The 60,022-nt window shown below is 36.9% G+C and overlaps 4 protein-coding genes across 10 annotated transcripts; 3 read left to right on the top strand and 1 right to left on the bottom strand.

Annotated features, from left to right (window-relative positions):
* Positions 1–233: 233 nt before the first annotated feature.
* alpk3a (alpha-kinase 3a) lies at positions 234–20,772 on the top strand. Of its 5 annotated transcripts, none has more exons than XM_067390493.1 (15): positions 234–612; positions 931–1,214; positions 1,890–1,928; positions 2,444–2,565; positions 3,680–3,797; positions 3,942–5,289; positions 10,131–12,600; positions 14,370–14,517; positions 16,962–17,089; positions 17,191–17,226; positions 17,553–17,827; positions 18,462–18,550; positions 19,726–19,943; positions 20,040–20,088; positions 20,195–20,772. In XM_067390493.1, exons 2-15 carry the CDS (start codon positions 1,078–1,080, stop codon positions 20,535–20,537), a joined length of 5,520 nt encoding a protein of 1,839 aa, XP_067246594.1. In that variant the 5' UTR covers positions 234–612; positions 931–1,077; the 3' UTR covers positions 20,538–20,772. The 5 variants fall into 5 exon arrangements, with proteins under 5 accessions (XP_067246594.1, XP_067246595.1, XP_067246596.1 ...); XM_067390494.1 differs by having other exon boundaries at positions 1,905–1,928; XM_067390495.1 differs by lacking the exon at positions 1,890–1,928.
* A 149-nt stretch (positions 20,773–20,921) lies between these two features.
* Positions 20,922–35,883, bottom strand: slc28a1 (solute carrier family 28 member 1). 3 transcript variants are annotated; one of them, XM_067390499.1, is made up of 18 exons: positions 35,741–35,883; positions 35,423–35,499; positions 35,274–35,347; positions 34,963–35,054; positions 32,357–32,546; positions 29,903–30,044; positions 29,565–29,678; positions 29,256–29,330; positions 29,097–29,177; positions 28,927–29,007; positions 27,441–27,566; positions 27,159–27,289; positions 26,894–27,062; positions 26,185–26,379; positions 25,977–26,058; positions 24,526–24,624; positions 22,616–22,721; positions 20,922–22,487 (listed from the first exon to the last, which is right to left on the bottom strand). In XM_067390499.1, the coding sequence occupies exons 1-18, from the start codon at positions 35,742–35,744 to the stop codon at positions 22,370–22,372; spliced, it is 1,956 nt and encodes a 651-aa protein (XP_067246600.1). In that variant the 5' UTR covers positions 35,745–35,883; the 3' UTR covers positions 20,922–22,369. The 3 variants fall into 3 exon arrangements, with proteins under 3 accessions (XP_067246600.1, XP_067246599.1, XP_067246601.1); XM_067390498.1 differs by having other exon boundaries at positions 20,922–22,490; XM_067390500.1 differs by lacking the exons at positions 20,922–22,487; positions 22,616–22,721 and adding an exon at positions 23,559–24,086.
* Positions 35,884–39,557: 3,674 nt separating this feature from the next.
* On the top strand, positions 39,558–49,814 carry znf592 (zinc finger protein 592). Its single transcript, XM_067390502.1, has 9 exons — positions 39,558–40,353; positions 40,490–42,671; positions 43,842–44,020; positions 44,111–44,284; positions 44,386–44,530; positions 46,392–46,667; positions 47,663–47,775; positions 47,859–48,000; positions 48,083–49,814. Exons 2-9 carry the CDS (start codon positions 40,509–40,511, stop codon positions 48,521–48,523), a joined length of 3,633 nt encoding a protein of 1,210 aa, XP_067246603.1. The 5' UTR covers positions 39,558–40,353; positions 40,490–40,508; the 3' UTR covers positions 48,524–49,814.
* A 1,183-nt stretch (positions 49,815–50,997) lies between these two features.
* sec11a (SEC11 homolog A, signal peptidase complex subunit) lies at positions 50,998–57,285 on the top strand. The gene is made up of 6 exons (XM_067389364.1): positions 50,998–51,172; positions 51,572–51,681; positions 52,172–52,321; positions 53,972–54,091; positions 54,251–54,308; positions 56,932–57,285. Exons 1-6 carry the CDS (start codon positions 51,122–51,124, stop codon positions 56,980–56,982), a joined length of 540 nt encoding a protein of 179 aa, XP_067245465.1. The 5' UTR covers positions 50,998–51,121; the 3' UTR covers positions 56,983–57,285.
* The last annotated feature ends 2,737 nt before the right edge of the window (positions 57,286–60,022 follow it).

A 60,022-nucleotide genomic window follows, 5' to 3' on the forward strand; every position in this document is an offset into this window, starting at 1 on the left:
CTCATGTTTGAATGATGCACGGTATGTTTGTGAGAGTGGTTGCTTGACAGCATGTAATCGGAGCCCGTTTATGATTGGAAAATGATGCAATGACACATGACCGGTGGGAGAGATTGTTGACTGTTATGGGGAGGGTGTACAGACAGAGTGACATACAGGGGGCTGTCCTAATTAAACCTGGGCCATGCTTTGAGCTTGTCTGAAGAGCTGTCATCAACATCACTTGCATCAGAACACTGCACTTTCACCATACATGCCATACTGGATTAATTTGGCTACATTTACACACACATTAGCCCATTATGTTCACTCATCTCTATATGGTATGATCAGTCAGTCAGAAGGGGATATCATCATGAAGCTGACAGATAAGGAATGATTAGGCAGGAGATATTTTTGATTTTGCATGTTTTTGGTATCATTTTCTTGGACACTGCTTTCAAGTGGCTTCAGAGCAATGGCTAGTTGTGGAAAATGTGATGTGCTCTTGCGCCTATTTGTAGGCCTGCTAAAAATAGGGTCCGGCTGGCAACACATGCTCTGCTGTGATTGACAATTCTAGTGCTACTGGGAAAGCAGGCTCCAAAGAACAAGCAAAGAAACACACTAATGGTGAGTTCTTTAAGTGTTATCCTGTAATTAATATTTTTGTCAAGCAATTCAAAGTTAATCAATATATGTGTTGGCTCGAAATCAAATACAAATGAATGTGTTTGACCAAATTATAAGTAATAAACAGCAGTTCCTATTTATAACTTCTCTGTTCAAATGGTTTACTTGTTGAGACTAGCTGTCCTTAAAAATAAGAGCAGTTCTGTCTAAACTACATATTTAAAAATTTCAATTTTTTATTATTAATATTGTTAGTACTTTTCAAGTGTTTGTATTTCTCTATTTGAATTGATTTGTATTTTTTTCCACCCTTTTCAGTGGCTCTCCAGTTAGCTACAAAGTGGAACTCTTTTTTTTTCCAAAAGCCTGGAGACAAACCTCAATTTGATTCTACAGAAATATTGAAACCCCCATTTAAAGGGACTGGTGGGATTTTTGGACTGTTGAAGTTATTTGTATTGGACAATGACATCCAGGAGGCCCATGACCCGCTCTTTCTCTGGAAATGGGAGATCGGGAAGCCAAAATGGGGAGGATGTTTCGTCGGCAAACGGAAGGTCAGAGAGCCGCAACTATCTCTCCAACGTTAGGCCTGAAAACAGGTAAAAAATATATATACTGTTCAGTTTGATTGAGTGTGTTTGTTCTGCTTTATTTGATTGTGAAAAATCTGTCTACTTGGTGTCATAATTATCCATACCTCCAGTTTGGATGTTAATTTTAGGGTTTATGATGGTTTTTAAGTTTAGAGAAATAAATATACATTTGATGATATTTATTTCTCTAGACTTAAAAACCATCATAATCTCTAAAATTAACATCCAAACTGGAGATATGGACTATTATGACACCAAGTAATCAAATTACTGTATCATATTAATAATAAATACAGTCATTTGATTAAAAATGGCTTTAATTAGAACATAATTATTGCTACATCTGCCTTTTCTGATACTTATTTTATTAAACAAGATGTCATTTTAGCTTGCAGTCATTTAAATGCATTCACCAAATCTGTTTGTCATCAGTTTAATGGTTTTGTTGTTGCTGAAACACTGACGTAACTGTGGTTACCACATAGGTTGTATTGTGTTTGCTCAACTACGGGTATGCCAAAAGAGACCACAATGTTCTCACCATTAGCAACAGCATTTACTGTATGACTGCATTACAGTTGCTCCTGGCTGTAATTAAAATCAGGGTCACACAATGAAAGTCCGTAGTTTAGATATTCTTGTCTGATGAGTGTCCATTTGATTTGCCTCTTTTCTAAATAGCCTTTCAACCCACAGTTATTCAAACTACAGACCGTCGAGGTAATAAAAGCTTCTCAAAAGGTCAATCCTAAACTAACTACACTTAAGATAACAATTTCTGTTCCCCAATATGCCTTTTCCCCCTTTGGTTTGTTTTACAATCTCAGAAATACCCAATTTGCATTTGATTGCGTGATTATGACAATATTGTGCTCAATGTTCAAATCTTTCAATCCTCCAAACCCACCCAAATAACCACCATATATTGTACACAGAAAAAAGTGCACTATAAATGTTTCCAAAACTTTTACATGTTAATATTATCAGGCTAAATAATATCCTCTCACCCTGTTAATACCCTGCAGCCTTTCCTCTCAGTGACAGCAATAATTCTTATTCTATATTATACTACTGATATTAATAATGCACTTTTATGTCCATGCAATCTCCCTGCTATAGGTATTGCTAATTAATTTATTGATTCATATAATAATGATTGGAATCTTTTTATATAATACATACTAGCTTTTCTTATGATGATTGTTGAGTTGACAAACTGTGTTTGCCATCTCCAGGAGTACATTATGTACCGTCATGGCTCATTTAACCGAAGAGACCCAGCCATGTTTTGAGACCACCATAAAATCAAAGGCAGTGTCAGAATCATGCAATGTCAAATTCTCTTGTGTGGTCACAGGTAAGTTAAAGTTATTTTACTTATGATTATGAAAATAAATGTTATGTTTAAAACATGAAAACCAAATATATGGTACACTAAAAAAATGCTGAGTTAAAAACAACCCAAGTTGGGTTAAAAATGGACATACCCAGCGGTTTGCCCAACATGCTGGGCAGTTTTATTTAACCCAGCTATTGTTTAAAAATGACTATATGGCTTAAAATGAACCCTAAATAGGTTGGAAATTAAAAATCAGACACATAATTACTAGAGGCAACAATAATAATCAAAAGGTGAACATTTATTAATATGCAATTTAAGAAATGTTTATTGTTTAATTATTATTCAGTAAACTATTATAAATAAATTTTCATTTGTTAAGCATGTTAAAAGCCAATGTACTTTGGGTTCATTTTAAGCTAAGGCTAATATTTAACCCATTTGTTGGGTTTGTCCATTTTTACATTTTCAACCCAACTTGGGCTGGTTTTAACCCAGCATTTTTAGAGTGTATGTTAAAGACATTTCAGTATAATCTTATTTGGTGTGTAAAGTCTGAGTGTCTCTATACAATTATAAAAGATTTTCTGGGTCAAATACAAAGTTCTGTCATGAAATTCTAGATGGCGCAGGCTAATAGGTCCTTAACTCAATCTGCTTGCAACCACATCATTCTCTATAGGGCACAGCTGATTGGTTTTCCTGTTGTATCAGTAGCCAATGAGCTTGCATGCTTCAAAAACTTGGCTAGCATTTGCTTTGACACTGCTGCACGCTTTCAGAAACCCTCCGCCTTCCCCAGCTCCACCTGTATAGAACTGCTACAAGTAATTCATGTATGCTATATATTGTACAGCAGCAGCATATCTTACTTGCTCACAGCAGCGTATAGTATTGTCAGTAGCAAGTCCTATACTTACTCTGCATCAGCAGCAATAACAGCAGCAGCAGCGTAGCAGATCTATTCCGCCAAGACCGCCAAATATATCAACATTGTCATATCCATTACCATGCCAAACACTCCAAGAGTTGTTAAAACAGAAATGAATGTGCTTTAAAATTTTTGCTTTAAATGTTACTGTTTCCAATTAATAAGAGCAAACCTCCTTAATTTTATACACATTTCCACCAGGTTACCCGACTCCTGAGTTGACCTGGTACAAAGATGACATGGAGTTAGATCGATATTGTGGCCTTCCCAAATATGAAATTTTCCGCAATGGAAAAATTCACACACTGCACATCTACAAGTATGTTACTTGATTCAGACTAGACAGATAATTCATTGGATTCTTGGTTTCAATACACTGAATGACATTACACCCAAATCAATGCTTTTATGGTTTTAGTAGTGAATACATGATGACTATAACTACATTTGCTTCGTTTGGCAGCTGTACAGAAGAAGATGCTGCCATTTATCAGGCCTCAGCGAGGAACAGTAAGGGCATTGTCTCCTGTTCCGGGGTACTGGAGGTGGGGACCATGAGCGAGTACTTGATCCACCAAAGGTTCTTTGCCAAACTGAAACAGAAGGCTGAGATCAAGCGGCGAGAGCTGGAAGAGAGTCGACGTCGGGGTAAGGAGAACATCCAGAAGGAACAATTACATGTGATTAACCAGGAACGCTTACTAAGGAAGCGTAGGACTCCTGCTGGGAACGACCCCCTGAGCTCCTCTCCCACAATCCAGGATGGAGAGGAGAACGTGACCTCCCAAGGCACAGATGAAGAGCAGCCTGCACTCATGGATGATAAGTCTGATAACATCATGGCACAGGCTTCTGTAGGAACCAAAGAGATGAAAACGGAGAATGGTATTGAGAAAATCAACAGTATCTGCGATCCAATGGAGGTGGTCACCACGAAGCAGTCCACCAAAGAGAAACCGGATGAAAAGAAGCAGCGTATTACCAATGGATTTGATGAGGTGGGTCTCATTAAGCCCACCGAGAGTTACAGAACACAAGAGAACGCTTATGAAGAAATGACCCTGGCACAATACCTAGCTGAGTCTGTTAAGTCACAGGCTGCTGAACAACATCCAAATTCTGAGATCATGGATGTCGATGTTAGTCCTGTCCAAGGAGAAAAAGAGCTGGAGAAGGAACAAGAAAGACTAAAAGAAGAGGAGAGGGACCGATCAAGAGAAATAGAGCGGGAGAAAGAGCTAGAGAGAGCCAAAGAAAGAGAACGAGAGAAAATTAGGCAAACAGAACAAGAGCAAAGAGCTGCATCTGGGCCTTCAACCAAAGCCGCATCACACAAAGAGCCAGAACCTCAACACAAGTCAGCTCTAACTTCGGTTTTTCACTCCTTAAAGGGCATATTCTTCGGCAAAAGCAAGAAGTCTACAGAGACAGCAGAAACCACAAGGAGAGCTAGTGAAGTGATCATAGAAAAAGAAATTCAACTCCCTCCCAATTCACAAACACCTCCTCAAGAGGTGGCCTCCGAACAGGATGCACCAAAGCTGGTCCAGGAATCACCTCAAACGACGGACTTGGAAGTAAAAAGAAAGTCTTTACAACAAACACAAGATTCAATCACTCCCAATGATATCATAAACTCTAATTCAACGGAACTTCATGCAAACAAACCTGAGGTTGTGTCTCCCACCCCTGAAAGCCATCTTGAGAGCATTGGAGAAACCATTAGACTTTCTGTAGAGCAGAAGGAGATGCCAAAAGAGGAGAACAGTCCAGAGGAAGTCCTGCAGATTTCTCATTCACTGCTTTTCAAGGTGAGTTCATTGCACTTCTCACTTTACAACCTGCCGGTTTTGTCCATCTAGTGCAGGGCTTCCTGCACCACAGCACATGGGAGCTATTTATAGATAGTACATTTGTGCAGCAAGACTTGAGCTTAATTACATCAGTCCCTGGCCAAGATGATGACACAAACTATACCCTAGAGAACACAGTAGGCAGCTTTGATGTTGTTTGATCTTTGACTTTAACATGTAAGGATTCAGGGTGTCAGCAATGTTCTTATAGACTATTTTCTGAGCAAAACTGCAACCGCAGTGTTTGGGATATAGGAGTGAAAATGGGGTCTAAAGTCTGAGAGCACTAGTGGTAATTCTTTTCTTATTAAATATGATATTTATTACAATGTTGTATTGTACAATATTATATTATCAATAGTTTAAGTGAAATGTTATCTTTAAGAGAAAAGTTTCCACTGCATGTACATTACCATTCAAAAGTTTGGGGTGGGTATGATTGTTTTTTAAAGTCCCCCTGACTGTGGTGAAAATCAAGTTTTTAATGTTGTTTATATGTCTATGTGGTGTTTTTAATATTCTTTAAGACAAACCATATGCAAATTCATAAGTCAACACCATTGCTGAGTATTTTCTCTTTAAAACTGCAACGATCTAAAGAAAGTTTAAAATGCTGTTTGAAATCGTTGGTGTTTCTTACGTCACAAACTACCTTGTAACCAATCACGTCAACGTGCCAGCGGGCTTTAGCATATCATTAACTATGACCGCTCTGAAGCAAGGGAGTCGTGTAACATTAGCAACACATTATTAGCTGTTTGATATTGTAGTCAGGCAAAAGGCTAAACATATTAATTACTGTTATGTCTCCGACGTTGTAAAAAGGGATTCTGATTGTGCAGTGTTTATCCAGTAAGTTGACTGAGTGGATCTCTGAGCTTGTGTGAGCGAGTGGAGGCGGGGCTAATTAGCATATTCATAGATCCGCGTATACTAAATGAAGCAAGGGTGTAGAGTAACATTCAAGCTTTTTTAAGGCATGACGTTTTTTTTCACTGAAAAAACATTTAAATATGCCATTTTGATTATCAAAGATGAGTTTTAATGGATAAAATTGACTACACAGGGATTTTAAATGTTTTTGAAAGAAGTTTTTCAGGCTCACCCAGACTGCATGTATTTGATTTAAAATAAATAAATAAATAATAATAATAATGTAAAAACAGTAATATTGTGAAATATTATTGCAATTTTATTTATTTATTTATTTTTAGCTATTTTAATATATTTTAAAGTGAAATTTATTCCTGTGATGGCAAATCATTCTAATATGCTGATTTGGTGCTCAAGTAACATTTCTTATTATTATTATCAATGTTGAAAACAGTTGTGCTGTGATACTTTTTTCAGGATTCTTTGATATTTAGCATTTATTTGAAATATAAATCTTTTGTAACAATTTCACTGTCATTTTTGATTAATATTCTGACCTCTAACCTCTGAACGTAGTGTATAAACCCAAACACAACTCAGTCACATGGAAATATTTATCTGTGCTCTGCTTTTGACTCATTTACGGTTCTCCAAAGACTTTAAATAAGGCCTGCTGCCCCTTTAAATGGACAATCAATAACACTCAGAGTGAGTCAAACTGGCTGGATTTCAGCTTATCTAGAATAGTTAGAAAGTGGGTTTTCATGCATCAGCAATGCTTAAGAACAACAGTAAAATCACATTTACTCATTGGGACCAACTAGTATTCTTAAAGTCAGAATGGCAGTAACATTTTAGTTTAGGGTCCAGTTCTAACAAGTTGCTTATTATCATGCATTTTCTAGGATATTGGCTGTTTATCAGTACTTATAAAGCACATATTAATGCATTATTCTGCATAATCATATTTTAAATCCCTTAATCCTATCCAATACCTAAATTTAACAACTACTTTACTAACTATTAATAAGCAGTAATTAGGAGTTCACTATGGCAAAAGTCGTACTTAACAGTGAGAATTGAATCCTAAACTAAAGTGTGATCAAAATGGCATTTACAACACTTTACAACTTATTTAATGTGATGTACTTTAAAAAAAAAAAAATTCTCCTTATAATTGAAAAGAAATTCATTACATTTCAGACATTAAATCATGCATGCATTTAGAAAGTAAACATGGTCCATATTCATGTTGACTTTAAATAGAAGTGTTTTAATGCTAGTACAGGTCAGGACATGATGAACGACAGTTGCTGGACTGGAAACTAAGACAAAACCTCTTCACATTTTCCAGATTCTTTGGTTCACTGTGTCTTAAAATAAACCTGTTTCTAATCTGTGCTCAGAGAAGCCATACCATACAAAGAGTAATTGACTGTTAAACTCATGTACATTTTGTCAGAGAAACTGTTCTTTGAAATAATGATTATTGACTGTTACTCAAAATTTTCCACTTGCATGTAAAACCTTCATCTCTGTGTGTATAATGGGTGCCCAAGATGGCTATTTTTAATTTTTGGTTTTAATTTTAGTTAATGTTTAATTATAAACACGTTTAATTACTGTTCAAGTATAGAAAGCAGCTCCTTTCTTGGCAAGAACATGCACATGGCAGAGGTTCTGTTAGCCCTCACATGATTTATAAAGTGCCATGGCTGAAGATTACAGAGAAATGAGGCTATTAGAAAGGCATGTGTAACCACAGTGATTGCATCATCGCTTAAAACCAGACACGGCTAAATGCTAATAACGATTCACAATTGTTAGTCAACAAGGTGAATGTCACCTTTAATTCATTCACATGTGCTCTACAATCTCAGACAGGACAAGCATGTGATAGCTTTGCACCTGGCATGCGACATATTCAGCTGTTTTATTTCCTATGTAAAGTGGAAGTGCAACCACCCTAGCGTCTCGTGGGAAGTTAATGTTAGTTGTTGTGGTATGTCAGTTAGAGGAACCCTGCACATTAATCTGAACTCTGTGTGTTGAATCACAACAGAGGAACTTCTGTTAAAAGAAAGCTGTTGTACGAATGGTCTAAAATTTTGATAAGCTACTTCTGTCACTACTGGAAATGTCACTTAATTTTCTGGTTCTTACGGTTAAATGTTCCAGTAGTCCTAACATTCTAACATTGTAAACTGATTATGTTATACAATGATTGTATAATAAGGTTATATAGTTTAAAGTCAGCATGGAAAAATTAAAATTCACCCTATATTTTTTAAATGCATGTTATCGATCTTATTGTGAACAATTCATCCATTTTTTGTTTTTGTTGTTGTTGTTGTTGTTGTTGTTTATGTCATAATTGGATTACATCTCAAAATCCAATCAACAACCATGTCCCCACCTTATATTTCTACTTTTCCGATATTCCACTTTAATATACGTTACAATGCGAAAGATCTGTTGCTGTTTCTGTTTCATTATGACTTTAGGGCTCTACCAATGGCGTACAAAAACAACTTTTCATAATAAATTAGCAGATGAGCACAGAAAAACATTCAAGCAGTTGTTACTAGTGGCACTAAATGGAATTGCAATCTGTTTGATTGGACATGACAACATTGGCTCAACCAATGGTGTGAGTTTGGAGGCGGGGCTACCTGTCTGTTTGATCAGCTTGTCTGAAAACAAATTTTGGCATTTCCGTTAGGTGCTAGTAGTGGCACAAATTACACACTTCACCTTTTAAGATCTGTTGTAGGCCCATATATTATGTAAAATACATAATTTATTATGTATATACGTAAACCTCAGTAATATTAAAGGATTAGTTCACTTTCAAATAAAATGTTCCTAATAATTTACTCACCCCCATGTCATCCAAGATGTCCTTTTTTCTTCAGTCGAAAAGAAATAAAGTTTTTTGAGGAAAACATTCCAGGATTATTCTCCATATAGTGGACTTTAATGGACTCAACTGTTGAAGGTCAAAATTACAATTTCAGTTCAGCTTCAAAGGGCTTTAAACGATACCAGATGAGGAATAAGGGTCTTATCTAGTGAAACAATCTGTAATTTTCAAAATAAATTGTATAAACAAAAGGTCGCCTTCCAAATGGTTCCGCCAAAACTACACTTTCGTATTCTTCAAAAAGCTTACGCTGTATGTCCTACGCCTTCCCTGTTCTACTTACAGAAAAAATGGAACTGGCGCTGCATTTGTTCCGTAAATTGAATTGCGAAAATGACCGATCGCTTCGCTAGATAAGACCCTTATTCCTCGTCTGGTATTGTTTAAAGCCCTTTGAAGCTTCAATGAAACTGTAATTTTGACCTTCAACAGTGGAGGCCATTGAAATCCACTATAAGGAGAATAATCCTGGAATGTTTTCATCAAAAACCTTAATTTCTTTTCGACTGAAGAAAGAAGGACATGGACATCTTGGATGACATGGGGGTGAGTAAATTATCAGGAAAATTTTATTTGAAAGTGAACTAATCTTTTAAGTGTTTTTAAAACATTTCTGATGTGGTTTTATGGTGTAAGTAATATCCAATGTCACTAGATAGGGGCGTTGCAAGTTGACCTGACAGGTCATAAATATTATGTTGTTTTTCCTCCTAGTACATGGAAAGTTGCACAAGATTGGTGGTACAAATTTGTATATTGTTTCAAATATAACTGCTTAAAAATCAAGTGAATAGACTGACAATTAAAGTGTGTCCTTATTAAATAAATACATAGAAGCATATTATTTTTTTATTACTATCTCACACTTAATATCATATGCCGTAAACACGAAGGACTAATGCATGCCAAGAGGACCAATTAAAACTGTACAATCTATGCAGTGCATTCAGTGTTACGAGGCCAGCATGTTAAATATTTAACAAGCAACTGTTTATGTCTTAAGGCTACAGATGACCGTGCTAAACTTGGCACCATTGATGTTCCTGCCTCTGTGGACTTGCCCAATCCTCCATGTGAGACTGAAAGGCTGGAATTTACCTATCCTGTGGATGAGGTCATGCGAGGTGCTGAGGAAATGCATATTTTAGAGGAACAGGGGGGCTCAGCTGTCCCCCTGACAGACCTCATCATGGAAGACCTGGAAAGCACACAGTGTTGTGAGAGCCAGCCAGAGTCTCAGCTTTCACAGCTTGCCGACGTTGTCCCTACCCAAGTGCACACTGAGTCCCAGTCAGCGGAGCTGAGGGTAGAAGAGAGCAAAGAGCTATGCGAGTCAAATGAGAAAGTAATTCCTCTTAAGGAGGAGGAAAGTGTTATGAAAACGCTAGAGGGAGGTTCCCTGACAGAGAAAAATAAAGAGGAGATGGATCGTGCAATAGAAAGGAAATCTTTCTCCGCAGAGGAAAATGAGTCTGAGAGTGACTTTGTCATAAAAGAGTCCGTTTCTGTAGTTGTAGTGAGTGAAAGAGAATATGAACTTAATAATCAAAATTCATTGTCCCCAGCATCGGGCCTAAGTCAAGAAGGGGATTCTGTCACTCTCGTATCTAAGAGTGCAATGGGAATTGATTTTATACCAGATGAAAAATCTATACCAGCACTAAATGTTGGTTTCACAGAGAATGAAGAAGTTCCAGCTGTCTCTGCTACAGCGAATGACTTTGATATGGGGGAAGACAAGAATGATAAAAGCATTCCAAGTCAGAGCAGGAGTGCTGAAGAAAAGGGAAAAGATAGTGGTGAAGATAAGATAGAGAAAAGCAATGAGAAAGAGAGGGAGGAAAAGGGCAATGTCAATGCTGAAAAACTGAAGGATGATTCCAGTCAACCAAAGAAAGATGATGTTAAGCGAAACAAGAATGTCGTTCCAGAGACAGAAGCATCTATTGTGATTCCAGAGATGGAAATCCCCAAAAGTCCAAGACGAGGTGAGACTGAGGTTATGGAAACTCAATCGAGGCCATACAAAGTAGATAAACCAAAACTCCTAACGAAAACACAAGGCGAAAGACGTTTAACAGAGAAGGACCAATCAGCAGTCCAACCAATTATAATACTACCCGATACAAGAGAAACGGTCATCAAAAATGTGGCAAAGAAGAGATCCATGCCACTTATCCCAGAAATCAAGGTCACATTGCCAGAAAGAGTCAAACGTGAAGAACCTGTTATTGCGCCTAGAAGTGAAATGCTGAAATTGGAGCCTGAGCGAGTTATGCAACCTTTAACACAAGAAGTTGCACAGATATTTCGAGAAAAGGAAAGACAGATGGATGATGCAACAAGAGCATCAAGTGAATCAGCTTCCAACAGTGCCTTAGGTATTCCGGATCTTTTGGGTGTGACAAGGAGCACTCCATCATCACCTTCCTTGGAGAGAACACAGGAAGTTAAACCACAAAATCTTGAAGCAAAAGTGAGAGGTGGAGAAGAACAAGGTAGTCTCAACACTGGGTGGGGCAGGGAAGATGACAATAATATCCCTATAATCAACATAGCATGTGCTGATGAAAACGCAACCACTCTTAAACAAGAGCAAACTCACTCACTTCCTGGCATTGTAATCTCACAAGATAACACTCAAGATAATCCTCCCATTTCTGTCACAAATGCAGTACGTATCGATAGCAAAAAAGATGACTTTGATGCTTTAGTTGCTATTATGAAGAGTGAAAGTGACCAATATGGTCCAGCTGCTACTTCTGAGAAGCCAAAAGAGTCCCAACTGAGTCCTGATATGTCTACAAAAACCCCTCCTAGTATTACTAACCAAGACCCAGACAGAGTTCCTCAATCGAGAGACACAAGAATAGAACCTGAAGCTGACAGGCTTCAAAAAGACAAACCTTCCATAGAGAAAATTAGCCTAACAGCCCCTGTGGGACCTACGCTCCCTCCACTAAGTCCTGCCAGTTTGCGAAGGCTTATGGCAAAGAATAATCCAAACTTAGAGAATCAGGGGTCCATCTCAGGTGCATCAGCAGATGGAAGTGAGAAGAAAGGAGAAGAGAGTGGAGGAAGCACACCCACATCCACTCTATCTTGTGAGAGTAGCCCCAAGATGAAGCGACGAGACAGTCTCACCCTAATACCCTCTGCCACCCCTGAGGAGCTGGCTTCTGGTGCTCGACGCAAAATCTACCTTGCCAAAACCAAGTCTGAGGATGAGGCATCTGACACACAGGGTAAGAGGGATAGTCCATATATGTCGCCCAGTCAGGCTCGCAGGGCAGCTTTCCTGCAACTTCAAAGTGGGCAGCAAACACCTCCCACAGAAAAACGTTCACCATTGCTGGCTCGCCGCAAGGCCACACTGGAGGTGCCAAAACCCAAGGAGGAGGTAGCGGAGGTGGCAGACAGCACAAAGACAGAAAGCAAACCAGCAGAAAAGGAGAAGTTGGATCCCTTCAAAGGTAACACAAATGTATTCTCACAGTGGTTGACTGTTCACAAATATTGAAGTTTAGTTCAATTTTTCCAGCAGGAACCTACTGAAATTGTTCATATCATCTATTGAAAGGGTTATCAAATCTGCGCAAGGAACTTCTGTTAGTTGGCCAGTACTGATAATCTACACCGCCCGGCCAAGCAAACAAGTCGCTGTTTGGATTTAAAAATGCTAAAGAGTCTATGATTGGATCATTATTGCAGTGATTATTGTGCAATAATGATGTGCTGGAGTAGACTTAACAGAGTGCTCGACTATTGCATTGTCAGTTTGAGGTGAGCACTCTGTAAAGTCTTCTCCAGCACATCCCAAAGACTTTCATTGAATTTAAAGGATTAGTTCACTTCAGAATTAAAGTTTCCTGATAATTTACTCACCCCCATGTCTTCCCAGATGTTTATGTCTTTCTTTCTTCAGTTGAAAAGAAATTAAGGTTTTTGAGGAAAACATTCCAGGATTTTTCTCCATATAGTGGACTTCACTGGGGTTCAACGGGTTGAAGGTCCAAATTGCAGTTTCAAAGGGCTCTACACGATCCCAGACAAGGAATAAGGGTCTTATCTAGCGAAACGATCGGTCATTTTCTAAAAAATAAAAATATATACTTTTTAACCACAAATGCTCATCTTGCACTAGCTCTGCGATGCGCCATGCATTACGTAATCATGTTGGAAAGGTCACGCATGACGTAGGAGGAAGTACCGTGGAAGGGTGAAAAACTCCATCTCATTTTCTCCTCCAACTTCAAATTCATCTGACATTGTTGTTTTACCTTTTTTGTAAAGGACATTTGGCTTAGTCTTTGCATGTTCACTTTGTAGACTCTAGATCGGTACTTCTGCCTACGTCACGTGTGATCTTTCCAATGTGATTACATAATGCGTGATGCATCTCAGAGCAGTGCAAGATGAGGATTTGTGGTTAAAAAGTATATACATTTTTCATTTCACTAGATAAGACACTTATTCCTCGTCTGGGATTGTGTAGAGCCCTTTGAAGCTGCATTGAAACTGACATTTTGATCTTCAACCTGTATCTCAGTGAAGTCCACTATATGGAGAAAAATCCTGGAATGTTTTCCTCAAAAACCTTAATTTCTTTTGACTGAAGAAAGAAAGACAAACATCTTGGATGACATGGGGGTGAGTAAATTATCAGGAAATTTGAATTCTGAAGTGAACTAATGCTTTAAGGTCTGGACTGCCAATTCATGTGTGAAAATGATTCTTTGTGCTCCTTCCCAACAATTTCACAATTTGAGCCTGATGAATATTGGCTTTGCCATCCTGGAATATGGCCATGACATGTATTCCTACATGGTTGTTTAAGAAATGAAAAGCTACACACTCCATCTTTTAGGGTAAGAAGAACTGTTGCCAAACACGCTAAAAACATAATAATGCAATAAAGTTCCTATCATAGACCCTTAAGCATTTGCCCATTTAAATCCAAACAGCGACTTTTTTTTTTTTGTCCGGGCAGTGTATATGCCAGAGATGCCAGGTTCAAATCAAATATTTGTATATACCTGAATGCATGACAGTTTATTTTTGGATGTATTCTGGTTATTCTCCTCTTTCTAAGCCAGTGTTCTAATTTTGCACTGTTCAGGTGTTATCTTGTTGACACCAAGACATGGGTGATGTTTGATATGGGGGATGAGTTAAAACTAGAGACTACATATCTTTACCTTGTTGTCTCTGTCAAGTTACCCCTGATCCTCTTTCCATTCAGCTCCTCAGGTTATCCGCAAGATTAGGGGAGAGCCCTTCTCAGATGCCTCAAGCCACTTGAAGCTGTGGTGCCAGTTTTTTAACATTCTTAGTGACTCCACCATCAAGTGGTATAGAGACGAAGAGGAGATTTTGGAGATGGAAAGACGGTAAATTCCTCTGTAGTTTTTCAACACATTCTAAAATTTTAACAGTCAAGTCACATAATCCTTAAACAATGGAAAAAAGACAAGGACAAGTAAAAAGTTACTGTGTTAATCAACAGATTAGATTTAGATGGAAAAGTGCTACTGCAGAAAAAGAAAAAAATCCCACACACTGTCATAGCTTGAAAAAGTTTATTAAATAGCAATTTTTTTTATTAAAGACCTTTCAGGCATTTTTCTACATATTTGAGAAAAGTCCTGAAATGTTGCAATGAAGATCTATTAAAGTTATGACATTGTACATTATCTACCTGTTTTGTGTCCTACCATAAGAGGTTTTTAATGCGGTAAATCTGAAAGTTATTAACAATATTGTCATCTGCTTTGTAGAGACTTTCCATTCACTTATTTGTATTCGTCCATGAACCCTACAGCTGTGACTGCTGAGGCTCTAGTCAGACAGAGAGTGTGTAACCCAACACTGCTCAGTTGCACCATCAGGGGATATTAAAATCTAAATTTGTTTCTCACAGTGCTGTATCAGCACAATGATGCTGTACTCACACGCATACGCCCTCAAATGCGTCAACCGTGCTAGTGTTTGTATCACACTGCCCTCATGTGGCTGTAATTTTGTGGCACTTTTTATTAATAGAGTGAAGCCTAATATATATACCTATTTTGGCTTCATTTTAAGCCAGCCATAAAGTATTTTTTAAACAATAGATAAGTTAAATTAAAACTGTTGGTCAAACATTTAACCAAACCAGTTGGGTCCAAACAACCCAAACGCTGGGTTTGTCTATATTTAATTTGGGTTGTGTTGTTTTTAACCCAGCATTTTTTAGAGTGTATTTATTATGGGAAATGATTTTAATTGTTGAATACAGCCTAAAATTGCAGGGAGCAACATTTGGGACTAGATTTACTAGTTTGCGTCTCTTTTGGCATTAATAAACTACACTCTAAAAAATGCTGGGTTCAAAACAACCCAAGTTGGGTTGAAAATGGACAAACCCAGCAATTGGGTTGTTTTAACCCAGTAGTTGGGTTAAATGTTTGCCCAACGTGCTGGGTAGTTTTATTTAACTCAACTGTTGTATAAAAATTACTGTATTGCTTGCTTAAAATGAACCCAAAATATGCTGGAAATTAACATTTATTAATATGTTTAATAAATGAGCATTTATTAATAAGATAATGAATAATAAACAATAAACATTTATTAAATTGCTTATTAATAAATGTACACCTTTTGATTATTATTGTTGCCTCTACTAATTATGTGTCTGATTTTTAATTTCTCACCTATTTTGGATTCATTTTAATCCAGCCATATAGTCATTTTTAATCAGTAGTTGGGTTAAATAAAACTACCCAGCAGGTTGGGCAAACATTTAACCCAACCACTGGGTTAAAACAACCCAATTGCTGGGTTTGTCCATTTTCAACCCAACTTGGGTTGTTTTTAACCAAACACTGTCAGAATTTACTAAAGACACGCAGTGAAAAATTATCGCTGAAAAGGTTATAAAAAGGATAGTTATTTTTGTGGCCGACCTAATTGCGTATGCATTTATAGGAGTTTCCATTTCGATGCAAAATTTATGGGAGGAGAGTATTTAAATCAATCATGCAAGGTGATTTACTAAGGTTTGCGCTAGTCAATTTACTGGTATTTCCACCATTATTTACCACCCAAAAAACGCATGTCTTAAACTAGACGCTAATTTGTGCTGCTCTTGGTGGATTGCGTTGGTCATAGTGATTAGGAGTCGACTCCAAAAGAGTTGATTTCTCGACTCTGAAAAGCCCCAGGAATCGACTCTCAGTGTCGACTCTGTTGCTGTGTCCAAAATCGCTCACTTGTTTACTGATTCTCGAATCCATAGCCTATATAGTGCATAGCAGTTGAGTGCACTAGAAGCAAGGAGTGAACAAAATGAAGAGAGGAATTTAGACACTGACGAAACGTATCAGAGAGCTGTCGCAGAAACTTTGTCACACATTTATCCTACACGTAGCTTGAGAAATAGATAACAGTCATAGCGACTTTAGTTTATAATTATACATACCTCCGTGCCAGCTTTAGTATTAATGATTGATTTTCCATGGTTAACCATGTTCATAATCATTAAACTAACCATTAATAATACAAAAAAACTCATATCAACTATAAACAGTACATTATTGTATGCATTTTTGCATGTATTTTAGTATCTTTAACGCTCCTATCCAAGCAGTGATCATATATGTTTAGCGCCATCACCTGACCATTATGAGATGAATTCATTAATTCCATGAGCAGAACCTTCCACTCCCATCTGCGTTTCATTTGGAATTGCACGATAATTTCCCGTTTAGTAAATCTGGTCCTTGATGTGTACTTTTAGCTTACACATCCCAGTGTTTTGTATATTTAAGTTCTGTCTCTTTTTCTCTCTCAGTGCTGGCGATGAGGGTCCAGTGGCACTGGCCATAGCCCAGGCTTCCAGCAGAGACTGTGGAGTGTATGGCTGCTCAATCAAGAATGAATATGGGACTGACTCCACTGATTACTTACTCAGCGCAGACAGTAAATTAAAACTCTTTTGGTCCATTAATAAACATAAATATGCTAAATTATTTTATGTGTTGTTTATTATGTTTACTTTCACTCTGTTTCCCTTTGGGCAGTACTGGCAGAATTTTTCTTAAGGGAGGATTTGGAAGGTATGACTTCTGAAGGATATCAAGCGTGTTTATTGCTATAAATTAAGCTTTGTGTTGTTTACCCACACTAACCTCTGGTTTCACAGACCAGGCGTAAGCCTAGTCCCAGACTAAAATGCATGTTCGATCTGTTTTAACTGAAAGCAACTAGTGCCATTGTTTTGTCTTCAGATGAACATCAGTAATGTTTTTTTTTTTCTAAGGCACGTTTATATAAGCTACTTAAATCTCCTAATTGAACTAAAACCTGGCTTAATCTAAGCCCTATCTGTGAAACCAGGCCTAAGTGTCCTATGCTCTATTTCTTTATTTTCCTGTAATCTCAGTTGGAGAAGAGATTGAGATGACACCAATGATGTTCACCAAAGGCCTGGCAGACTCGGGTTACTGGGGCGAGAAATTCTTTGGTCGCATCATGACTGAAGAGGTGCAGATTGGAGAGGGATGTGTACACAAGACCTGCAGGGCAAAGGTCATCTATGGTTTGGACCCTGTCTTTGAGTCAGGCAGCACGTGCATCACTAAAGTAAGAAATCCCATCGCATATGGGTCAAAGGAGGAGAGCAACCTGGTCGAGAGAAATCTAGAGATCACCAAACAGGTTAGAATCTTAATGGATCACAATTTACATTTTTAGTTTAGCAAAAACTAAAAGACGATTTATTCATTGACATTTCTACTGCCAAGCTCCAAAAATGACTATAAAAGTGTCATAAACGTAGTCATGATGTGCTCTATATTATACTTCATACTATAGTTTTGTGTGACGATCAAGCCAAAACTGATAATCTTACCCTCTGCTGTAGCTCTCAAACCTTATTTGCATTTTACAACACATTGCACGTTACATGACTGATCATGATGTGGTGACTGGCGAGAACCAATAAGGTTTTCAAATGTGAATAGAATAATTTGAGAGCTGCATTAGAGGGAATTGTTATCAGTAAAAAATTATTAAAAGTTATTAGCACACTACATAGCATTTAATATAGCACACTAGCACACTACATAGCATCTAATATAGCACACAAGTCATATCCTTTTTTATGGTCTTTTTGGAGCTTGTATTATCATTGTATAGAAAAAAAGCCACTCAGATATTCTGCCTGAACATGTGAATAAATAATTACTCTAATTAAAAAAAAAAAAGATTTTTACCACAATGACTTTCAGTCTAGATATTTTCCAAGTAAAAGTTGTTGTTGTTTTGTTTTTTATCCCTTTCTTATTCCCAGGATTGTAAAATCCAGAATACCGTTCGGGAGTACTGCAAAATATTTGCTACTGAGGCCAGATTGATCGAGAACTTTGGATTCTCTTTAGAGTAGGTCATGAAATACAACACCATTTCAAACTATGAATATTGTCTCTATGAATATATATAATATACAGTATAGGTCCAATTATAGATATCAGAACCTATAAGAACTTTAAGCATACTTAATAACTACTGTTTTGTCTCTAAAGTGCTACAAATCTGTAAAAACATTTTGAGATAATTTGTGAATGAACATTTGAAGGGTAAGTTCACCCAAAACTGAAAATTCTGTCATTAATTAATCACCCTCATGGCATTCCACACCCGTAAGACCTTCGTTAATCTTCAGAACACAAATTAAGATATTTTTGATAAAATCCGATGGCTCAGTGAGGCCTGCATTGCCGGCAAGACAATTAACACTTTAAATGCCCAGAAAAGTACTAAAGACATATTTAAAAAGTTCATGTGACTACAGTGGTTTAACCTTAATGTTATGAAGTGACAAGAATTCTTTTTGTGTGCCAAAAAAAACAAAATAACGACTTTATTCAAAAATATCTAGTGATGGGCGACTTCAAAACACTGCTTCATGAAGCTTCGAAGCTTTACGAATCTTTTGTTTTGAATCAGTGGTTCGGAGCGCATATTAAAACTGCCCAAGTCACATGATTTCAGTAAACAAGGCTTTGTTAAGTCATAAGTGTTTCGAAATTTCAGTCGTTCACCACTGGGGGGTGTGACTTTGGCAGTTTGATACATGCTCCAAACCACTGATTCGAAACAAAAGATTCGTAAAGCTTCATGAAGCAGTGTTTTGAAATCGCCCATCACTGGATATTGTTGAATAAAGTCGTTATTTCGATTTTTTTTGGTGCACAAAAGTATTCTCGTCGCTTCATAACATTAAGGTTGAACCACTGTAGTCACATGAACTGTTTTAAAAATAACTTTAGTTGCTTTCTGAGCATTGAAGTGAAATTGTCGTGCTGGCAATGGAGGCCTCACTGAGCAATCAGATTTTATCAAAAATATCTTAATTTGTGTTACGAAGATGAACAAAGATCTTACAGGTGTGGAACGACATGAGGGAGAATAATTAATGACAGAATTTTCATTTTTAGGTGAACTAACCCTTTAACTGTGTTCTATGAAGTAATACTGACTGAAAGATGTTTCTGTGGAATGCATATGGCTACAAATAAGAGACAACATCAAAATGATCTAATTTTATTCTTCAGAGTGATCCCCCTTCATCTGATGTATCGGCCCGCCAATACGATTCCATACGCTACAGTAGAGACTGATCTGAAGGGGGTGTTTTTGAAATACTGCCTGATGGACAGCACAGGGAGACTGATCGCCAGAACCACCTCTGAAGTGGAGCAGAAGTGTTGCGCTTTCCAGCATTGGATCCATCAGTGGACTAATGGAAACCTCTTGGTTACCCGGTTAGAAGGTAAAGAGAAATGTACCTACTGCAAGACTTTACATGTGTTTTTGAGTAAGTTGCTAAGTGCTATTTAACTATAAAATAATCTCTTGTGTGTTTCAGGTGTCGATACGAAGATCACGAGCATTGAAATTGCTACTAAGTCTAGAGGGTTGGTATATTTTACTGTACAAGATTACCCATTTTTCTGATATTTCCAATTCTTCTTCTTCAGTTTATTTTTCTTGGAAAGACTAACATTGGCCTTAATGCTGCAGGTATCAGGGCCTCACAGATAAAGGATCTCCAAAGATAATCGAGCAGTTCATTACCCAACATCAGTGCAACTATTATTGTGGATTGTTGAGCCTAAGACCCTTAAAGCAATTGGATTCTCTACTGCAGCCTAAGATAAAGGCCTCCAGGAGCCCTCTACTGGCCCGGAGAGGCGTAACAGGCTCATCCAGCCCTCAGCTTCAGAAGAAAGGAACTAGCCCACAGTCCACCAGGAAAGGCACTTCAAGCCCCAAAGTGGTTAAAAAGACAAGTGAATCCGGGGAGAACAATTCCACTACCAAACACAAAGCTGTGGAAGTCCCAAAACCTGTCAGGATGAGGTAGAGAGAAGGACTTGAGCTCTTGGAAACATAATGCAAAGTAACTAGGTCATATTTTTGGATTTTCTTACCAAACTTTAGTTTGGAACCTGTATAATTATCTATAGCTAATGTTGTACAGGAAAATGGCTTTCTGTAAATGGATTCTGTCCATCGTTTTTGCACATAGTGTCTAAACTGCAACAACTAAGGAAGGAATGACTATATAGAAACAAGAAAATTAAAGGGGTGTGAATGACTAGAGGTGTTGTGGCCATTTTTAAAATTACTGTGAACTGCTTTGCAGCTATAAGTCACCATTTATACCTCCTGAGAGCACCTTCACTTTATTTTTAAGAACTGAATTGAGGCTATCCCCTTTTCAAGACCATCACTGGAGAAAAATATAAAACCAGGACCGCCTGTAGACGGATGAACAATGCTTTCAGATAGACTCTGGAACTTTATGATTTATTCAAATGTTCCTACGTCAAGTTTATATGACTGAGGAACCGTGTGAGAGGGAGTTTCTTAAGGATTCCTCAAACATCTGTGATGTATGTGTCTCAGCTGTGTAGAAATGCAGCTCTTTTTGTTAGTCACTGAGAGGCTTTTTATAGTGGATTGTCCTGCTTTTACGAGTATGGCCGTAAATCTGCAACACAAGTGCACCAATCTTAGTTGTATATCGGCAAACTATTAGCATCATAATCAGTGCATTTGTTTTCATCTTCAATGTGTCTCCTAAAAGAAGAAAAATCATGAGCTTTATTGTCACAGTAAAGCCATTTACTACTGACCTTTCAGACCGTTTATGTGTCATATTTCTCTAGAACCCTGCCACTTCACACAACTGGGCTAATATATATTTTAAATAATGAAAAAATAAATAAATAATCCTTTTTAAAATATTTTTTGTGAGCATAAGAGACTTCATTTCAAGATATTACAAAATCTAACCAACCCTGTGTGTATTATATATATATATATATATATACACACACACATACATATTTTGTTGTTTTGGTTTTGATATTTCAAAAAGCATATGTTTATTCAAAGTAACCAAAATCAATAAATGTTGCTTTATAACCCTTTACCCAATTCACAAGAATTAGTAATCATTATTTTATGGAAATTGCTCATGCTAACAGCAAGACTGACTCATAAAATGTGGTCAGAAATGATAAGATGATAAGAGGGGTTTATATTATAGAAACTATGTGGATTGTAGTGTATTAGAGAATTAGAGAGAGAAAGAGAGCTCAGCAGAATATGTTTATAGGGATAAGTATTTTAGGTGTTTTTGTTGTGTTTTGTTATTTGTTTTTGTAAAATAAACATGTAAATAGCAGTAGAAAGTTCTTTGACTTATTTTACTGTCCAAAGGCAGAGTCCAGTGCTTCATATTTTAAAAACCACTTTCCTGACCAAAGGGCCCTATGGCTCTTATTGCTTTACTCAGTAATCACTGCAATTCCAGCATGATTATCACAATAAAACACCGCATAGCACATGTCTTATTATCTATCATGGATCTATCTATCACGTCATTGGATGTAAATTCCAAAAATGATTATAACATTTACGTATGAAAGAACAACACAAATTGAATTCAATTTACAGCATTTACATAAAAATAAAATACTTTGACATACATTGTTTTCTAACACATTGCGTTATATCTATAGAGTAATTGTGTTTGAATAGGTAAATGACCAAATAAATTCAAATGTACTATGTCTATACATATATCAGCTGAACATACATTTTAAAATGTGAGATCTAATAAATAAAGTCATTATAGTTAGTTGAGATGTGTTTTCTGCATTGTTGTATTGTTACCTCTTGGCCAAACTACATGCTACACACAGATGCGTTATAGAGACCACAGCAGTTTGCAAAATAAATTGTAGCATTTTTCACTCCACTCCAGGAACCCTCGAAAGAAATTGTTTCATTGTTGATAGTGCTGCTGCTGCAAAAAAGAAAAGAAAAGAAAGAAAGATTGTAGATTTAAACCACCTGAGTAAATATTTAAACATTTATTATCGCAGAGTGCTTTTGAATTACAACAATGCAACAATATTCTCTTGTCCTTACCTTTTAAAAAGTTCATAACAGCATTTTTCAATGTTTGGCATAGTGTTATTGAAGACTGTGTTTTGAAACAGATCCACACAGTCCAGCGGAGGGACAAAAAGGATACCTACAGGTAACAATGATAATGATAAACTTAAGTCAATACCAGATTGTACTTGATTAAAACCACCAGCTAGGGTTACTTTGGCTTAGTAGTTAAGATCTGTGCTGTACTTCACCAATGGCAAATGGACTTTCAATAAAACTTGGCTGCCTATACAGTAGAAAAGCGAAAAAATTTAAATATGTGCTGCCTGGTTACAGAAAACAGTGAGAAAGGCTGATGTCTTCTCTTTTGCCAAATAGGTAGGGAAACTTCAGCACCCATAATGCTCTGGGCATGTTTCCATTCAAGGCCACTTCTCAAATACCGCCTTGCTTTAGCAGGAAATACTGCTTAGCAAACTTTTAGTCACAGAGGTATAAAGAGCACCTGAAAACCATACTTGAGTAAAAGTACTGATACCTTACATCAAAAATGACTCCACTACAAGTAACCGATACGACTTGAGTAAAAGTCTTAAAGTATCTGATTTTATCAGTACTTAAAGGGATAGTTCACCCAAAAATGAAAATTTGATGTTTATCTGCTTACCCCCAGTGCATCCAAGATGTAGATGACTTTTTTTCTCGCACAAACCGATCGTTTCGTGTCTTAGGACATTAATGTGTCGTCACGAGCTGCAGGGTTTAATTTTGATTTGTCTAAGCAAGTTTTATTTACTGTTATAGTTGAAGTTCCCAATCACTGCTATTATTTGACTGACAGACGGCAGCGGTTGCCGTTGAAAATCATAATTTGCATTCGACTGAAGAAAAAAAGTCATCTACATCTTGGATGCCCTGGGGGTAAGCAGATAAACATTAAATTTTCATTTTTGGGTGAACTATCCCTTTAAGTATTTTACTCATGCTGAATGTAGGCTCAGAGATGCATTAGTGAATATGCCAGTGAAAATAAGAAACAATTGATTTTTAAGATGAAAAATCAAGTTTATTTTCTAAAATCAAAATAAAATTGAACACCTCAATGTTGCATTAAATCAAGGTCGACACAACAACCTTTTAAACGTCTCCAAACTCTCAAGTCTCAGTTGAGCTCAACTGCACAGAAAGGCTATAAGTAAACCAATATCTTTTAAAACGGTCGTGTCAATATAGCGGAATAAATAAAACAATGTTAAGTAAAATTAAATAGTCACTACTGTCTACTGTATGTGCTGGTTTGAGCCTCATCACTAGCTGCAGTCATTTCCTCATCTAATAAATAAAACATCTGCGATCAGCAACTACCTGCTAATGCACTCACATTCACATAAAGTAGCCTTGTTGAATAGTTTTGGGTGAGTAAAGGCAAAATGCACAAGATATAGTAGGCTACCTTCAGTGCCCTCAGATGATGATATCTCTTCTTTATATCAGAAACAAACTGCTGCAGAAAAAGTTAGCTGCCATGAAAAATGTAATTTGTAATTGCTTTACTCATCACAAATGTAGTGGAGTAAAAAGTACATTTACTTGTTCAAAAATGAAGTCAAGTAGAGAGTAAAAGTTGCCAACATCTTTGATACTCAGTACAACTACAAAGTAGCCAAAAAGATAGTTAAGTACAGTAACTAATTACATTTACTCAAATACTTTACACCTCTGCTAATTAAGATCGGACCTAACACCCCTAGCAATTCATAATACATCACTGTTGTTTTCTAGAGCAAGGCTTCATGGGCTAACTTCGCCTCTAATGTGTAATGTAAGTTGCTTTAAATAATGTCTGCTACATGACAACTCAATGGCATGTGGTGATGCATAAAGCTGTGATGTTGGTTTGACTAAAGTCAAAACAGCGATTTTGATGATTAGAGATTGCTTACCAGCAATACAGGCATTGATCAGGGAAACACATGTGCCTGTGAACAAGGCTCTGAGCACTATAGCAGATATGTCACCCTTCTTTTGTGGACAAATAGAGGCTGTGAAACAATAACATATAAAAATGATCAGTAAATGATGTTATTTTAAAAACAAAAATGTTACTGAACAATGGCAAAAAGAAGCCACAAGGTACAGTGACATGCAGAAGTTTGTGAACCCCTTGCAGAAAATGTGAATAATTTTAACAAAATAAGAGAGATCATACAAAATGCATGTTATTTTTTATTTAGTACTGTCCTGAGTAAGATATTTTACATAAAAGATGTTTACATTTAGTCCACAAGACAACAACAAAAAAGTTGAATTTATTAAAATAACCCCGTTCGAAAGTTTGGGAACCATTCGTTCGTAATACTGTGTGTGGTTACCTGATGATCCACGACTGTTTTTGTGTTTTGTGATGGTTGTTCATGAGTCCCTTGATTGTCCTGAGCAGTTAAACTGAGCTCTATTCTTCAGAAAAATCCTCCGGGCCCTCCAGATTCGTCAGATTTCCAGCATCTTTTGCATATTTGAACCCTTTCCAGCAGTGACTGTAGGATTTTGAGATCCATCTTTTCACACTGAGGACAATTGAGGGACTCAAACTCAACTATTAAAAAAGGTTCAAACGTTCACTGATGCTCCAGAAAGAAACACGATGCATTAAGAGCCGAGGGGTGAAAACTTTTGAACAGGATACAATTTTTTTTTTTTTTTTTCATTTAGTACTGCCCTTCAGAAGCAACATAAGACACTTAAATGTTTGCTAGAAGAAAAATTAAGTATAATTTACCTTGATCTTCAAATTCAAAAAAGTTTTTACCCCCCGGTTCTTGCATCGTGTTTCCTTCTGGAGCATCAGTGAATGTTTGAACCTTTTTAATAGTTGAGTTTGAGTCCCTCAGTTGTCTTAAGTTTGAAAAGACGGATCTCAAAATCCTACAGTCACTGCTGGAAAGGGTTCAAATACACAAAAGATGCTGGAAAACTGCAGAATCTGCAGGAGCTGGAGGATTTTTCTGAAGAACAGAGCTCAGTTTAACTGCTCAGGACAATCAAGGGACTCATGAACAACCATCACAAAACACAAAAACAGTCGTGGATCATCAGGTAACCACACACAGTATTACGAACGAATGGTTTGCAAACTTTTGAACGGGGTTATTTTAATAAATTCAGCTATTTTTTGTCTTGTGGACTATATATATAAACATCTTTTTTGTAAAATATCTTACTCAGGACAGTACTAAATAAAAAATAACATGCATTTTGTATGATCTCTTATTTTGATAAAATTATTCACATTTTCACAGATTCTGCAAGGGGTTCCCAAACTTTTGCATGTCACTGTACATCATTAGCACTAAAATCATTTAAGCCTATTTTAATGCTTTGAATAGATACTCACACAGGCCTCCAATCACAATACCAAGAGAGCTGAAATTAGCAAAGCCACACAGGGCATAGGTGCAGATGATTTCTGATCGAACCTGCAAGTGGTTTGAACAACAATTTTAATAATTCTGACAAACTTCAGATCACGTGTTTGACTGATTATTATGTTTTTTAATAGCATATTTATGCACAATTTGAAGAGACATTACATAAATACTTACTGAAATCCAATTATTGGTTCCATCATCTTCTAAAATGCCATTAAGTCTGTTGTTTTTGAGCTCTGAGAGCTTCTCATAGGCTACAAACTCATTGAGGAAGAGTTTAGTGCCAATAAGTTCAGCCACTGTAAAAGACTCGTCGTATGGAATTCCCATCATAAAGGCCACCGGCATAAACACGTAGGAGCAGATCAACTGCGGGGTTAAAAGAAATGGCTCTGTTAAAACACTTTACTGTTGAATATAAAGATTTGTAGGATTATGCCCCTTTAATTTTGATATAACATGTACATACACTGTATAAACATAAAAAAAAAACTTTTATTCAGCAAGGATGAATTAATCTGATCAAAAGTGACAGTAAAAGATTTATATTTTCAACTAAATGCTGTTCTTTTGAACTTTCAATTCATTTAAGAGAAAAAAGTATTACAAATTCCATAAAAATATTAAGCACCACAACTGTTTTCAACATTGATAATAATATGAAATGTTTCTTAAGCAGCAAATCAGCATATTAGAATGATTTCTGAAGGATCATGTGACACTGAAGACTGGAGTAATGATGCTTTGACATCACAGAAATTAAGTGCATTTTAAATATATATTAAAATAGAAAGTATTTATTTTAAATTCTAATAATATTTCACAATAGTACTGTTCTTACTGTAATTCTGATCAAATAAATGCAATATGTGGTAATACACACCTCAAAACTGACATCTGAGTATCCCACCATGCCTCCCAACCATCTGAGAGTAGCGTTAATGAAGTCCAAAATGGCAAGAAAAGCAATGAGGTTAGCAGCGATGTTGGCCACAAGCCCAATAGATGCAGATGCACCACTGCTGACAGCTTCCAAGACATTCTGCTCACCACTGAGCACAAACAACATGACATTTGATAAAAAACATTTGAACACAAAACATACGATATTTAGAAACATAAACTGCATATTTGAGAGGTGAACCCACCCACTGTCAACTTTAATTTGACTTGTAGATGTGAACTTGCTCTTTTCAGTTTCAGGGTAGGAAAGTTTGGAGATGGCTAAAGCACATGGGGCAGCCATCACCGATGCAGAAATCAAAGAGGAGGCATCAATCTGTGTAGAGGAGACTTTAATTATCCCATGGAGAACGTACATTCTGCGGTAAGAACTAAACTCACTTATTTATAACTGAATAGTTTTTCTTCCCCATTCCAGCTTTTCACAGGAGAATTTTACCAATGAAATGAAGTACATGTTGCCGTACCCCAAATGAGATGAATGCCCCCATAACACTCCCAGCAATGGTGGCAAATCCTCCAGTCATGACAGCATGAATCTCAGATTTGGTCATGTCCTTCAAATAAGGACGAATCAGGAGGGGCGCCTCTGTCTGAAACACATCAGAACATTACAAATTTATCATTGTCCCAAAATTGTTTAAGTGCCCTGAAGGATCTCCTCCCTTAAGAAACTGATCTGAATTTGTCAAGAAATGCTTTAGGAAAACTGAGTGCATTTATAAAGTTGCATCTTTATGTATTTAATTTAATTTTTTAATTACGTACATAATAAAAAAGGTAGAAAAGCTGTCACAAGGGCAGTACCCTTTCAAAAGGTACACCTTTGTACCTTATTTACCCCTTAAAGGGTTTGTTCACCCAAAAATGAAATTTCTGTCATTAATTACTCACCTTCATGTCGTTCCACACCCGTAAGACCTTCGTTCATCTTCAGAAAACAAATTAAGATATTTTTGATAAAATTTAAATATAAAATTAATAATGAAGCTTTACGAATCTTTTGTTTCAAATCAGTAATTCGGAGCGTGAAAGTCACATGATTTCAGTAAACAAGGCTTTGTTACATCATAAGTGTTTCGAAATTTCAATGGTTCACCACTGGGGGGCGTGACTTTGGCAGTTTGATACATGCTCGAACCACTGATTCGAAACAAAAGATTCGTAAAGCTTCATGAAGCAGTGTTTTGAAATCGCCCATCACTAGATATTGTTGAATAAAGTTGTTATTTTGTTTTTTTGGTGCACAAAAAGTATTCTCATTGCTTCATAACATAAGGTTGAACCACTGTAGTCACATGAACTGTTTTAAATATGTCTTTAGTAGCTTTCTGGGCATCTGAAAGTGTTAATGATCTTGCTGGCAGTGGAGGCCTCACTGAGCAATCAGATTTTATCAAAAATATCTTAAAAAGATGAACGAAGGTCTTGCAGGATTTTTAACAACATGAGGGTGAGTAATTAATGACAGAATTTTCATTTTTGGGTGAACTAACACTTTAAGGGCACATATTAGTACCTTAAAGGTACATGTTAGTAACTAAAGTGTACATATTAGCAGTGTTGGGGTAAAGCATTATTTAGTAACATGAATTATGTAATCAGATTACTTTTTCAAGTAACTAGTAAAGTTAAGCCGAAAGTATACTTTCAGTTTTTACACAAATGTGTGGGTCAGCGTACAGTGCTCGTGACGCAAATTTTGTTATCAGAAGACTATGTATGCACATACTGTACGCACCAGTGGATTTTTTTAATGCATTACTTTCCATGAAAAGTAACTAATGCAATTAGTTACTTTTTAGGGAGTGAGATAATATTGTAACACATTACTTTTAAAAGTAACTTTCCCCAACACTGCATATAAGTATCTAACGTGTACATATTAGTACCTTTTGAAAGGGTACTGCCTTTTTTTCTGAGAGTAAATGAAAACATGAAATGAATTATTACCTGACCAACAAAAATGTTCCCTGCCACACTGAGAGTCTCTGTAGAGGAGGTTCCCATCGTTACCTGCATTACCCAGGAAATCTTGACACAGAATAAAACATTATTAAAACAACATTCTAAAGGTCTCATATAGGTTGAATCAATACAAGAATGGACTGAGTCACTTTTACCTTTGTGATGACCCACTGCATCACCCCAAGGTAGTACAGCACTGACATCACACTGCTGAAGAACACCACTATAGGCAGAGCCTGTGCGTAATGAGCCACATTCAGTAGTAAAAATAAACCCATCCAAGCATTTCATGGAAAGTATTTATAATTACTAACCTGGAAAGCAAATATGTTTTCGATGAGGTCTCCAAACACAAATCTTGAACCGGCTTTTGTGTAGTCCAGAAATATCTGGGGGAAAAAAGAAAGAAAATGATTTAGAACAGGGCATTTAAAATCATGTATTATTGTTTTGTTTCAATAAGTTACCACAGATTGTAAAATATTACCTTAATTTAAAGAGCTATATTTTTATAAGTAGAATATAGATTATTTTAGAGGTGTCCAAATGTCTGAGGGCACTAGTGAAAATGCTCAAATGTTTCAAATTTAATAAAATAATAATAATTATGTTTTATATTATACCTGAACTTGCTTTCCAAGCCATTCAAAGGCTGAGAGACCAGGCTCTGTCCTAATGACAAACAGGCCAATGGCAAACTGTAAACCAAGACCCCAGAAGACAGTCCTCCAGTTCACCTGCTCAGAATTCAATGCAAACAATCTTTTTGTTAACAACCATTCAAATGTACCTTACACAGTTGTGGATGATTAAAATCATTGTCTATACAACTGAGACAGCAAATAAAAGTCTTAACAATCTGATAAGGTTTGCAGGAATTCCAAAGTCTAAAACAAATGAATTCAGAGATAAGCACGTGCAATAAAGCATGTAATGCAGGTATGTGTTTTTTATCACTCACCGCAGTTCTGTGTGCAGAGAAGAGAAATATGGCAATAATGAATAGACAGACACCGGCAAAAGAGATGAGCTGCTCTGGGCGCTTTCGTGTGTCGACTGCCAGCCATGCCACCAGCAGTCCCAGCACAATTACTATGAACACCCTGAAACATAACAACCATGAGATATGTATATAGTTATGATTCATGTATTTGTGATTAAATGCACATATTGTATATTTTATTACATTTAGAGCAGTGGTTCTCAACCTTTTCGATAGTCACTCATTGTCCAACACAATATTCAAAGACTACCTGATATATTTCCAGCAATTATTATAAATCTGTTTTTTAAACTAATTATCCACAATTTATTTTGTGACTTCAGAATGTTGCATGTTCTTCAATTAAAAACAACAGTTAATGTTTTTTTTTTTTTTTTATTGTATTGTAGAAATAACTGGTAACACTTTACAATAAAATCTCATATGTTAACATTTGTTAATGCATTAGCTAACATGATCTAACAATGAGCAATATATTTTTAAAGCATTTATTAATCTGACTTAGTAAAAATTTTGTTGGGCTTTGTTTGCTAAACTGATGTTAACAAACACAACTTTTGATTTTAAAGGAGACCTATTATGCCCTTTTCAGTTCAGTTCCAGCTCAAAACACCCCACAGATTATTTATTATAGCTTGTTAAATTTACCCCTATTTAGGTGTGAGTAAAAACACACTTTTTGTGTGTGTCCCTTTAAATGCAAATGAGCTGCTGCTCCCTGCACGCTTTCCAAAAGAGAGTGGAGCTTTAACAGCTCGCACTTTGGTTGATCAACAACAACAAAGCTGGAGAATCTCACGCAGCCAAAATGAGGATTGTCAGTAACGGTGTTCAGCCTTACATTGTTCAAACCGGAGTCGACACTGATGGAGAGACTCAGGAAGAAGTTACAACTTTTAGAATGAAACTGGACGTTTCTGAATGGTTAGTGGATAAATTTATGTAGTTTCTGTGGAGTTGATTCAACTCATCCACTAGCATGTGCCGTCATGTTAATCTTTTGTGCAAATCCAGCGTTGAATTGACCCTCGTTTGTGAAGCAGTCCGACATAAAATGACGGCATGACAACAACACTCTACTACAACAACTCTTCCTCTTCTCTAAAGCAGCCCAACATGGCCTCACCCCCTTTGTTGTGTGTTCCGGGGGGCAGAGTTTATGTAAATTTTAGGGTTAGTGATGTCACCAACCCCGGAAGAAGGTTGTTGTAGTCCCTACCAGCCGTTTGTTGTAGTCCTTAAAAAGCAATTTCTGTAAAAGTAAATAACTCCCTTTGCATTGAACTTTGAGCATCGTATCAGATGTTGTTTATGCTCAAACAGCAACATTACACACTAACTAAAGTTAAAAAAGTGAAATCATAATGAAGGACCCCTTTAAAGGTACACTACATAACTGTTGGCCCTCTAGCAGTTAAAAAACAAAACTGCATGTATTTTGCGAAAGAACATTGTTTTGGTTGTGCTTCGGCTCTGCGTGACTGCGTGCATGAATATGGTTCTTTCTCATAACTAAAAAAAGAGAGAGAGATTATCCTACTGCTCATAAATCATTCACTACTAGGCTTAAGAGATTTAACCAGTTTTGATGGAAAGGAACTCAAGATGACTAGCTAAAGATGTAACTGTAGCTTTACACATTAATAGACACGCTACTTCCTTGAAAATAAATTCCAGCACAGCACTACAATACCATAATGAAATGACCCTTCACAATAGATAATGCTTTACAAACTTAGCTAACAAGTTGTTACACGAGTACAAACTCACATTGTTCTAGTTGTAGTCGATATGAAGCAATTCATCAGCAACTTGTTAGCAACAAGATTACAAAAGCCACTTTTCTAAAATGCCATAGGAAATTCCAGAGGGAATGTTTCTCTTCTAAACAGCTCTTATAGTCATCTCCAAACCATTCCAAGCTAAATATACTCTATTGTTCAAAGGTCTGGGGATTTTTTCTTTATTAACACTTCTATTGAGCAAGGGTAAAATTTACAGTCAAAAGTAACAGTAAAGACATTTATAATGTTACAAAAGATTTCTGTTGAAATGCTTTTCTTTTTTTTACTTTCTATTCACAGAGGAATCCTGGAAAAAATGGTTTGCACAAAATTATTCAGCACAACTGTATTCATTGATAATAATAATAATTTATTAAGCACTAAATCAGCATATTAGAATGATTTCTGAAGGATCATGTGACACTGAAGACTGGAGTAACGATGCTGAAAATACAGCTTTGCCTTCACAGGAATAAATTACATTTTAAAATATATTCAAATAAAACTGTTAATAAAATTTCACATTATTATTGTTTTAATGTATTCTGATCAAATAAATTAGACTTCTTTCAAAAACTTTTAAAAATCTTACAGACAAATCTTTTGAATGATAGTGTATCCGACTCACCATTTTATCCATCTGATGTTGGACTTGAAACACCTTTGAGCAGGCTTGAAGAACCTCCTTATACTGTCACCCTTGTACTTATTCACTATTTCGCACACGACGATAAACACCCCCAGACAAGTGAGGACAACCAGAGCAATTGCCCTCTGGAAGTCCAAATAGCATGCAGCAATGAAGTATGCCAAATAACCTACAATTTAAAACACAAAAAACATGAGGTACTGTACACTGTTCACTTGAAAAAAGTATAATATATCACCATGTTTAATTAGAAACAAATAAACTCTTAAGAATAAAGGTTCTTTATTGGAATCAATGGTTCCATGAAGACCTTTTTGAACTTTTCAACACACAAAAGGTTCTTTAAAGTGGAAAAAGATTCTTGTGATTATTAAAGTAGTGAATAATTTCATCCCTTAAAACTCATCTTTGATCACCAAAATTACATATTTAACATATGTAACTTGCTTCATTTAGTATACACGTATCTATGAATATGCAAATTAGCCCCGCCTCCACTCACTCGCATGAGTTCAGAGATCCACTCGGTCAACTTACTGAGGTAAATGCTACACAATGGTAACGCTTTTTACAACATTGGACACATAACAGTAATTAATGTAATTAGCCTTTTGCTTGACTGTTATCAAACAGCTAATTATGTTTTGCTAATGTTACACAAACTATGATGGCCATATCAGAGTTAGGGTGCGTTCACACTTGTAGTTCGGTTCGTTTGGTTCATTTGGTCCGGACCAAAGAAGAAGAAAAAAACATTCAGTCCTGGTCCGGTTAGCATTCACATTGGCAATTTTATCACCGAACCAAAAGATACCGAACCTTAAAGGTACAATGTGTTATTATTTTTTCCGCTAGAGGTCGCTAGAAGCCTATTCAAAACAAAGGCGTAGTTTGATGACGCCAAGTTTTAGAGCGGAAACTTGGGACATGTGGTCTCCATTTCAACAGACGGTGCAAATGAATATGGATTTGAGTCTGGAATAACTCATGTTCGTGGATGCGATTACTAACGTTACTGTAGTATGAAGCAGAGCAGGACCGAGTGTTGCGGGAGATGAACGAGGAGCTGGAGCGATTGATCAACAAACGCCTCACGAGCAGCGGGACTTTTATTATGACACAGACGCCGGCGCCGCTCCCGCTTTTCCGGTCATGAGCTTACAGGAGCTGTCCTTGTCGACAGAACCAGCGGCAGATGGTAAACAGTAATTATGTTCCATAAATAAGTAACACAATCCACCATAAAACGTGCAAGAAGTAAATAAGGAACTGCTTGAAGCAAGCTAGTGGTTTACTGGACGCTAGACACTACTTCCGCATTTGTCCACGGCACTGTTGTCATGTGGTTTCCACGTCAGTAAAGGCGGTAACAAAGGTAACTGACGTCATTGACAGGCGACTGCACTGCCCCGTGTCACTGTTTAGAATGGGAATTTTCTCATGATTTACAAGTAGTTGAAAACATTAGAGATATTGTTTGTAATCAGCTGGACAAAATATATAACACTAGCCTAGTGGTTTTTGGATATTTTACTGCAAAAATTTTACATATTGTACATTTAAGGCATAGGGATACATTCACAACCTGATTGGTCGGATTTTATGACGTATTGCCCATTTTGAGAGGGTACTTACCCAACATGCAAAACAGTGCTGTTTTCTGAGGTAAATGCGCTCGTTGTGTGTGTGTGTAGCGGTGCTTAGCCTGCATGTGATGGTATTTTGGACAGCTGGGAACTCGTGAAGAGCTTATAAAATGTGTAAAGTAGTCAAAACACCGGCGGGAATCCATTCGTCACACACACAAATGATCTGCTGCGTGGAGACGCGCCTCTGATGCCTGTCATGGGCAAACTCGCTACTATGACAAGAAAAACCGACATGCGTGAGGATTCTGTCCATTTTAGGGTCTCGTCTTCCTGTTTTTGGTTCGGTTACATGTCTTTGGTCTGTGTTGCGTTCATATATCATTCGAACCGCACCAGGGTTCGGATGGCAGCGTTCACATATGTTCAAATGAACCGCACTATCCGAGCAATCGCACCAGGGTTCGTTTTAATCGAACCAAACATGACAAGTGTGAACGCACCTAGACAGCTCTAACAATCACACTTTGAACAACAAAGAACGTCAGTGGAGAAAGGCATATAGTTCATCATAACATCGTAATATACATCATACACCTGCAATATTGCTAAATCTACACGATTTTTCATATCAACAGATATATACAGTGATAACTGTCTGGAGACTCCCCCGCTTCAGAGCGGTCATAGTTAATGATATGCTAAAGCTCACTGGTACTTTGACGTGATTGGTTAGTTTGTGACGTAAGAAACACCAGCGATTTCAAACCGCGATTTTGAAACTGTCTTTAGATCACTGCAGTTTTAAAGAGAAAATACTCAGCAATGGTGTTGACTTATGAATTTTCACATGGTTTGTCTTAAAGCATATTAAAAACACCACAAAGACATATAAACAATATAAAAAACTGAAGAACTGAACTGTTCACTGAAACCTCCTTTTTGAACCTTTATTTTAGAGTGCATAGATATAAAACTGGGAAGATGAAAATATGTTACCTGCAGCAAAGAGTCCCAATGCAATGTATTTGATTATTTTGGAGTGTGTCTTGCAGAAGATCTCTGTGGCTGTGATAGGTATGCATGCTTTGCTGTGGTAAACAATGAATAAATAGCTAAAAATCTTGCACATGTGAAGTGTAACAGCATTATTAGGTTGACAGAGTCAATATATTTACACTTTCGTCTATATCTTTTATTTAGGATGAGCTTAATATGATGCATTATGCAATTATGCATCATTTCCAAATAATGTGACAATCATGTCATCTGAATGATGTCGTATTCACTGATTAGATTCACAACCACACCTAAGACATGATTTTGACTCCCTCTCTGACTCTTCTTTATCACTGTCACTCAGGTCTTCTGTTAATTCATCCTCCTAAAGATAAAAAAAATCGAGATTTTTAACTTTGTTAACTTTTCAGAGAACTTCCTCATACTTCTTCAAGCCTACCTTCACAAATGCTGGATTGTCCACACCTTGTTCATTCCCATTCGGAACGATTGTCAACTGTAAATCTTCTTTGTCCGCTGTTAGGAAAGTAACAGAAAACTTTTTACCAGCTGTAATGAACCTTGATCCAACAATTCCTTAAGAGCTACAAGTTTCTAAACACGTCCGTTTTCACACTTCAACCGAACAATCATTAAACAACTATCTACAAATACGAAACCAACACCTCTTTTATGCAAACCTTGGTAAAAACACCTGTTCACATACTTGTTTGAAAAATAAATCTCTAAAGAATGGAGAAGTAAATAAATGACTTACTCATTCTTTGTTTTCTGTGACAACTGCTGGGTCTTGAACCTTGAGCTGGGATATATACTCTGCCCACTTGGAAATCTTATCATTAATTAACTACACACTAATGTGTTTTTATTTAAGATACTTGCACGTTGCTATCAGATTACTAGTTAGTGATGACTACACTGTCATGAAACAGCGTCTTTTTATCATTTATTACAATGAAGCTCCTCCTTATTTCCAGAGGCCAACAAGATATAAATTAGAGGAAAACAAACTATCAGAAAATAACAAAAATGTAACATGACGGAGGGCCTGCAATTCTATGGCCGTCCCAGAGGCAAAGTCACACGGCGAGCAGGTGGCAGAGAGGAGGGGCTATTATTATTATCCATATAATATAAAACACAAGCTCGATTACCAGTCAAAACTGGCCCAAAACAAGACCGAAAGGCCCTGCGCCAGGATAAATTTATGAGGGCCATTTATGAATCATGGGTCATTTACTTTTAAACAACTTAGAAGATAGTATTCAAACTACATTTGAATCAAAATCACCTGTCAAGTTTATAATATATATTACATATCAGCATATGAGAGTCAAATTGGATGACTACAGGGAATCATCTCAAGATCACTCATTTAAGTGTGAAGTATGTTACTCAGTTCCCTGATCATTCAGTTTCAGCGAGTGAAGAACAAATTTTATACTCACGTGCGTTATGTATTATTATGTACGTTATCGTCTCTGACAGACAGCATGTTGAAGCTGCTCAGGTCAAGTGATGTTCACTGCAGAGCCAAATGGCATCCAGCTCTATGGATCTAATGGGTGGAGGGATAGAGTTATGGGTTAGGTTAGGGTGTTATTGGTCCTTCTAACTCCAACCATTACACCCAAATTACATCTAGAGAGGGGGAGCTGGACTTTACGCTCCACCCATGGCTCTTCAGTGAGCAGCCTCTCACTCAGGCCGCCATTTCCCACCCTCTTCTCAGAAAGCGATGTAGATTTTACAGGAAATGCGTGTACTCCCTGGACCTCTGCTTCTTGTAAATACTACCGTGTATTGTGCACGTTATTTTTTTGACAGACATCAATGTCTTAATATTCAAATGATGTGGATTTATGATGAATCGTAGGTAATAATAATTTATTTCTTAGCCGGCAGGTATTCACTGATGCCCAAGAGTGTGTTATATTGATGTTTTTAGTTCTAATATTCCAACCTGACAGACATAACGTGCGTAAAAGGGGTGAACTTGAATTTTGGGTAATTATAAAACGTGCTGGAGATGTCCGAAATACTTTTTGCGTAGGTAATTATAATTATTTTACGGAATGAAGTTTATTTTGTGGTTTAAAAATTATTATATTCAGCTATTGCAAATTCGCTGACTTTTTTTACCAATAAAGGTGTGGTTTTTAGGCAAAGTTGTTTTATTTTCTTTTATAACAAAAATATTTTATTTACACCCATATAAATGGAGATCCTGGTTTTAAAACTGTTGTTCCATTGTTAGCCCATTAGCAGATTTCGAGGGGGGCAGAGCACTAGCAGCATTGAGGTGTACGAAAACTACCAGCTTTAGACAATTTGGACACTAGATGCCAGTGTTGCACATTGTAGTCACTTTTATGCCTGAATACAGAACACAGTAATAAAAACACACTGACAGCAGTCTAAGCACATGCTACTTCTATGGAGAATTATTAAACTCCTCTTAATCTATTGATTCTGTATTAACCTATCTTTTTTCAGAACTTCCTAGTACATTTAGTCAAATATATTTGACTGAAAGTTGTGGTCTTTGGCATTGTCTTGGTACACTGACAATGCATAATATGCAGCTTCTAGATAGGCCTACATTTCCATGTAACTTCAAATTCAAGTAAAATGTAGTGCCTGTCTGACCCTAAACTAGTATATTATGCATTCAAGAAAGTAGACTGAAACTCCCATCTGAAGTAAAATAACCTGACTCAATAGAATGCTTGTAAAGTTTACAGATTTAATAAATTAAATGCAACTGTCAGACAATATGTGCATGGAATCTATGACTGTTTTCGTGGAAAGTCATAAAATTAAATGGTGCCTAAATACCTTTTAGTTAACTCAAGATGACGCACACTTGCAACTTAATAGACCTAAATGTGCATCACTGCATTTTATTGAAGGTCTAATGTGTACAAAACACATTAACAGATATTCATGAAGACATTTTATGTGGTTTGCTGGAGCAAGCAGCCATGATTATTCTTTAATATCAGCCAAGTCTTTCCTGCTAATTTTTGTGTCCACTTCTTCACAAACTGAATATATATATATATATATATATATATATATATATATATATATATATATATATATATATATATATATATATATATATATATATATATATTAGGTGCATTAACCTCATAATATACATACACCACACACACACACACACACACACACACATATGTCTTAAAGGCAAGGGATCGCAGGTCTGAAGTAACTTTTGTCTATAGATGATGTATTTGCACAATAATTATTTATTGTTTGTGAAAAGACCAGTATCACTCTATGAAAATGTTTCAAAAGAAATGGTGTTTTTAAAAGTGAAGGTCAGTGTTTATCTACATTTTTGTAGAGGCTGCATATTTTAATAGTTGGAATTGACATGGAGGAACTAGAAGAGTCCAGTTATTGTTTGGACATTGATGGTCTATCACTGTAGAAACTTAAAAACTATTTCTGAAATCAGTCCATTACAGAATTTGACTGCTCATTCAGTCCCACTTTTATTGTCAAAATTACATATTCTCAAAGGAATGAGTGTTGTTTTTGATAAATCCAGTGATTATGTAATACATACACATAGGCTATGTTATCAGAACAATTTCACTTTAATCCTATCCACCTTTATCTTGGAGTTTCTGCACTGATATGTTTTCAATAAAAGCGTTTCCACCCTGTCAAAGTCTGTCTCAGTTTAACTTTAGGATATATCTAATCTATTGCTAACTAACTTTAAAAACCTATATAGGTTGATGTAAAAACCACCAAATGTTGCCTAAATGTCAAATTTAAGGTTGACATTCATTCTGATTGCTTTGAGGACTTTTAGTAAAAAACATCACAATGGTAAAACAATCTATGAGTCTTATTTGGTCACTATAAGCTACGCAGAGAATAGGCTAAGACTAAATTTTCATGGCCATCGTCTCTTGTATTATAGAGTTTGATTAAGAAAAAACATAAATCCATGTCCCAGGTGAAAAAAAAGTACACTTCTATAATGTACTTAAAGTGCTCTATTTTCATGCACTAATTTTGTACTTAGGCTAATATACTAAAAATTCTTCTTTAGTACTTCTTAAGATAATCTTAAGAACATCTAAGTGTACTCAACTGTGCTATTTTGAGACAGCATGAAATATGAACTTAAATATATACTATCTCTGTATTTAAAAAATGTATAGCTACCACTTGTAGTACACTATGGGTTCAAATGTACTATAGGTAGTATCTAAATACATTTTTTTAAATACAGAGATAGTATAAGAAGCACTAAAGAAAAATCTTTAGTATATTAAGTACAAAATTAGTGCATGAAAACAGAGCACTTTAAGTACATTATAGAAGTGTACTTTTTTCACCTGGCGTGCCACTGTCAGACGTTTTACGCACGCTAGGCTAGTTGTTGTTTTATTGTAGTTTGAGAAGACATGTGACTGCTTTTTGCGCATCATAGGGGTGTTTTGCATGTTCCAAAGTGTCTGTCCAAAAATGCTGTCTATGTAGGCAGCTCACAAGGATTTGAGTCACATCCCGTGTGTGTCGTTGAGCGCGGTTCTCAAGCACACAGGAAGGGGAGAGAGCTGTTAGCTAGCAGACAGCGGGCAACTGTAAACAACTCACTTTTATAAACCTCACAAATCAAACATACCTTACGCTGACTTGCTCATCCATTTGCATGGCATTTAAAATGTTGCTTTAAATGCGTGTATGGCTGTTGACCGCAGACTGTTGTATTATTACCGCAGGTTTGCGTTATTTACAGAGCTGGGATGCAAGCAGCTAGAGAAGCGCGCACCCGAATGCACAGCTAAAGCTTCTGTCAACACGAACCGCTTTGCTTTCTTCATTTCTCTCATCTGTCTTAACAATAAACACGGTTGAAATGACAGGTCATGTGTTAGGGAATTAAATAGTACCAATCTGACTATAAGCGATGGTTTAAACGGTTTGTTAGCTTGTCGAAGGTTTGTTTTCTCAGTTAGCATATACGCTAAAGCTAACTCTAACATCCTCGTACAAATAGCCTATATCTCGATCATTTTCATTATTATTATTGACGTAACGACTGTAAAAAGGTGCTCTATCGGTCTAAATGAAGTTCTAACTTATGCGAGGGTGACATTTTAACTGTGTTAAGCTAGATTTGAAAGAAAAACAGGAGTGTGGTTATGTCAAATACTGTAGTATGATGTTAAAATGTTTAGAAAGGAGTCAAAGTTTCACTAAACAAGGCTTTGAGCTGGCTGGACCAATACTATGGAAATTCCTGGAAGTGTCAGTGCAATGCAGATGAAGGTCCAAAGCAACAAAACTAATGGACACCAACAGCTGAGATGAATTAACCAAATGGTGATTACAATTAAAACTTTATTTTGTATTTAGTCATCATTGCAATGTTATGAATATTGGGTGTTAAATTAAATTATTTTACATTAATTGTATGTGGTCTGCATAATTTTATTTATTTCTCATTCTATATATTCAGGTTTTGAAAGCCTTCAATCATGGGTGATATGAAGACCCCTGATTTTGATGATCTCTTGGCTGCCTTTGACATCCCTGATGCAACCAGTCTGGATGCCAAAGAGGCCATTCATGGGAATCAAGATGAGGGAGAGGGACACCTGAAGCACTCAGAGATGTGTATGGATGCCACGGTTTTGATCCCTCACCCAGTGCCTACAACTGATGTCCCTGTTGTGAGTGTCATAGTAAAGAACACCAGCCGCCAGAACTCCTATGAAAATCTTGTGGAGAAGGAAAGCTCTCATTTGGGGCAGCTTTTACAAAATGGGTTCAAAACTTCTGCAGGCTCACTGGAGACGCATCCCTCTAGCTATCCAATGCTGGATAGCTCTTCTGTCAATGGGGACTGTTCGAGACATACCTTGGAAAAGATTCCCATCCTCTACAAGACTGAAAAAGTTCCCACTCCGTCAGCGCCTATGCCCCAGTTTAGCCCAATATCTAGCCCGGAATCTGAAGACATTCAAAGCAATGGAATCAATGACCGTCCAAAATCTGCAGAGACCTCGTACTTCCCATCTGATTCACTCTTTACATCTTCAGCTCTTCCTGTTTTAGACAGTCATGGAAATCCAGATGCATCAGACAAATGCAATGAAAGACAGCCTGGTTCAAAAGGTGTGGATGATCTTGAGTGTGAATCAAAAAATTATGATTCTGCGACTAAGAGGGACTGCATCCAAGATTGTGGAACAAATGCATATCCAACCCCCGAGACGACTATTCCTTCTTCCAGTCCATGCGTCAAAGATCATACCTCCAGATTGTCCTCTTGTCTTGATGCATTAGCAGCCCTAAATGCTAAAAAGGATCCTGGTGGGCAAACTAATTCAAGGGACTTTTCAGTTACCCCAAAAGAGACGATGAAAATTAGTCCAAAAATACCCATTTCGCCAAGGAGCCCAAGAAGTCCTCTGGAAGTGGTGAAACGTTACGTGAAACAGCCTGACAGCCCAATGAGTATATGTAGTGACAGCAGTGGTAAAGCATCTCCAGCTGTCGGTACTGGCTCGCCTCCAGCCATCCCACGAGTCAGAATAAAAACAATCAAAACCTCATCTGGAGAAATCAAACGCACTGTCACGAGCATATTGCCAGACTCTGAGACCGAAGATCTCACGTCACCATTTGGGTCTTCACCATCTCAGTCCTCAGTTGAAGATGCCTTCTCGAAAACGTTGCCTGTGTATCGTTCAAATGATAAAATTTCGGAGGTCATTTTTGAAGATGGAAATCAGGAAGCCTCGAAGACTGCTTTATTGGGGGGCAAATCCAGCACGAAATCGGTGAGGAGCTCAAAGAAACCTCAAACCCCAAATAACAGTCATAACCTAAAGACAACGCAAGGGGGGAGCAAGCAAAGGAAGGCTTCTTCTGCTCAGATGGGTTCTTCTGCTAATACAAACTACCTTCCAAAGGCATTACATTTGGCAAACCTAAATCTAGTCCCACATAGCGTGGCTGCCTCGGTTACAGCAAGGTCTTCCACCAACAGACAGGAGCCCTCTCACTTGTCATCATCAATGGTGTGCAGTTCTGTACCATTGGTGCATCAAGTTAAAAAAGTCTCCCCAAACACACAAGCTGTTGTCCCCAACACTGCAGCTGGAACCTTAAACAGACTGTTGAATTACTCAAACCCAGTGCCAACTTATGTTCCTGACCTGAGTCCACCACCAGGCACCAATATCAAGCTCCCACCACAAGGCTATTGCTGCCTAGAATGCGGAGACTCATTCGGGCTGGAAAAGAGCCTTGCTTACCATTACAGCCGGAGGAGTGTGCATATTGAAGTTGCATGCACGCACTGCTCCAAAACATTGGTGTTTTTCAACAAATGCGCTCTCCTGGCACATGCTCGCGAACACAAGAACAAAGGCATGGTGATGCAGTGCACTCAGTTGTTTATGAAGCCCATTGCCGTTGACCAGATGTTGGCACCCACCAAACCTAAGCAGTCCGTGAATCAGATACCTTATGGGAACAACACCACAGAGTCATCCAAAGGCCAAGCAGTCTTGCCACTTTATCCCGACAAAGTTATTAGACATGGATTCAAATGTCTGGACTGTAATAAACAAATGTCAGACTGCACAGCACTTGCAGGTCACTATCAGAGGTCATCGGAGGCTGAAGGTCTGGTGAGTCAAATTATTGAATTGCTGGAATCACAAAGCAAAAATTACAAATAATTGTTTTAAATGGTTTAGAAAAATACATTTTATTCAAAATACATTAAAATCCACTTCACACATACAATGACTTTACCTCTTCTGATGTTTCTAATTTATAAAAAATATTTTGGTATGTCCGCGCTGATAGCCTTGTGGGCAGCGTGTCGACATACAGTGCTGTTCTGCTTCGGGTGAACTGAGTTCGAGTCCCGGCTCATGGACCTTTCCCGATACCCCCCCTCTCTCCCATCTCGCTTCCTGTCCACTCTATACTATCCTATCACAATAAAGGCAAAAATGACCACAAATCAATCTTTAAAAAATATTTTGGCATAATCTTTTATTACTATTTCTTAGGATTTTTTATCAAAACTGCTTTCTATTTCAGAATATTAAAAATCTTTTGTCCAACAAATCAAGTCATGTGACTTGACTCATATTGTAGAAAGGACCTCTGTAGACCCTTATGACTGTCTATAAAGGCCTCTTAAAAAATATCACATAATTGACATTTTTAGGCAAGATTAGTTCAAATGTAGTACGGCTTGTTTTAATAGTTCATGATATTTGTAAAAAAAAAAAAAAAAAAAAAACCTTGTCCTTAAGTATATTAAAGAACGCTTTTGAAATGAATGCTTAAGTAAACCTTGATGTAAGTGTAGCCCAACCGGTTTGAACAGTGAGGATTACACATACAGCTATTACTATCCTACGTTTGTTACACTCACCCCCCTAAACCTCAGTCCCATTTCCGTACGGTGCCACCACTGAAGCTCATCCGGTTCGAACCACCCGCTCTAAGTGGGACTCGAACCCGGGCCCGTCCTCATTGGAGTCGCGTGCTCTAACAAGTAGGCTAAAGACCGCAGTCTCTAGAGCACCTCTTGAGTTCAGGGGAGTGAGGTTTACACACACAGCTCTTACTAGCCTACATCTGTTACATAAGGAAGACTGGTTATTACTTTTTACTTGATGATCAACCTTGAAAATGGTATGAAAGTTTTTCAAAACCCTATGAAATCACTCTTAGTACATTTCTTAGAACTTGGCACGTGTTTAAACTAGACTTTTCCCTTGCGTTTGTTGTGGACACTCTTCTGTGTCATTAACCCTTATGTCTGCTTTCTTTAAATGCAGATGTGCAAGGTTTGCTCAATGCTGCTACCCAACAAGTGCAGCTACAGGGCCCATCAACGCATTCACACACACAAATCCCCTTACTGCTGTCCTGAATGTGGGGCACTCAGTCGCTCGGCGGACATCCAGAAGCATGTGAAAGAGAATTGTCTCCACTATGCCCGTAAAATTGGCTACTCGTAAGTACCTTGAACTGTGACCTCTAGGCCAACCTCTTTTGTGTTGTCATCTCTCTCTCATCTGATTCACTCAAATGCAATACCTTTCAGGTGTCTGCATTGTGAAATGCTTGTCATGTCACTGTCCCTCTTGAAGAGTCACATTGAGGAGAAGCATTGTGAGGTCTTCTATAAGTGCACTATCTGTCCTGTAGCCTTCAAATCTTCTGATGGATGCCTGATGCATGTTAAAAACAAGCATGGAGGCAGTGAACCCAGTCATCAGTAAGTGCATCTATTGATCTGTTATACCGTAAATTCAGTCATAATTCGAAAAGTGTTCCTAGAACTGTGTTGAGGAGTTACTTCTGCTTCATTCTGTGCAGGGTGATCTACAAATGTTCCTGTGAAACAGTCTTTAAGAGGAAGCAGCTGTTGTATCAACATTTTCATCATCGAATTTGTGTGTTCAAGTGTCCAGAGTGCACTTCATTCTTCCCAGAGAAACTACTTTTCATGCAACATTTCAAGGTTTGTATTAGGTTTTTTATAGTACCAGTTCTTCGGTAACAGGTCGCTATTTTAAAAAAGTAAAGACACCATCTTTTCTGCATTATCGGTAGTATCAAGTACCGGGCCAAACACTCCCGTGTGTATTTGTGTGAGCGCTCTGCGAAGAACGTCAAAGGTTTATATTTATAACATGTTTTTGCAGCGTTGAGCATTTGACATTTTCTTGTCAAACTATAACTTTAGTTAGTTTAATTTAACTATCACATGCACTTTAAAAGTCTGATTTCAGTCGAACTAAAGCTATAATTTAGTTGTTTTTTTTTAAATGTTGTGTAAATGCTTGTCTAACAGAAATTGTAGCAGCCAGATTTCTGTGAAGTTGGACTAACAGACCTAAACCCTTACAGAATGTGATTGTAGCTCAGCTTTGTCCAGCTTGTATACATATTAATCAGACTACAACCGGCCTCAGCATTGTGCACTAGCTCCAAAAGACAGAGGTGACAAATAATGTGACATTACGTCAAATATTTGATTATGCATTGTGTCATGTATACTTAAAGATGAAGATCTGCAAAAACCTGTTGTAACTTGATTATACTTATTGAAGGTTATCTTTTTGGAAAGAAGGTTTGGAAGGAGGTGTGAGTTCATACACATTTTATACATTGTGGCACTACAAGACATTTACATTCAAGACATTTAGCAGATGTTCTTAACCGAATCAACTTACAAAAAGTGCTTCATATTAGACTGCTGTTATCACCAGATGGCAAGAAGACAATTTAGAACATTATCTGCTCGGAATTAAGTACTTCCTGTTCATATGCAAATAAGTGTGGTCTAAATAAACCTAATACTGTATATATACCATATTTACCAGAATGTATATAATCCAATTAGCATAAAGCACACAAAACGTGCAAGCACACACATTTGGATTCATGCTAAATGATCAAGGTACATGAGCAAAAGTTTATTTGTATAGCATGCATTTCCCACATGCCGATAGTTTCAGTTTTGCTTTTTTTGTTGTTTTTAGGCTTGGCATTTATAATAAATGTTGTTTATAATGAATGCCACTATAATTGTACATAATATTTTACCTAATTCCCAACTTGTGACTTATACACCGATGCTCAACTCAACTATGCAATTTTGACCTGGAGAGACTTATAGTCAGATGCAACTTATTTTCCGGAAAATACAGTACAATAAAACCTAGTGGAAATGAATAAGCCAATGCAAGATTTTTAACCCAAATTTTTTTGCAAGAGGCCATATATCTGCGTACCATTCCTCATGGCATTCGTTGTGAGCTTTGTGAGTTTGATTGCATGCTGGGAAGCATAGATTAGTCAAGATGAAAGTCTGTTCAGTCTGTCATTTGAGGTGGGGTGCTTGCAAATAACAGGTGGTGGTTCAGTATGACACCAACATTCTTAGATTTTTTTTGTAAGAGAGATGGTTGGTTTGTCAAGTAATTACAGTAACTTTCAACAATAGATAAGTCAAAATGCTGTAACTTTGATATGCCTGCAGTCAACACAGAGACGCACACAAAACTCTTATTATTTGATGTGGTCTGTTTAGAAAGCTGGATGAATGGACATTAAATTGAAAAAGGTATATATTTTGTAGTATAATACTGTGGCAGAATGAAAGCGCAAGGAGAGATATTTGTTATTTTTTGTGGTTGCATTGAGGAAAGAAAAGGCAGGTCATTTATTTTTTGTTTAATCTGCCACTGCTGTTTCCAATGTCATTGTACTGCCACAGTACAAGAGATGTTTTGTTTTGTTTCTATCAGAACAACGGTGGTTGTGTATTTGTATCATTCAGATACTGGAATAATATATATATTTTTTTAAATCTGCAGGCTAATCATTGGAGCATTTTCAGAGTTGAAGCAGAAAAAAGCCCCAAAAAGACAGAGACAATATCGTTCTCTGATAAAATGTCACCACAAAACCTTCAACAAAGGTTGACCAAACCGGTTAATGAGGCCGGCATGAAGGGAAGAGAGAGTTCTGCTGCACGGAAGTCAAGTGCTGGAGTTAGTATGAAGAACGCTGGTTGGACCTGTGGAGAATGCCTCGTGTGGGTCCCTGACAGGGAGACCTATGTCAATCACGTGAAGACCAGCCATGGCAGGGTGAGATTCTTTCCTTCAATCAAAAAAATAAAAAATAAAAATAAAATAATAATAGTTAAGCGGTGTCTTACACAGTACATGTGGGATTTTGTATTTTATTGAATAGCTAGTACTCCTTTTTTTCTTCTGAATCCTTCAGAAGTAAAGTCATCTAAGATGTTAATGTCTTTCTTTCTTCAATCGAAAAAAGATTAAGGTTTTTGAGGAAAACATTCCAGGATTTTTTTCCATATAATGGACTGCACTGGGGTACAAGGGGTTGAAGGTCCAAATTCAGTGCAGCTTCAAAGGGCTCAATATGATCCCAGTTGAGGAATAAGGGTCTTATCTAGCAAAACGATCTGTCATTTTCGTAAAAGATAAAAATGTATATACTTTTTAACCACAAATGCTCATTTTGCACTGGTCTGCGATGAACCGCGCATTACGTAATCACATTGGAAAGGTCACTCGTGCCGTAGGCGCAAGTACCGATCCAGTGTTTACAAAGCGAACATGCAGACTAATCAAACGGCATTTACCAAAAAGGTAAAACAATGATGTCGAACGATTTTGAAGTTGGAGAAGAATATGAAATGGAGTTTTTCGCTCATCCACGGTACTTCGGCCTAAGTGACCTTTCCAATGTGATTACGCAATGCGTGGCATGTCGCAGAGCAGTGCAAGACGAGCATCTGTGGTTAAGTAGTATATAAAAGTTTTTTGGGTTTTTTTTTTAGAAAATGACCAATGGTTTCTCTAAATAAGACCCTTATTCCTCATCTGGGATCGTGTAGAGCCCTTTGAAGCTGCATTGAAACTGCAATTTGAACCTTCAACCCTATGTGGAGAAAATCCTGGAATGTTTTCCTCAAAAACCTTAAGTTATTTTCGACTGAAGAAAGAAAGACATACACATCTTGGATGACATGGGAGTGAGTAAATTATCAGGAAATGTTAATTCTGAAGTGAACTAATCCTTTAATCATCATTTGATCACGCCTGTTTATTTGCAGTCTTTAAAGAGGCATCCTTGTCGACTATGTGAAAGGTCCTTCAATTCATCCTTGAGTCTTAAACGACACATTCGCAGTGACCACGATGGGAAAAAGAAAGTTTACACATGCTGGTAAAACCGCTATATAATAATTAAAGGTTCATCAATATTTGTTTTGCATCAAGAGGTCAACCTTGTTTTGTATCTTTCTGAAGGTACTGCACAAATGAGAGGATATCCTTCACTAAACACTCAATGCTAAAGAACCACATCAGCTTGATGCATGGAATCAAGAATCCAGATTTCAGCCAGATGGCAAAGCTAGCATCTCAGGAGGTGGGCAAACCCACAGGCCAGGTAATCACAAATACTTCATTTATTTATTTTATAGAAACATTTCTTCAGGTACAGCATGCACAACTACATTTTCCTCTTTCAGAGGCCGAAAAGAAGAGCAGAGGAGGCTCATGGAGTAGCAGGAAATGGGGAAACATCATACAACACCCCTGCCAAGCGGCCTAAGCCACTTTATCGCTGCGCCAAATGTGGCTTTACCTCTGAAAACCAGGCCCAGTTTCAGAAACACATACCTCAACATAGAACCGACAGCGACACACCCCAGTGCCAACACTGCGGCCTTTGTTTCACATCTCAGCTAGCACTCAGCAGACACCTTTTCATTGTACATAAGGTCAAAGAACCAGAGGAGCGTGAGGAGACAGGGAAAGGACAAGAAAACTCAACAGACTTGAGCGATGAAACTGGACCTCTTTCGCCAAACAAGACCGTGGAGGACCAATGCAAACTCCACACTGAGCCCACAGACAGCAACAACACACAGGCATCAGAAACAAGTGGATTTGAGGAAGAAAACGCCTGAATAGAAGAAAGGACTCCAGTGGAAAGCTGCTAATCAACATAACTGCAAGCATGTGATTGCTGAATATGCAGCTGATAAATGTGGTACTGCAAACATGTTGCCTTACAGTGAAATACTATATCTCTTCATGTCGCATATATCACATATATGAAATAATGTTTAAAACAGACTCTCATTCGCATTATTTGGATTAACTTAAAGGGATAGTTCACCCAAAAATGAAAACTTTGTCATCGTTTATTCATCCTCATGTTGTTCCAAACATGTATGAGTTTCTTTCTTCTGCTGAACACAAAAGAAGATATTTTGACATAACCAAACATAGTAGGAAAAAAAATACTATGGAAGGGAATGGCTGTTGTCAACCAACATTCTTCAAAATCTTTTGTGTTCAACAGAAGAAAAAAACTCATGCAGGTTTGGAACAACATGAAGATGAGTAAATGATGACATAATTTAAATTTTTGGGTAAACTATCCCTTTAACTGTTACATTCATGCAATTAATTGTCACTTTTTACTGCTTACTTGTTCATCCTATGTATGTGGATAATCATAATTTATTTTTGTGTAATTGCAAAAGCATCATGTCAGTGTGTTTCAGTGTTTCTCTAAAGAGCAATTGTATGTTTTTGTTTATGTACCACGTCAAATCTGTCTTTGGTACATTACAATGCAGGTAATATTATGTATGTTACATATTGTAGCCATAAGTGGGACAGCCATTTTGGCTGTTTTCAGGGTCACCAAAAATGCAGAAGAATTTAGCCCCTTTGATGGTCAATCTTATGCTGTGATGGTCTTGAAGGAAGGGCATGTCTGATGATGTTTATTTTATATTTATTAGGTAGCGTACTTGTATCACAAAGCTAAACATCTGTAACAGTATTTGCTACTATGGAGATTACATTATTCTGAAAGGTATTCACTTAAACCCAGGTATCTGCACTCAGAGAAAATATATTTTCATATTCATTCCATGTAGATTACTAGTTTCAATTACATTTATATTCAATGAGCCATTCTTACAATCAAATTTAGCACTTTTGTAAATGCTTGTATGGAAAAAAAGAAGAATTTACATATTAAAGACATCAGAGACTCAACTTTACAGTTTGTGCTGTCAGCAGAGGCTTGATGTTTTTGGGGCCTTTAAAATGTAAAATACAAAGATTACTTTTTGTTTTGTTTTTTTTATTTCTTAGTTATTCACCAATAATGTTTCGGATTAAAATGTTGATTATCTTAATGTAACAAACTAAAATAGTGTTTTATTTTATTTATTTGTTATTTTTAGTCTTTGCTACAAAAAAGTCCACCGCACAGGAAAGATACAGTTCATTTAACTGCAATGTTGGGTGTAACTCATTAACAAGTAATTAATTACTGTAATTTAATTACGTTTCCCTTGAAAAAGTAAAGTAAGGGACTACTCTTAATTTTTCTGTAATTTCTGATTTAATTTCATCAAATACACTTCTGTATTAAACAATAGTGGATTTAACATCAAAATTTAATGACTAATGTTAAAATTTGTTTAATGTAACCTCCATTCAAATACTTAAAGAATAATTTATGCAGTTTTATATTGTTTATTTAAAAGAATCAAAAGAGCAGTTTTGTGTCTAGTATACCCAGGTGAAAAAAAAGTACATTTCTATAATGTACTTAAAGTGCTCTATTTTCGTGCACTAATTTTGTACTTAATATACTAAAATTTACTTAAGATCATCTTAACATCTAAGTGTACTAAATTGTGCTATTTTGAGACAGCATGAAATATGAACTAAAATGTGCTTTTAATATACCATCTCTGTATTTAAAAAATATTTTGTAATATTTAGTTACCACTTGTAGTACACTATGGGCTCAAATGTACTATAGTAGTATCTAAATAAATTTTTTTTTAAATAGTATATTAAAAGCACATTTTAGTTCATATTTCATGGTGTCTCAAAATAGCACAGTTGAGTACACTTAGATGATCTCAAGATTATCTTAAGAAGTAATAAAGAAGAATTTTTAGTATATTAAGTACAAAATTAGTGCACGAAAATAGAGCACTTTAAGTATATTATAGAAATGTACTTTTTTTCACCTGGGTTTTTCAACTGGTCGAGATTGATATGAGATTTATAAAGTAATAAGAAATGAAAAGCTTTTTAGAGCGAGTAATTAGTACAGTAATCAAATTACACTGTTGAAGATGTAATTAGTAGCTAGTAATTCGTTACTTTTTAGAGTAACGTACCCAACACGGTATAACAGACCTAGCATGGCATATTTTATTGTGTTCACTTGTTTATCCAAGAGCTCTTACAAAATGTTATACTTATAATATTGAAATTTTAGTTTAGTTAGTCCTTAAACATGGGCTAAATGAGTATCTTACAAACACTTATTTTTAAAAAGAAACGACAACCTATCAACTACTAACGCTACCCACCCCCCTCCTTTTTCTTCCCGGAAGTAACGCAACCAGAAGAGTCGCCGCGTATCCGCTAACTACAGCAGTGGCGGCGAAACATTTGCACCAAAATCACAATTTTCCAATTGTTTTTGATTGACTTTTGCCATACATATTTAATCTACAGGCAAGATGATATCATTAGATTTCCTCGACGATGTGCGGCGAATGAATAAGCGTCAGGTGTGTATTTATTTAGCCAGTTAGCTCGGAGCTTCCTCTGCATTGCTCTCTCTTACTACACGTCAGCTTGAATGACAGTGTCTTTAGCTTTCTGCACATATTAATGCTCTATTAATGCTCTTCATTGCGAGTTGCACAGATGAAAAATGGTTTTAATATTTTTATATATATTGCTGTTATTGATCAAATGGAGAGGAGAATATAATCGGCTTTTTGCAACAGCTGCTATTCTGTTATTCTCTGCTAACTATTTCCTTTGAATGTTACAGTACTTTCACTTTAAGCCACTGGACTGAGAACGTCTGAAATCTGCATCATCTTTGCTAAAAAAAATAAAAACATACGTTCTGGGAGACAAAGAAAAAGCTGATGTTGAGCATCATGTCTTGTGTTTTTCAGCTTTACTATCAGGTGCTGAATTTTGGAATGATTGTATCTTCAGCCTTGATGATCTGGAAAGGCTTGATGGTTGTAACTGGAAGTGAGAGCCCGATTGTGGTTGTTCTCAGGTAGGGGCATTATGAAGCTGCTCATCACTCTCATTCCGGAGGCTTTGGCTTTGGACATCATGGTGATATTTTTAGCAGCATGCTCTGCTCTTTCACGTGATACAGTGTTCCCATTGTTGAATTTATTAGTTACAGGACTGTTTTACTAGGCTGTAATTTCATTTACAGAAACATATTAATCTTAAACTGAGTTTTAAATAGCCTTATAATCAAAAACAACTGAAAGTCTTAGAAATGCACTGGTAAAATTGTGTGGAAACCTTTCTTTATGCATGCGTTGACTTTTTAGATCCATACTTTACTTTTTGTTGAACCTGCATGTTTCAATTTCGAACTCTGTTTATGAATGTCTTATTTTAAATTCTTAAAAGCAGATTTTTTGGTGGGAATCAAAAACTTGAAAGCTAATTGAGGCATATGTTTCAAAATCTGCACAAGACAATAAAAATAATTAGTGTGATAAAAGTGTTAATTTCATTTATTTTTGCAGTGGAAGCATGGAGCCTGCATTTCACAGGGGAGACCTCCTCTTCCTCACAAATCGTGTTGAAGATCCAATCAGAGTGGGAGAGATTGTTGTGTTCAGGATCGAAGGAAGAGAAATTCCCATTGTACACAGAGTGCTAAAAATTCATGAAAAGTGAGTATTCTTATAAGATCACAATAGCTATGTTTCCATCCACCCATTTTTATGCACATTTTGGGATATTGCATAAAGAAAATGCTGGATGGAAACGTTAAACAGTTTCTCACACACACACACACAGTTTCTGAGAATCTCATGTTGATCTTGAGTACTTGTAGAGTAGTATTGCATCCTTCATCTCTCCAAGAAGTCTTTAGTTTTATCATATTTATAAAAGATACATAGGCTGTAAAGAGTCACATACATAAAGAGTCATAAACGCGCACAGCTTTTGCGTAAAGATCGTCTGCAAGCTGCAACATCGTTATAAATAAAAAGTGAACAAAAACGTTTGTGTTGTTTACATTATATGCACTTTTGTGCCAATTGAAAACAAAACACAGACATTTGAAGCAGCTTTAACACCCACGATCTGCCAATCCAGTGCCAAACTGGGACTTGTTTACAAACTATTCATCACTGAAATTTCGGGAACAAACAAACATACGTGCACAACTCTGTTGCTGCCCTGGAAAAACAGACTTCATCCACTGTTCCCTTTACACTGGGTTCTTTGGGAAGCTGAAAAAGGTAATCTTTCCCTCACAGCCAAAAACACACTCCTTGGTTGACAGGAGCTGCGTCTCATTTCGGAGGCCGCATTTGAAGGCTGAATACTGCATCAAGGATGTCATATTTAAGAAAAGTAACCGTAATAAAATTGACTGATATTCATTGTGAGGTGTAAAATACTGTAAATTTGTTCTTGTGTTGCAATCTAATGGTTATTTTTCTTAAATGAGATCGATGATGTATGCAGCCTTCAAAGGGTGCATCTCTCGGCTTCCGTATCCCAAGCGCATTGATGGGCGTGCTCTTGCTCTGGTTGGTGTGTGTGTGCACGCTTATCAGGGAGAAGTGCCTATACAAGGAATTCCACCCTTTATTATGTGATAAAATGCCATACAAGAAAAAAATTGGGCGAAACATGTCCACAACCGGAAGTTGTATATTTGGCACAGAAATACTCCGTCATACGTCCAACTCGTGTTTTGAAACTTTGGCCATGTTTAGCATGAGAACGCAACTATTTAACTGTGTAAATAAGTCAGAATACATGAAATAGCATTAGACCCCCTTTTTAAGATAAATTCTAAAGATGCGCTTAAAAAAAAAACTTATGCGCTCAACTGAGTCGGATTCATTTTTTTTATCCGATAAGAAAACATGCGCATAAACTACAATTGAAACATTTACTGAATAAATTCCTCAATGCGCATAAAAAAAAAAAACAAGTGACTTTGAGATGGGACGGCATAACTTGACCAACCAGCGGACCGATCTCATTGCACAGGATCTGAATGGGAATGCTGCTTTATTCACAAATATTTTATGCGATATTCCAATTTTGTGCATAAGTTAAATTTGCAACTTTGGATGGAAACATAGTTACTGAAAGTGTTATGTAGTGCAAGAAACTTTCAGTGAACAATTCTTAAAAGAACATTTTCTTTTCTTTAGTAGAAAGATCATTTTGATTAATCTAAAGAACTTTTTGTGCAATGGAAATGTTCCATTAATGTTAAAGGTTCTTAGTATCAGATTTTTCTGAGCATACTGTGTGTCTTTGATCCTTCCGATAACATTGATGCCTACTGATTTCAGAGAAAATGGCGATATCAAGTTCTTGACGAAAGGTGACAATAATTCTGTGGATGACCGAGGTCTTTACAAGCAGGGACAGCATTGGTTGGAGAAGAAAGACGTGGTGGGCAGAGCAAGAGGGTAAGGTCTTGATGCTTGATACAATAATAATATACTGTAGTAGTAGAACTTGGTCATCTTTACACAACTAAATCTAGTATTGTAAGTTTAAATTTATTCCATGCCTTGCATTGCTTTGCATACATTAACACATTCCTGATCCCTCTTCCTCTATGACAGGTTTGTGCCTTACATCGGAATTGTCACAATTTTGATGAATGACTACCCCAAATTTAAGGTATGCCATGTAATATGTAATGAATCAAGTTTAAAGTGCCCCTATTATGGTATTTTAAAGCTTCCTAATTTTGTTTGGAGGTCTCCAACAAGTTTACATGCATCCAAGGTCAAAAAACACTTTAATTTGCTCATTATATATTGCGACATTGCCTCTTTTCTCACAGTATCGTTAAAGAAACTGTGAAAAAGGATTTGGTCTCTCTAAACGCCTCCTTTCTGAGAGACTACTCTGCTCTGATTGGTCCGATGGCAGGGTTCCTACGCGGTTTGGAAAAGTATGGAAAAGTATGGAATTTGATTTGAGTAATTTCCAGGTCTGGAAAAGTATGGAAAAAAAAAAATCAGAGTATGGAGAAATATTTGTGTTTCCAGACTTTTGTCTCTTCAGTTTTCTAATTTATTATTCCTGCAAACTAGACACTTTACAGCGAAATTAGCACTTTTGAAACAAAATACATAATTTATGTGAATTGTGTAGATCCAAAGAGGTTTTTTTCAGGGCGAGTGCGTGTCTCAGGATTCTCACAAGAATGGAAAATGGGCTACTTTCCCATAGACTGGAGTGAGTCGTGATCTTTCTTGGTGCTCTGTGGCGTGATAGATCGCTGTAGTGCTCGTGAACCGACCATCTCTTCTGCTTTACTAGTTACAGCACAAAATAAACATGATTGAACATCTGAAGGTATGTTGAAAGATAAAGTACAACTTACTGAATTCTGTATCACATGCAATTGATCAATCATTGTTTCAACTGCAGAAAGGCATCAATAAAACAGCATGTAAAAATAACACATTTAGCCTACCTCAGAAAAGCCATTCAATGGCCAAAAACTCATTATTCAGCTACAAAAATGAACTTCAAGAGGAGCATTTTGCTAAATATGTGCACTATAGGCTATTGCATATTCATTGTATTTGTACTTAACATTTGCTTAGATATTAAATGTATAAATCATGACAGCCACCATTTAAATGTTTAGGCCTAAATAAAAAATTAAAAAATAATTGAAAAATTATTGTCATTAAACATTTGTTTAAACTTCCTTATGTGTAATTTAGCCTATATGAAAGTAGCTTGCAAATCAGTTTTAATCTAATATTATAATGATGTACCAGCTGTGGTTCCTTGTATAATTTACAGCATTAGTTGAGAGAGTTTTTTTTTTTCTTTGAGGAAATTTGCCATGTACCTGATAGGCCCCAAATGAATCAATATTGAATCGAAGTTAATCAAATCAAAATCAAATGTTCAAAATCAAAATTTTCAAAATCAAGCAAGCTTCTGAATCAAAATCGCATTCAATTGTGAAATTTGTGTCAATTCTCAGCCCTACTGTCAATAATTTATTATTATTTTTATTTTTTATTTATTTATTTATTTTTTTCTTGAAGCAAATGTTGATTGTCCCATTTATTTTCTTGTCAGAGTGCACCAGAATGCTTAATTTACATGTTAAAATCACAAAAATCTTCTCCTGGGGGAGGATGCCCCCAGACCCCCCTACACATCACCTTTTACACCTTTTTACTTTTTACAGATGTTTATGAACTTATGAATTTCTAAAATATTACGGAAACTGATACTGCGCTTGTGTAGGCTACTCATACTCATAGGCTACTCTATAGAAATTTTTTGATACCAACAAATACTGACAACAGAACAGAATGGATAAATCAGAGAAGGATGTCTATGAAGTAAATGTGTCGAATTATTAGAATGTTAAACAAATTAAATATTTACGCCTATGTAGCGAGTGGTATGGTCAGAAAGGGAAACAAAGTCACTACCCTTTTAAACAGGGAATATATTAGTACTTGTAGATTAATCCCCAGCAGAAGTCACACAGGAACGTAGTTTTAAGAAGAGAAGGGCCTAGATGTGAATACTAAATACAAAACTTTATTTCAACAATCAAACACTGATTTAAAATCACTAAAAGACTGTAAGACCCCTACTACAAACCTGAAGCAGAGAAAACATAGAAAAGGAGAACGAGGCTTACCAATGGCAGAAAATCGTTTGGAAGGAGGTCTGGAAATTTGAGTCTGGAAAAGTATGGAATTTTGAAATGGAAAATGTGTAGGAACCCTGGATGGCCCAGTCTGTTGTGACTGGTCTATCCTTTTAGAGCACATATCTCTTTAACATATCTGAATTTCAGCTCCTCAGTACTTGTGATACGAACAGTAACAATGGTGTCAGTTTTACTGTATCAGTTTGAGTCCTAATCCTTTGGAAGTGCATGTCAAGAACACGAACCAAACTCTTCCAGGCCTCCGCTTCAACTTCAGTGTTTGAGGGCGGGTCGAAGTAGACATAGTTTGCAGGCAACCAATGAAGACCATAGACTGGCGTTATGCAAATTTGTTACAGGAAGTAAGACTGGAATTTCTGAAGACTCATTTCAGGCAGTTCGGAATCAGTTCTTTCTTTTGGGACAAAGTAACTCTAATTATTTTTGCATTTTCTTCTTTGAAAATTTGCAGACCTTTCACATTCATTAACAGCTATATTACACTCTACATGACAGGTAATATCAGTAAAACCATAATAGGGGCACTTTAAGTGATGAGAAGTTGTTACATTGCAGTTGTTCTAACTCTTCTTTGTTCCTTGACAGTATGCTGTACTCTGTTTGCTCGGGCTGTTTGTTTTGGTACACAGAGAATGAAGACTTTCAAGAGTAATGCTGTCTGGGAACACGCATCCCTCTTGTGACCAGTTTTTATGTGAAAATTCTCCACTTGCTCTTAAAAACAAAAGTCAAATTATAATTTTCTCTGTTCAGTGACAGTGCAAACACAAGAACTACTGGAAGAATTTGTATTTGTTCATTTTCCATGCATACCAAATTCAGTTTTTTGTTTGATCTGACGTTACAGTTGTACTTGCACCATCTGTCTAACTCTTTCTTAAAGGCTAAATTTTGTATTGAATTAAAATGTTGAGTCAAATTTGAAAGTGTATTCTTTTTTTATATATATATATATATATTAATTCTTATTGATCTTTTTCTTAAATTCTCATGTAAAGTATTTGTATTGTTGTATTATTTTATTAGGAGTCACACCCATATAGCCTTTAAGATGTGAAACATAAATATGAAAATTAAATGTAAAAAAAAGTATCCTCTAAGTATGCTTAGAAAATGTGCACCTTAAAGGGTTAAGCCCTGGGTATACTTCATTTTTATACGTCGAACGCACAGCCTTGCAAAGTATACGTCACTTGACTCATGCGCGTACACCGGTTCAACGCGTGCACGTTTTTGAGCAATCTCTCGTCACGAGTTACAAACCATATAAACATATTTCTTTTCTTTCATGCTAGAGTTGTACAAATGAGGATACTTTATAACCTGTTAACACAATCTCTAGTCTATTCAGGCCTCCATTGTCGCTGTAACTTGCATGCGTAACGTTCAGTTCTGTTTATGCAGGTTTTCTTAGTCTACCTTGTGAATCGACGCCCCCAGGGCACGAATGCCACCTTGTGGATAAATTACTGCAAAAAAAAAAATTTAAATGTGCATGTGCAACCTGCGCTTACAGTACGCTTTAGTGCACTCGCACAGTCGAAAGCACAACCTTGGAAAGTATACTTCATTTGACTCACCTTTATTTATATAGCGCTTTAAACAATGCAGATTGTGTCAAAGCAGCTTTACAGTGATAACTGGTATATATTTTTGGCTGCACAGCAGCTCTTAAAGAAAATGGTGTCATTATCCATCTTAAGTAAATTCAGTATTAATTCATTCAAATGTAAGAATCAATAGTTATTAATTTAGTAAATTTATCGATATCAGCACTGGAGTAAACCGTGATGTCATCATCCAGCTCAGTTCAGTTCGCATACAATGGTGTCAATGCAGGCAGATCAAAACACTGTTTAATATCAAATGTCAAGTGTCCCCAACTAAGCAAGCCAAAGGCGATGGCGGCAAGGTACCCAAACTCCGACAGGTGACATCAGGTGGCAAACAGGTGTTAAAATGGAGAAAAAAACCTTGGGAGAAACCAGGCTCTGTCGGGGGGCCAGTTCTTTATTATGATTCAGGCAGCTATCATAAGTCCGACTCGTACGCATACACAGGCATTCGACACATTCTGTTTATGCAGTTTTTCTCTACCTTGTGAATCGACACCCCCAGGGCACGGTTGCCACCTTGTGTATAAAGTAATTACTGCAAAAAACATTAAATGTGCATGTGTGACCTGCGTGTACAAGTACAGGCGGTTACAAAAATCTGTACACACGTACTCCTCTTCACTCATCTCCTGATGACAAAATTCACGCCAAGCGCACCGTACGCTGACCCTCACGTACGCATAAAAAGTTAAGTATACTTTGGGCATGTCATTCCAAACCCATAAGTCTTTCGTTTATCTTCGTAACACAAATGAAAGTATTTTTTGATGACTGATCTGAGAGATTTCTCTCGCTCCATTGACAGCTACGCGACTACCACTCAGACTCTTCAAGTCACAAAGAGATCGTAAAACGAATGTACGGAGCCCCGGACATGACATGCAGGAAAAAAAATAGTAGGCTAAATCGTGCACACGATTTACTGTTTCGTTCCCTCGATTTAATAAAACGTGCGCACGATTTACTGTTTCATTCCCTCGTTTTACTAAAACGTGCTCACGATTTACTTTCATTCCCTCGATTTACGAAAACGTGCACACGATTTACTATTTCGTTCCCTCGATTTACTAAAACATGCGCACAATTTACTGTTTCGTTCCCTCGATTTACTAAAACATGCGCACGATTTACTGTTTCATTCCCTCGGTTTACTAAAACGTGCTCACGATTTACTTTCGTTCCCTCGATTTACGAAAACGTGCACACAATTTACTATTTCGTTCCCTCGATTTACTAAAACATGCGCACGATTTACTGTTTCATTCCCTCAATTTACTAAAACATGCGCACGATTTACTGTTTCATTCCCTCGGTTTACTAAAACGTGCTCACGATTTACTTTCGTTCCCTCGGTTTACTAAAACGTGTGCACAGTTTACTATTTTGTTCCCTCGATTTACTAAAACGTGCGCACGATTTACTGTTTCGTTCCCTCGATTTAATAAAACGTGCGCACGATTTACTGTTTCATTCCCTCGGTTTACTAAAACGTGCTCACGATTTACTTTCGTTCCCTCGATTTATGAAAACGTGCACACGATTTACTATTTCATTCCCTCGATTTACTAAAACGTGCGCACGATTTACTGTTTCGTTCCCTCGATTTACTAAAACATGCACACGATTTACTTTCGTTCCCTCGGTTAACTATAACGTGCGCACGACTTACAATCTCGTTCCCTCGATTTACTAAAACGTGCGCACAATTTACTGTTTCATTCCCTCGATTTACTAAAACGTGTGCACAGTTTACAATTTAATTCCCTCGATTTACTAAAACTTGCACACGATTTACTGTTTCGTTCCCTCGGTTTACTAAAACGTGCGCACGATTTACTTTCGTTCCCTCGATTTACTAAAACGTGCGCACGATTTACTTTCGTTCCCTCGATTTACTAAAACGTGCGCACGATTTACTGTTTTGTTCCCTCGATTTACTAAAACGTGCGCACGATTTACTATTTCGTTCCCTCGATTTAATAAAACGTGCGCACGATTTACTGTTTCGTTCCCTCGGTTTACTAAAACGTGCGCACGATTTACTTTCGTTCCCTCGATTT

The sequence above is a fragment of the Chanodichthys erythropterus genome, chromosome 7 (genome assembly GCF_024489055.1).
Source record: "Chanodichthys erythropterus isolate Z2021 chromosome 7, ASM2448905v1, whole genome shotgun sequence".
In the NCBI taxonomy this organism is placed as follows: Eukaryota; Metazoa; Chordata; class Actinopteri; order Cypriniformes; family Xenocyprididae; genus Chanodichthys; species Chanodichthys erythropterus.

What these genes read in the sequence shown, in the direction of transcription:
- alpk3a (XM_067390493.1), top strand. Translation starts at nt 1,078, where the DNA reads ATGACATCCAGGAGGCCCATGACCCGCTCTTTCTCTGGAAATGGGAGA. An exon ending in ATTTTGGAGATGGAAAGACG is followed by an intron (nt 14,518 to 16,961) that starts GTAAATTCCTCT and finishes TTTCTCTCTCAG; the next exon opens with TGCTGGCGATGAGGGTCCAG. An exon ending in TTACTTACTCAGCGCAGACA is followed by an intron (nt 17,090 to 17,190) that starts GTAAATTAAAAC and finishes CCCTTTGGGCAG; the next exon opens with TACTGGCAGAATTTTTCTTA.
- slc28a1 (XM_067390498.1), bottom strand. An exon ending in ATTGGGACTCTTTGCTGCAG is followed by an intron (nt 32,547 to 34,962) that starts GTAACATATTTT and finishes TTTAAATTGTAG; the next exon opens with GTTATTTGGCATACTTCATT. An exon ending in CAAATTAAAGTTGACAGTGG is followed by an intron (nt 27,063 to 27,158) that starts GTGGGTTCACCT and finishes GTTTGTGCTCAG; the next exon opens with TGGTGAGCAGAATGTCTTGG.
- znf592 (XM_067390502.1), top strand. Translation starts at nt 40,509, where the DNA reads ATGGGTGATATGAAGACCCCTGATTTTGATGATCTCTTGGCTGCCTTT. An exon ending in CATCGGAGGCTGAAGGTCTG is followed by an intron (nt 42,672 to 43,841) that starts GTGAGTCAAATT and finishes CTTTAAATGCAG; the next exon opens with ATGTGCAAGGTTTGCTCAAT. An exon ending in TGAAGACCAGCCATGGCAGG is followed by an intron (nt 46,668 to 47,662) that starts GTGAGATTCTTT and finishes GTTTATTTGCAG; the next exon opens with TCTTTAAAGAGGCATCCTTG.
- sec11a (XM_067389364.1), top strand. Translation starts at nt 51,122, where the DNA reads ATGATATCATTAGATTTCCTCGACGATGTGCGGCGAATGAATAAGCGT. An exon ending in CCGATTGTGGTTGTTCTCAG is followed by an intron (nt 51,682 to 52,171) that starts GTAGGGGCATTA and finishes TTATTTTTGCAG; the next exon opens with TGGAAGCATGGAGCCTGCAT. An exon ending in ATGACTACCCCAAATTTAAG is followed by an intron (nt 54,309 to 56,931) that starts GTATGCCATGTA and finishes GTTCCTTGACAG; the next exon opens with TATGCTGTACTCTGTTTGCT.